This window comes from Solanum dulcamara, chromosome 9, assembly GCF_947179165.1.
Source record: "Solanum dulcamara chromosome 9, daSolDulc1.2, whole genome shotgun sequence".
Lineage (NCBI taxonomy): Eukaryota > Viridiplantae > Streptophyta > Magnoliopsida > Solanales > Solanaceae > Solanum > Solanum dulcamara.
In genome coordinates, this window is record NC_077245.1 from 3,516,246 (window position 1) to 3,588,334 (window position 72,089).

Genomic DNA, 72,089 nt, shown 5'->3' on the forward strand with positions numbered 1-72,089 from the left:
TTGAACAAGTTTCCCGGGAATCTTTATATATTTCAGGCATTTTAAATCCTTCAGGAATTTTCATAAAGATATCGTTATCTAGAGAACCATATAAATAGGCTGTAATGACATCCATCAGATGCATGCCAAGTTTTTCATAAACTGCCAGATTTATAAGATACCTGAAAGTGATTGAATCCACCACAGGAGAATATGTTTCTATATAATCAATGCCGGGTCTTTGCGAAAATCCTTGTGCCACAAGTCGTGCTTTATATCTTACAACTTTATTTTTCTCATTTCTTTTCCGCACAAAGACCCATTTGTACCCCACTGGTTTTATACCTTCAGGTGTTCGGACTATCGGTCCGAAAACTTCGCATTTTTCAAGCGAAGCTAATTCAACTTCAATTGTATCTTTCCATTTTGGCCAATCATTCCTCTGTCTATATTCATCGACAGATTTTGGTTCAAGATCCTCATTTTGTTGCATTATTTCCATAGCAATATTATAAGCAAAACTATTGTCGACAATTACATTATTTCGGTTCCATATATTTCCTGATGAGACATAATTTATTGAAATTTCTTTATCATTTTCAGGCGCCTTAACCTCTTCCAAGGTTTCATCAATTGTTATGTCTCCTTGCTCATCTTGAGCAGGTTCTTTCATATCATGACCATCTTGATTATTTGCTCCTTTTCTTTTTCGAGGATTTTTATCTTTGGAACCGATTGGTCTACCACGTTTTAAATGTGGTTTAGACTCATTTGCATTATTTAATTGTCCTACTGGGACATCAACTCGAATTGGAGCATTAGCAGCTGGGATATGAGATTTAGTAACTCTTGATAGGTCAGTGAATGCATCTGGCAGTTGATTTGCAATATTTTGCAAATGAATTATCTTTTGAACTTCCAGTTCACATTTATTTGTACGAGGATCTAAATGATATAATGGTAATGCATTCCAATCTATTTCCCTTTTGAGCTGCTTATTTTCTCCCCCTAATGTTGGGTATACTGATTCATCAAAATGACAATCAGCAAATCTTGCAGTAAATAAATCTCTAGTCATAGGTTCCAAATATTTTATGATAGAAGGAGATTCATACCCAACATATATCCCCAATCTTCTTTGGGGTCCCATCTTTGTGCGTTGTGGTGGAGCAATTGGAACATATACTGTACTTCCAAATATTCTAAGATGGGAAATGTTTGGCTCCTGACCAAAAGCCAATTGTAATGGAGAGACTTTGTGATAACTTGTGGGTCTGATCCGCACAAGACTTGCTGCATGCAAAATAGCATGACCCCATAATGAAATGGGAAGTTTTGTTCTCATAAGCATTGGTCTAGCAATTAATTGGAGACATTTAATTAATGATTCCGCTAGACCATTTTGAGTATGAACATGAGCAATCGGATGCTCAACTGTTATCCCAGTGGACAAACAATAATCATTAAATGCCTGAGATGTGAACTCACCAGCATTATCAAGACGAATTGCCTTTATTGCATAATCTGAAAATTGTGCTCTTAACTTAATTATTTGAGCAAGTAATCTCGCAAATGTCATATTACGAGTTGATAATAAGCACACATGTGACCATCTTGTAGATGCATCTATTAAAACCATATAATATTTGAATGGTCCACATGATGGGTGAATGGGTCCACATATATCACCCTGTATTCGTTCCAGAAATGTTGGGGATTCAATGCCCACTTTGATTACTGATGGTCTAGTAATCAATTTGCCTTGAGAACATGCGGCACAAGTGAATTCTTTAAACTGAAGAATCTTTTGGTTCTTCAAAGAGTGTCCATGTGAACTCTCAATTATTTTGCGCATCATATTAGAATCGGGATGGCCCAACCGGTCATGCCAAATAATAAAATCATTTGAGTTAGTAAACTTCTGGTTTACTATGGCATGTGTTTCAACCATGCTAATACTTGTGAAGTATAAGCCGGATGAAAGAGCGGGTAACTTTTCAAGAATAAACCTTTTGCCCGACATCATTGTAGTAATATAAAGATATTCATTCTTTTCATCATTTGTAGTCTCAATATGATAACCATTTTGACGAATATCTTTGAAACTTAATAAATTTCTTTGAGACTTACTACAATATAATGCTTCATTAATTGTTAAATTTGTTCCCCCAACAAGTACAACTTTAGCTTTTCCGGATCCTTCAATTAATTTTGTACTACCAGATATTGTATTAATATTAGCTTCTTTCATAATCAAATAAGAGAAATATTTCTTATCTCTTAAAATAGTGTGTGTTGTGGCACTATCAATAAGACACATATCATCATAATTGATTTTGGATCCAACTGATGACTGGAAAATTTCCATATTCTTCATAAATGAAAAAAAATACATTATAAGAGTGTGAAAAACTAACAACATAAAAACTTTAAGATATTGAACTGCTTTAAGAAATAAAAAAAAACATAAAAACAGTAACTATAATATCATGAATGTGTGTGAAAAATATTCTTTACTCACATGTATTTTTGACAATATTGTATATATAAAGTATTAAAAAAAACTGCATTAGTACTAATATGACCTTAATTGAATATAATTATAACACATGCGATAACATATATCTATGCAGATTGTTATGTGCCATTATCAAATGATGTGAAAATCATATATACACAGTATACACTAATTTTATAACTTAATGGCTAATTTGACATATTTTAGCATCTTCGATCATGTATTATTATATGTGTTAATAAAGCTCATCAGATACTGGCTGCAAATCGTAAATAAATTACTATGTTAACACGCTTGAAATTCGGTTCATATTTCTTTATATAACTCAATACACTAAAACTTTTAATAAATAAACTCAATTAACAATTTATTTTGGTAACAAGTGTCATAGTGAGAAGTGTTAATCTAGGTTTTTGAATGGTACAAAATACAACTAAAAAACATCAAGTAATATTGTGTGATAATACTACATAAAAATGACAAATAAGTAACAAAAATAAATAACACACCATACTATATAATATAGAGCTTTCAACTTTTACACATTATTACAAACTATATGTCTCTTTGTAAAAGTTACTAATTATAAGATATATTCCATGTCAGATGATAAATTCCTTAATCAATACTCATAAAATCTTCAACATCCAAATGAGTAATATTTGGAAGATCTGCGAAATCATCATCTTTATAAGCCATATTTGCCTTAATATTTTCATGTTTATTTGAGGGGGTTGCTTCATCATCATTATTTCGAAAACTCAAGTTTGCCTCCACATTATTATCTCTCCTTTTGAGAGAGGCTTGATAAAGTTTCACAAAATGTTCGGGCGTACGACATTCACGTGCCCAATGACCCTTCATACCACACCGGTGACAAAAATTGGATTTACCTCTGAAAGAATTATTTTGAGGACCTTTATTGTTCTCATGTTTATTTCCAACATGATGACGATAATTGATTCGTCCTCTACCACGTCCTCTCCCACGTCCACGACCACGGCCACGACCGTATCCGCGATAATTATTTTGTCTTGATTCAGACTGATTATGCGCTGCTACAACATTCGCTTCAGGGAATGGAGCAGATCCAGTGGGACGGGCTTCATGATTTTTCATCAACAAAGTATTATTTTGCTCAGCCACAAGTAAGCATGTAATTAATTCAGAATACTTCTTAAATCCTTTTTCACGATATTGTTGTTGTAACAACACATTTGAAGCGTGAAAAGTGGAAAAGTTTTCTCAAGTAAGTCATCATTAGTGATAGAGTCTCCACATAATTTTAACATGGAACTTACCTTGTGGATCGCAGAATTATACTCTGTCACGGTTTTAAAGTCTTGAAATCGAAGGTGAATCCAGTCATATCGGGCTTTTGGTAACACCGTAAGTTTCAGGTGGTGATACCGATCTTTCAAATTAGTCCATAATTCAAGAGGGTCTTTTATAGTTAAATATTCAGTTTTTAATCCTTCATGAATATGATGACGGAGAAAAATCATGGCTTTTGCTTTATCTTGGCTTGATGCGTTATTATCTTGTTTAATAGTATCACCTAGACCCTTAGCGTCAAGGTGAATTTCAGCATCAAGGATCCATGATAAATAATTTTTTCCAAAAATGTCAAGTGACACAAATTCAAGTTTTGATATATTTGACATGATAAAACTGGGATAGAAATTAATTTTAGAAATAGAAAAGACAACTAAAATAAAATTTCTTTAGTAGATATACCTGATATAGAGATTAATTTTCTGGAGAAAATTAGGACTTCGTGCTGATAACGTGTTATAAAATAACTAAGTTGACAATATTATAACAGAAAAGAAAGTAAGAGAATATGGAGAGAAAACAGAAAAGAAAGGAAAGTAGCGTGTATATGTATTCTGTGTGTTTTTTTAGCAATTCACAATGGCCAAAAATGGTCATATTTATAGTTATACAAAAGAAGTCAAGTTAAGCAACTTGCAAAGTGGTGTGTCCACACAAATAATGGACAATCCACTACTTAACACAAACAAAAATATATACCGGGTGGATTTTTTATTTTTTTTTCGAAAATGGAAACAGGGACTGTTCCTGGGGAGCAGAGGTGTGGTATATATACAGCAGCACCTCGTTTTTTTCAGCGTTGTCAACTTTAACATGCTCCTCCTTTTTTTCTATTTTGTCAAGTGTCAACCTTGACCTCGTAATATCATGGAAAATCCTTTCATATATATATATACACGCCTATACTTAGAAAATATTATTCCGTTGGTAAATAATTTATAATTATATAAATATATTATTTATTTTAACTCACAATTTTATAAGTCATAAATTCAATTATATCACATAACAAGTTCAACTATATGATATGAATTAAAACAGAACAGGAAGGAGTATTGTTTACTACTAATTTTGACTTTACACAAATACAAAGAAATCGTGTTTCTGACTTCCAACAACAAATAATAATCATCCTTCTTTTTTCACTCAAGAAACATTCAAACATTGACAAAATACCGTACTACTTGGAGTTTTCTTTCAATGCATTGCTTCATTAAAATCCCACTACCCATTTCTGGGTAATCTCATTTTTTTTCTTTCTCTGTATTTGCCATGAAAAATGCCGTCTTTATGGAAAGCATTTTCACTATCTTCAAGTTCTCAACACTCTTCTTCTTCTTCTTCTTCTTCTGCTACTTCTCCGACCGATTCACCGAATACCCGTCGGATTTACGGCGGCGGAAGGAAGCTTACTAGGCAGAGGAAGTTGAGGCATGTTAGTGATGATGATCTTGGTTTGCGGAGACCTAATATTCAGGCACTGATTATTGATGAGCGTTCGAAGTCCTTGCCAGTTTCCCCTGATTCTTATACTGATTTCGGGTCGGGTTCTAGGTCGTCTCACCACCACCACGTCCGTCATTGCTCCAAGTCCTCCGCTGTGCCACTGCCGTTACCGCTCCCTGAGCTCAATTCACTGCCCAAACAAAACACAGTTGACTCCAATTTACCGGTTAGAGTTGATAGGGATCTTTTAAGCCCTCCTCTTGCCAGGTTAGTCCTGAACAGTGAATCGGTCAGAGTTTAGTACTCACTTTCAATTTTACGTCTTATTTTCTTTTTTAGTCCGTTTCAAAATGAATGACTCTTTCTGTTTCTAGTTCTTTGATTGTAACCTTTTCACCTGGCAGATTTAAGACCATAAGATCTACAAGTGTTTTTTTTCTTTTTCAAATGTCATGTCAAGTCAAAACTAGTCAAACGAATTGAAATGGAGGGAGTATATTTATCAATTGTTTTAGTTATTTCTTACATATAGGTTCTAAGCTCCAAGAAAAAAATGCTACCTTTCTGAGTGAAGTACTGTTTAGCCGATTCGTATTGGTTTGGGATTGAGGCGTTGTTATTTTCTTTTTGATGATGAAAACTTTTCACCTTAGGTAACTCTGTATGTAAAGAGATTTAGTAGTAGTAGTAGGTGGTTAGTTCGAATTTGAAGTAATCGTTTTTGGGATGGATTGATTGCAGTAACATTTTATACGTCATTACCATAAATGAACCATTTTTTTTTTCCTTTTTTGGGTTGTGGATTAACTGCAGTAACCTTTATAAGCTTCACCATAAAATGTAGGTTTGGTTTGTAGTTGATTTCCCAGACATGTCGTATTAAAGACATGTGACAGTTCTGAATTTGGGTTGCTTGGCCTTAGTATCAAATGATGATTTGTAGTGTGCTACTTTGTTTTTGGGGAAAATGTTTAATTAGCTATGATGATTTTGTAAGAACAAAAACTGAACGCGGAAATGTTAATCTGTTGTAAGTTGCAGTGATACTTTTGATCGATCTCCAACTGAGGTGAAAAGTTCTCAGCATCCAAGGTCATCTACTCCAACTTATCGGCGTAGGGGGTTCCCTCAGGATCTGAATGCTGAGGGTGTTGAATTCAGGTTGAATGTTCCTGCTAGAAGTGCCCCAAGTAGTGGTTTTACAAGCCCAGCCCCAAGCCCAAAAAGGTTTAGTACACAGGACCTTTTTCATTCTCCCTTGCATCAGGCCTCATCATCACCTTCAGAGGCTTACTCTTTCCAACTTTCACCCACAAGGGTTATAAATAGCGCTGATCATTCTCCATTAAGTAGTCCAGTTTTACCAAGTTCAGCTAACAGAGTCAGGAATAACAGAAGTGGTGCTGTGCATTCACATCATAAATCTCTTCCGGAAAGTTCTTTAGGTTGGAATGAAGCTAACAACAACAATGTGCATCCGCTACCCCTTCCACCAGGAGTTCCACGACAACCAGAATTATGTACCATCCACAGCAATATGGATAAACCATGTGTATCACCAACAAAGGGTCAATGGCTAAAGGGGAAGCTTTTAGGTCGTGGTACATATGGAAGTGTATATGAAGCTACTAACTGGTAAGGGATAATGCTTGCTTAGTAAGTAACTCGGCAGGAATGTAACATTTGCTTCTTTTGTTTTTCTTCCTTTTGACAGTGAAACCGGTGCTTTATGTGCAATGAAAGAAGTTGATCTTACTCCTGATGATCCTAAATCTGTTGAATGTATAAAGCAGCTAGAACAGGTGACTTCCTCATGTCTTCTTAGGCTACATAATCAAAACTTGTATATAAACTGCGATTATTTGAGATACACGGTGAGAGAAAACATATTTTAAAGGTCAAATCTTTGCTAAGTGAAGTGAGCTTTAAACAAGTACTTACTAAGCATATTATATAGTATCTCCCGATTCTCTAACTTGCATTAGCAAATTAGTCAAGGTTATATCCACCTTTGAGCTAACTATCATGTGCCTGAAGATGCAAAATCAATAATGTATCCATAGAGCTACTTTTGTTGATCATATTCTTTGACTTCATAAGTTTCCTTCAAGCTTTGCATCATCTAAAAAATATTTTCGGAATGTTGCTAACTGGCTTGGGGAAAAAGTTGAGGGTTTCATATTGCAGAGTTTTTTGTTCTACTTGCTTATACACAGTTTATCACATCTGAAAGGATGAAGCTTTTGTACTGGATTGCGATGACTATGACATGTTTTTCACTTGTTTATGCTATTCTAAATCAATTCATTTTCTTCCTTACTTCTGTTGTAGGAAATAAGAGTTCTCCGGCAGTTAAAGCACCAAAATATTGTTCAATATTATGGCAGTGAAATAGTAAGAACATCTATCTTTCTATTTCTCTTGCCATGTTCAGGTATTTCTTTAGAATATTGAAAGATAAATGCTGTTGTTGTCCAGATGGAAGACCGCTTTTGCATATATTTGGAATATGTGCACCCCGGATCAATTAATAAGTATGTTCGGGAACATTGTGGAGCTATGACAGAGTCAATAGTTCGAAACTTTACTAGGCATATTGTATCAGGGTTGGCTTACTTGCATAGCACTAAGACAATACACAGGTAGATACTGGGTTACATTGATCTGGATTATGTCACTTGATTTACATATTCATTAACGGAACACTAAAGCCTTTCCTTGTAATAAGCAAGGAAGAAACTATTTTCTTTTACAATTTTTTTAAAAACTTTTCGTTGACAGTAATGCTCGGCCTAATGGTTGGTTTCAATGATTTTTTCTGAGTAGGGACATTAAGGGAGCAAATTTGCTTGTAGATGCATCTGGTGTTGTCAAGCTTGCAGATTTTGGGTTAGCAAAACATGTAAGCTTTCAGAATTCTAATGCCAAACTGAAAATGCTACTTTCTTTGTTCCTTCTAATTTAGTGTTTTTAGTATTTTTCTTGTAAATCCTGATCTGTAGTGAAAATGAATGAGCTGGATCTTTCATCGATTATTTTTCATGCATACCTTAGTGCTGTAATTTCATATTGTTTCTTTTTTTCCCAGCTTTCAAGCTGTGCAACTAATCTTTCTCTGAAAGGGAGCCCTCACTGGATGGCTCCAGAGGTGGGCATCTTCAAGCTATTTTGCGGCTACTGCCTGGCTTCAGTTTTCTTTCCCCTCTATTTATTGGCTTGTACTAATGTCTGGACTTAACTTTATATGCAGGTAATGCAGGCTGTGTTGCGCAAAGATGCCAATCCAGAGCTTGCCTTAGCTGTTGATATATGGAGCCTGGGTTGTACTGTTATTGAGATGTTTACTGGACAGCCCCCTTGGGGCGAACTCAGTTGGGTAAGTGTTTAAAGCATCTCATTTTGAGAACAATGTAATCGAACTACAAGCTTAAATACATTTGTGAGATTTTAGGTTGTCAATGTAGCATCATAGCTTGGTAAGATATGAGCAAGGCTAACTGATTGGCTTAATCTCAGTAAGGCCAGAGCTATGTTCTTACTTTTCAGGCTTTCTAGAATTGGTTCTTGTAAGTGTCTAAATGTTCATGATTTGGCTTTATTAGGTCCAAGCTATGTTCGGTGTCTTGAACAAATCACCACCTATACCAGAAAAATTATCATCAGAAGGGAAGGATTTCCTTCAGTGCTGCTTTCGGAGGAAACCTGCAGACAGGCCATCAGCTATGACGCTACTTGAACATGCTTTTTTACGTAATACTAGTTCCCCTGAGCATAGTATCAATGTTGCTGGTTGCTCAGAGGATTCTTCTGGGATGAAATTACATGTGAGTTGTACATGCTGCTACTGATGTAACATTAATGGTTACCGTCTCTGTATTATTTTTCAGATTCTCTCATTTTGTTTTCCAAATGGTTTTAAACTCTGAATTCGTTACATTTCAGGATATCCTGCAGAGTGCTAAGAACCCAATTAACCATAAAAAGGAACAAAAGCTGCTGTTACCAGGAACATCTGCCAGGCATGCAAAATCACCATGTAGCAGGTAATAATTGGCTTGTGTTTGTCATGTTTGTTATATACCAAACATTTTATTATGTGAAATTATTCTTTCGCGTAATTATATCTACAGTTGCAGCTAGATACTATTATGCCATTGACTGTCACGTCCATCTTATGCAAGTTATAAACTGTCTCTTCCAGTGAAACTTGCCGGCAAACTCAACCTGAAACATGTGAATATAGAGCAGCTTCTCACCACTCTCCGCGTTCTGCACTTGAAGTTCTTCCCTGTATTTCTTCAATGGAGCTGAATTCGAGTTCACGTGCAGCCAGCCCCTCAAGTGTTCCTAGTAGCTTTCGCCTAGAACCTGAAAACAGAAGTCCTTACAGAATCATAGGAAAGGAAATTCCAAACCTCTGTATAAGATCATAAATAAATGAAGAGGGGAAAAACTCATGTACAGATCAGGAGAATTAGATACAGAAAACTTCAGTCGGATGATTAGTCAAAATGTGGGAGAGATATGCGATGCAATTCCCGTATCTTTATTGTAATATTGATGTTGTATTTGTAGCTATCAAAGACATACATATCTTTGGAACAGATTCATGAAGAATTGAAGATGATTCTGAAGTTATTAGTGTAATTTAGATTGTAAACATGACTTAGCTGATTGCCTGAACTGGGCAAAGATCAATAGTTTGATTATGAAGTCAGTAGTTATTACATATTCCTTTAGCTGTGGGAGTACTTCCATCTTAAATTGCATGTACGATACAATTAATTCGTTATTAAGAGTTATGCAAATATTAGTAATATAAGAATTAGTAATACAAATATTAGTTTTGCATATATTAGTCATGTAGGATTTAATTATTCATATATTAATTATTCCACCTTCTGCTCTACATAAAATAATACATAATTTTTCTCATATCTTATACATGTATTAGTTATCCAGAAAAGAAAAAATGTGAACCAAATATTATATTAGCAATGCCGTATTTTATGTGGAAAAAGAAAATATCAACCAAACATTATATAATTTATGCTAAATTCAATATGAGTATTACTTTTCCTCATTTTATAACCAAACAGCATACACAATTATACTAATTTTAATAAAAATAAACAACTCCCTAACCAACAACAATACGATACATAGTCATTAAGAAATTACAAAGCGTAGTTAATTCATGCCTATTTTTTAAGAAAATAATTTTTTCCCTAGTTATAACAAGAGAGTTGTGACAGAATGACAAATACTTCTTGATCTGCAATATGAGATATTGAAAATTTTCATCCGTAATATGAGATATTGAGATTTTTTTGACTCAAATTCAAATTTAGTGAAACATTTAAAAAAAGAAAAAGACACTGATAGAATACAAATGAAAATAAAAATAAAATTTGGAATATTAAGACACTTTCCTCCAAATTTTCTGCTTTTTTTCATTTTGCCCCTTTGTTTTGAATCAGAAAGCGGGCAGAATTTCCTGCAGGAATATGGAAGCAGTTCATTACTTCAGACTGAAATGGATCCATGAAAACATTCACAAATTGTAATGCTATCAACTGTAGTCAACAGAAAAAATGGAAGCTCCCCAGAGTTTAATCGGAAAATTATACACTTCCTATTCCGACGGCTTACACTTTGCGAAACCAATTTCCGCCTTACGAACTAACGAATTTGATTTAGTAAGTTCATTTTCTTCATACCCTTTTCATATTATGCTATGAGGATTCATATAGCCGACTCAGTTTTAGTTGATTTATTCGAATTTGCTTAAAGTCTTCATCTTTAATTTACCCTTTTCCCCATTGTGTTTTTTCCTCTTTAGGTGCGAAATGTGCTGCAAATATTACAAGGGTTTTCGAGTACAATGTTGTATTGGGATGAATTAGGGCATAGTTTTCGTGTTCGGAGTGGGATATATGTTAGCCATCTTTCGCATACTAGTCTTTATCATGTTCTCAATCAGTTCACTTATGCAGCAACATGTTTAAAGATGGTAGAAAGTAGAATTCACAAGGTTGAGAAATCTGTGCCTTCTCCACCACCCACATTGAGGGCATTTTGTTGCTCTATCTCCACTTGGCTAACAGTAAGTACCTTCTGTTATTTGCACTTTTTGGGTGTTTGTATGTGGATGCATTGATTTATATTGAAAGAAGACAACTTTTTCCTATTTTAAATGGAGCAGTGGTTGAGAAATGGTGCGTTGAAAGAGGAGATGAAGGTGGTCGACGCATGTAGTTTAACTACTCCAACCCTCTTGGGATTGTCAAGTTCTTTATCAAGGTTGGTAAATAGAATCCAAATGAATTACCTTGTGAAATGAAAGTTTTGAAAAATATAGCATGATGTAGTTCAGTTATGCTAGTGCGATTAAGCATAATAAAAAGAAAAAAAAGGTGAAAAATGTCCAAATATACCCCTGCCTGGCATCAGCAATTTGTCTTTAAAAAAGAATAAAGAAAAAGGAGGTTATCAAATGAAAGAAGTTATGGAAAGAAGATGGGAAGAATGAAGATTATATAGGGTAGTCATCATAGAAGTAAATGGAATTTGAGCCAGGGATGATAGAGCTAAACTGGTTACTAAGCAAAGATAGAGGATATTTAGTTGGTTTTTGTTGTGACAGAGGTCTAGTATAGTTATGATAAGCTAAAAATTAGATAAACCAAAAGGCTGGCAAGAGGAATTTTTTTCCAACTATGGAAAGTTACAACTACTAGGAGTTGAAGAGAGAACTCCTAGTACATGTTTTCATGAAGCCCCTTTTCCTTTTGAAATGCCAAGGGAGAGTCCAATGGCTCTCCCCTTCTGCATGCCTTACCCAAAAGAATTTCAACAGCTTACTTGTTTGACTGTTCTTGCTGACAGTTCTTTTTCCTGTTCTTTTAGGGGTTATTAATAGAAGTTCCTAACATGATTTATCAATGCTATTTTAGTTTGTGTGCAGGAGCTGAATTTTTGTTTCAACTTGTGCAAGGGGCCATTCCACAAGCTTATGATGAACCTGATTCTTCTATCTCTGCCACAGCGATTGCTGTGCATATTCTCAATTATTTATATAAGAAGCTGACTGAAGTTTGTCTTGTGCAAGGTGGCGAGGTTTGCAACTGCTTTCCTGTACTGGACATATTTGCTGAGTCTTTCATCTTAGAATTGATTATATGGAGTAAATAATTTCAGGAGGATGCTTACCGGATGATATTACATGCATTTGTTAGTAGTCTTTTGCCATACATTGAGGGCCTTGATTCATGGCTTTATGAAGGAATTCTGGACGATCCATTTGAGGAGGTAAGTTTCTATTGATGGTCGCGTTAATGGAATAGTGATGATTTCATGTAGCTTTCAACATAGATCAGAATAATAGCTTCCAGGAACACGCTTATATCTGCATGTTTCAACATCATAAGAAAGAAAATGGGCACATTTACATTAAACTTGTGAAACTCAGTTATGGCTTGTGATAGTAGATGCCCCGTCATTTTTTATCTGCACACATGTATAAGAGCAAATGGAATACTGAAGATGTTCCTATAATAGCAACTTATAAGGAGATTTGTTCCTCAAATATGTGTATCCTAATCAATCTAAGCTTCTTTTTTTAGCAAAATCTCGTACCACATTGATCATTGATGAGATATAGCTTTTACTATTAAACAAATCTTTTATTTATATGATTGTGATTATCTTATCCATACCCTGATATAGAGGTTTGGAAGTCTCTTGGAAGGTTGGAGTAGGATGGCTACCAAGCTATTTAATGCTATATTAAGAAGTGGCAGGATGCTCGATAAGTGGAGAAAGAGTATTTTAATTCCAATATATAAGAAAAAATGAGATATTCATTAGTGTGTGGACTATCGTGCATTGAACTTATGAGTCACACGATGGAAAGAGTGACTTGGGGATATTACAAGAGTGACCAAGCGATTTTCATAGTTATGTTTATAGAAAACGGTTCAGCAACACCTATGTTTAGACATTGATATTTCTCTAAGACAATTTTATGCCTGTATGCTTTTTATGCAGATGTTCTTTTGTGCTAACAAACGAATTGCAGTTGAGGAGTCTGAGTTTTGGGATAAGAGCTATCTGCTGAGATCTGCAAAATTGAATACTGGTCGTGTCACTGATTCTTTGCTTTCAATAAAGCGGACAAACGATGTGAGTAGAAAAGAGCCTAATGATGTGTCTGGTTTGGCCAAAGAAAAAGAGGCAAATGAGAGAGATTTGGATGTGTGTCCTCTGTTTATCAAAGAGATAGCCAGGGATATTATCTCTGCTGGAAAGTCATTGCAGCTTGTACAACATACTCCTATGACATCCTCAGTATCTGCCAGTGGCCGTATTGCTGGGTTAAGCTTGTCAGAGATCTTTTGTGTCACTTTATCGGCTCTTATTGGCTATGGGGATCACATATCTGGATATTTTTTCCAGGAAAAGAAAATTGTTCCATTAGTTAAATCATTTATTGGAAGGCAAAAAGTAGAAAGAAGTAACAAGAGCTTCCAAGAGATGACATGCTCAGATAAAGAATGGTGTAAGTTCTTGGTTGATACCATGGCTCAGAAAGGAAAAGCTGATCTCCTTTCATGTCATTCTCTTGGAGAGGAAGTAGATAGCTTTGTTGTGAAAGGAGATAAGCTAGCTTCAGATGGAAATGATATTCTATCCTTAGGATTCCGTCCTGAAAATCCAGCTATAACTACTAGCCAAAATTTTCTTCGTGCAAATAGGGATGCTTGGGGTCCATTGAATTTATCTAGAGAGTTTTACCTACCCCCTCTTAATGATGAGGGATTAAGGCAGGCAATATTCGATGGAAGTGCTGGATCATTCGTGGCAACCAAAAGTACAAACTATACCTTCGGTTTTCAGTTTGGTGAATCTGAACGTGATCGATTGAAGGAAGATGTTAATTTTCTGGAGGAGTTGTTCCCCTTTCCAACTCTTCTTCCTCCTTTTCAGGTACTTATATCTTGTAACCTCAGTAATCATAAAAGCAAAAATGGTTTAACTTGTTTTTGACATGCTTAGCATTCCTCACCCTCACTTCCTAAGGCGCTGGGTAGGAAGTCGTTTAGCTGTGATTTGCTATTTAGCCTAATAGTTTCTTCTTATACCAGGTCATATCATATAAATATATAGTACTTTACAGCTGTAAAAACAACTTTCGAAACAATGGATATGATAATGTAGTCTAAACTGTAAATCCATCTGAAAATTTTCTTGTTCAGCCAAGTGCTTTTTGGTTTTCTCACGCTCCTACTTTATTATGGTAGAAAATTAGATGTAGTGCTCTACAGCAATGGTGGATAACTTATTCTGAGACCAACTGCCCTAATTTAACTGATTAAAATTTTCTTCCATAAAGAAAGTCATTTCTAACCAGATTGAAACTGCTTATTATTTAATTGTCGAGGTTGAAGTTTGTACTTAGCATGCCATCAAATTCACCATTACCTTTAAATTACAGCTTTTCTTGAATTTTACAGCACCATCCTCGCTATGCATGACTTCGACTTGCAGTGTTTTCTGAACGCAGCATGTAATTGCATAATTCTTGATCTTCCACCATGCTTCTCTTGCTTCTTCCCTTGGGAATCTGCACAATATCATTTGGGATATCAATCCATGCGCTAAGCATGGGACATGGGTTATAACAGACATTTCTGTGTTATTGACTGAATGGGGTTTCACTATTGAAATTTAACAGATTGGTCAATTGTTGTGGACCTTCAGTTGGAAGTGCAGCTGTGTCAAGATTAGGCTTTTCACATGTTTCTTAAGTAAACTCAGTCTAAATAGTTCATATCAATTCATCTGGCTAGTATATATTGTCTAGCTTTTATTCCATTGTTTGAAATTTAGAAGTTAACATGATTTCTGGAACAGGAGGATGGTCATGTATCAGAGGTGTTTCCTTTTCAGGAAAATAGCACACTTCCTTCAAGGACCTTAAACTGGATTGGGAAGGTTGAACCCAGGAATACTCCGTTGCCTACGGTTATTCTTCAAGAATGCCTTATTATCTTCATAAAAAAACAGGTAGTAGCACGTAGTTATCTAAAATACCTTTTTTATATTTACATGGTTGAGGTTTAATATGTCCAATTGCCTCTTGTTACACACTGCAGGCTGATTGTATTGGCAGGAATATTTTGTCAAAATTACTATCTGAATGGAGACTGCTAGAAGAGCTGGAAGTGCTGCGTGCTATATACTTGTTAGGCTCAGGTCCGCATTGGATTTTATTAAGCTAGCTTGTTAGCAGTCCATCGTCATTGGCATTCTTCACAGGATTATTATATTGCTTTCTTCAGGTGATCTACTGCAGCACTTCTTGACAGTGGTTTTTAATAAACTAGACAAAGGAGAAAGCTTGGATGATGATTTTGAACTAAACACAACACTGCAGGTCCAATTGGTCAACTCAATCCTTTTCCTTGATTCATTAGTTCCCTATTCTGTCGGCAGAACTTTTCTATGAAGATTCTTCTCTTATGTTGTCAAAATGGCATCTAGTGGTAGTATCATTTTACATGCATAATCAAATATAATAGACAATAAATTGAGACAAACATCAATCAACGAAACATCATTAGATAATTAGTCACTAGACTACTTGGTAATTAACATAGACTAAGCTGTAATATAGTGGACAATATTTTGAAACAAATTTCAATTAACTACATTGCCTTGAAATAGATAATTTGTAGTTGCACGAGATTACTTGATAGTTAACATAGATTCAAAGGGCAGCCCGGTGCACTAAAGCTCCCGCTATGCGCGGGATCCGGGGAAGGGCCTGACCACAAGGGTCTATTGTACGCAGCCTTGCCTTGCATTTCTGCCAGAGGCTGTTTCCAAGGCTTGAACCCGTGACCTCCTGGTCACATGGCAGCAACTTTACCAGTTACTCCAAGGCTCCCCTTCATAGTTAACATAGATTGAGTTATCTAAAAAACCTTTACTTCTGTTATTTTAGGTTGAAGAAGCAAGGATAAGTGGATGAGTATTTCAATGTAGATAGGGTTTAGACATAGGAATGGAAGGGTTTTAATACTTCAATGAGGTAAATCAATGCAACATTCATGAATTAGTTGGGAGTAGAGGTGTGCAAAAATCGAACCGACCAATAAACCGAACTGAAAAAAATGTTATTGGGTTATTGGATTAACGGGTTTTTAATGATTTTATAAAAAAATAATCAGGTTATCGGTTCAGTATCGGTTTTTAGTATTGGGTTAACCCATTAAGACGGTGGTAATGTACTATTTTACCCTTCCTAAATATTAAATATTAGTAATAATTTAACATAACTAGACACTATATCAGTACGCTATAGTCTTCACAGTACTTTTACTTCACACTAGGTCGCTTTAGTCTTTACTCAAAACCTAAAGATTAAAGTAAGAACTAAGAGTTGTTCAAGATTGTCTTGTTAGACTACTTGGTTTTAGTTTTAATTTTACTTTGTAATTGTAGCTTTTGCAAGTTCGTAAACGTCTGTAATTTGATTAACATCAGAAATTTCATATTATGTTTTGGTTGTAACATGTAATTGTAGCCTTCGTACTACATTTGCTCTTATTGATGCAATTTCTCATTATCTTTCTTGTTTCAGTATATCAAAGCATTTACAGACTTACAACTGATTTGCTTGTTTCACTGTACGCACCAACTTGTTAGAGAAGTGAGAAGCCATATATTTATTTTATGAGCAGTTTCTTATTGGGTAAATCGAAAATTGAACCGTTAACGACCAAAAACCGATAAAAAATATCTTATTGGTTTGTTATTGTTTTAGCGTATTTAAAAACTAAAAACCGATAAACTAAACCGATAACACATAAAACCAAACCGAACCGATTGACGCACACCCCCTAGTTGGGAGGCTGCGGCGTGTTAAATCGCATTAGTTTTAAAATCGCAAGGGGTCTTTTGACGTATGTTTTGTCTACAGGGAGATTATATGGAACATTGAAAATCCCCAGGGAGTAATACCCATCATATCATTATTTATGTATATGTGGTTTTTCTCTCAATTGAGTAATGCAATTAAACCTTGCCTTGTTTATCGTTACCGAACATCCTGTTTTCCACCAGAAAGGCATGTTCCAACAAATGACGACAATAAGACAGCAGCACTGCTCATATACAAGAAAAGGAAAGAATGTTATTCGTGTTAAACAGGAAAAAGAACTATGTTGCGCGAGCTGATATGAATGTCACCGTTATCCCAAAAAGAACAAGAAAAAAGAACTGTGTGAGTAGGGCTGAGTGACCTCTTTATAATATCTGAAAAGGAGAATAAAAGATCACTTAGACCGTTTGCTTTTCTTTAATGGTTGAGCAGGGGTTGAACTGAAACTACTGCAGTCTTTGACGTCTGTAGAATCCAATTGTTGTAGGTGTTTCCTCTCCTATTCGTCCTGTTGTCTGGACTTTTAAGTTGGTTTCTGCTACTGACTTCTCTAATTTCAGTTCTTTGCGTCTGCAAGTGAGGAAGCTCCTTTGTATTTAACTAACCTTTGTTATAATTCAGGAATCAATCCGATACTCTGCTGATGCCACACTATTAAGCACACCCGATTCATTAGTTGTGTCAGTAACAAGAAATAATGCCACTATCGAGGATTACCAGCATGGTGTGCCTCTTCCAACTTTGACACCTCGCAAGAGTCGAGGGCAAAACTTTGGCATTGATGGTCTGGATTCACTAATGTTTACATACAAGGTATGCTACTTGTTTTGTGGTGCTTTAGGCTATCTGATTTATGGTGTCTTACAACCTTGTCATATTGTGTTAATTTTGAAATGTAACAGGTTCCTTGGCCCCTTGAGCTTATTGCTAATACAGAAGCAATAAAGAAGTATAATCAGGTAGCCAATGAACTGCTGTAGTTCCCCCTTAACGTGCAATTGATTTGAGTGTTATGCCCAGTAGTTTATTGTCTTCTTTAGGTTATGAGGTTCTTACTGAAGGTTAGACGTGCAAAATTTGTTCTTGATAAAGCTCGGAGGTGGATGTGGAAGGTATGCTCTATGTTTTCTTATTTTACTACCGTTAATTTGGAAACCAAATAGCAATTGCTAGCTATTTCAATAACAATTAGGTTAAGTATCCCACATCGTTTGAGGGATAAGCTATTCGTCTGCTTATATGATCTTGGACAATTCTCACCTCATGAACTAGCTTTTGGAGTTGAGTTAGACCCAATGTATGGGCACGCGAGAGGGTTCTTAAGTGTGCGACATTAATTAAAAGATGGGATGTTTGTTTGCTTTATGGTCTTGGACTATACTCACCTTATTAACTAATCTTTTGGGGTTGAGTTAGACCCAAGGTCCATTTCTTTAACAATGGTGTACTTCATGTCTTCTAGTAACTAAATTGTAGCAACTTTGTCTTCCAGGACAGAAGCTCCGCTCCTATTAACCGCAAGCATCATTGGTTACTGGAACAAAAACTGCTACATTTTGTGGATGCCTTCCACCATTATGTGATGGACAGGGTATTCTCTCTCTATCTTTGATAGTATATTTTTTGGTGGATTTTCTGCCACACTTGGCGCACGTTTTGGACTCATGAATGCTGCCTTTTTAATAATGTGTCTTCTTGTATGCCAGTAGACCCTGCCACTTGATTTGTGAAGAAATGTGTTTATAGGGCACTGGTTTTGATGGAAAATTATTGAAACATGGTGATTTTGTTTCTGGAAAGAAGAAATTAATAGTTTGCCTTTATATTATTATCTGTTCTCATAAACAATTACTACTATCAAGAAGGGTTTCAATTTTTTCAAACGAACAATTTGAAGACCTATTGATTCTAACAACTGATTGCAGAGTTGATCATTCGGACCTTTCAATTCATAGATGTGGATCTCGGACCTATGAATGGGGATATTTCCTAGAACGGAAAGATCCATTAGATAATGAACTATTGGTTCTAAGCCATCAATGTAACTGCATTTCTACTTTGTGTATTGTTAACAGAGCTTAGAGCCCTATTATAAGGTAAATGCAATTTCTAACATCAATCAACGCTCTATCTCGGACTAGTACATGCTGCTTCTGACATACTTGATAATATTGTGATTTCACAGAGCTCTTAGAAATAGAAAAAAGTTATGTTCATTATCTGCACTATACCATTAAATATAGTAGTAAAAAGATTGTCCTTTGCAATCAATTGTTGCTACATTTTATGACTCTTTGAGTGTCTCCGACCATGTGACCATGTAGGTGTATCACAGTGCATGGGATGAATTCTGTGAAGGTTTGGCTGCAGCGAGATCCTTGGATGAAGTCATCGAAATACACGAGGCTTACTTGATGTCTATTCAAAGGCAGTGCTTCGCTGTTCCAGAAAAACTGGTATTTTCTCATGGATGCACTATTTATTTGTTTTCCCCCTTTCCCCAAAACATGGAAATGAAGAATCAAGCCATGATGGATTAACCGAAAACAATTTCCTTTTTTCAGTGGGCATTGATTGCTAGCCGTATCAACAGTATTCTTGGATTAGCTCTGGATTTCTATTCAGTACAGCAAACTCTTAGCTGTGGAGGGGCAGTTTCAGCTATCAAGGCAAGGTGTGAAATGGAAATCAATAGGATCGAGAAGCAGTTTGATGACTGCATAGTTTTCCTCATGAGAGTAAGTTCTTTTTCTCCCTTATTCTGATTCTAATCTCAATGTTATAACTACGTTGATATAGGGGACTTGATTAGCTCTTAATATTATGTTGCAAAATCTCAGATTTTATCTTTCAAGCTCAACGTGGGACAGTTTCCGCATTTGGCAGATCTGGTTACCAGAATCAATTACAACCATTTCTATATGTCACATAATGGAAGTTTGATAAATGCACCTGGCTCTAATGCGGTCCCTTCCAAATCAGGAAAGTTGTTTGCAGGCCAAAGAGATTGAAAGAAAACTTGAAGGGACAATGTTGTCGTTTTTTCTTTTTCGATGTACAGTATTTATAGTGAAAAGCCTCTTCTTGCATTTATCAATTGAGAGAATATTCTACTGGTTGGGATGAAGCAATTGTAGGGAAACTGTTGAGAATGCTGTTGCATCAAATATCTGTTGTAGCTTTATATAATACATGTAGAGGTCTTACTTTTTTCCTTATGATAACGAAAAAATCCACGAGGCCAATGTTGCAAGGTTCGAAACTCAATGGATAATGAACATGTGTACCGCTATCCTTATCCACTTAAACATTAGGCTTTTGATTGTGGCAGTATTTGAACCTGTAACTTTAATTACCACGGAAAGACTTGAATATGTCGTGTGCCCAACTATGTGATGCATCACAGGCTGTTCTGTGTATAGTACATCCAATTGATAAAAGAACTTGTGTTGGGGACATTTCTTTTGTACACAAGCATAACATACAGCGTTTAGGGTAGGGTGATAAGAGGATAGAAACCAGGGAGAAGTGAATATAGACAGATGCATGATGCATGCAAATCCCTGATAAGCAGTTAGTTCAAAGCTAGAAATAGAGTACAGGTCTGCTCATAAATCAAAAGTTTCAAAGACAGTGAAAAGCTTTAGCAAAGTTCTACCAAGCAGATTAAGAACATCCAGAAATCTTGAGGCAAAGATGAAGAAAAATATACTGGCAAAAACAAATCCCGAATGTGGGACGAGCTAGAGACTGTAACATGACAATTATTTGTAAAGCTGAGCCAACTCCTGAAATAGAAAACTTTGTCCCACTATAATCTACTTGGCTTTAGTATATGAGATCCAGTAGTAGTACTCCTAAATCTTGAAAAGAAGAAATCCTGCGTTAAGACAATCAACGTCATGTTATAATTAAAAAAATGGTCAACCTGGTTAAGATAGAATTTGTGAAGGAAAATAATGATTAAAAAAAAAATTTTGTTCAAATAAAGTACTCTTAGAAGTGGCAGCATTATATTTCCAAGGTATCGCAACAAATGAAAAGAGATAGAAGAAATGAAGGGTCAATTACAAGAGGAACAACAACTACTACAAAGGGGAGAATATCGTTTCACATCTGATGTGAATGAAACAACTGGTCTAATGGCATATCATATATAGTTTCATCGTCCTGTAGATGTACTAAAAATCGCTTCAATTCCAAACAAGTAGGGGTTGGCAATTACAAGAGGAAGGCGAACTAAAAAGAACAGTAGAGAAAGACTCAGGAGGCATGCAGTTAACACGATCATAAGCACTATGCTCGTATGTAAGCCCCTATAGAGATAAGGGTGAACCAGGAGCATATTTATGACTCTTGTGGCAACAAGTGACATCTCCCATCAAACCATGCTGCTGTGAATGCAGTTTCAATCTCTTATAAAATTCAAAATCCTCATCACAAAAAATATGGTATTCCTATATAGTTGCAATCTCATTGAACGTCCATAAATAAAATCATCACTAAGGCTCTCAATGGTTTGTATTCTAAATCTTAGGAACAAATGTATGTTTCTCATGGTGATAAATTACTGTAAATAAAGAAGTATAACAGCAGAGGACTTGATCTGTGTCCTAACATGTCATGTAATGCAGTAACTACTAAAAAAGGTTACTACAATCTCAGAGGTAAAATGATCATATATCCACATATGGAAAAGATAGTTCTGCTTCAATACTCTTGCACAATGAAAAAAAAATATGTCCGGTCTAGAAATTCATCTTATCTCATTTTGAGGATTTCAGCAAGAAGACTAATTTTACTTATACCGTGCTACCTTACAGAAGAACTAGCCATACCATACATTACAGTCTTAAAGCTGCAAATCTCGATTGCAGCATTTTTCATCAAATGTATAAGCGCTAAGGCAGTTGTTTTCTTTCTTCATCATAGCGGACGGTTTACTTTTGGGAATTTAACATTTGGGTTGCAGATTTAAGCTCAGAATCAAGGCGGCAGTTTCTCTATCAGGAAAGTTTGTAAAGTAGAGTTTTGCTCAGCCTACTCCTTCGTTTTTTGAATGAAGCCCAGCTAGACATTTTAACAAACACCTTTTGCTCAACCATACAACCGAGTTGCACAATTCAAATTCAAAAATGGTTTTTTGCACTAAATTATTCCATCAAACCCCAGGCACTATCAAAGTGAGAAAAAAAAACCAATAATCAAAATTACCTGGGTATTGTCTACCAAGAAGCTTTCTTTACACCCTGCAAAGCACCCCGAGCAGCCAAACCACGGAAAACAATACGAGACATTCGAAACTTTTCATAAACAGCACGAGGGCGACCGGTAAAAATGCAACGATTTCTGATTCGTGTAAAGGAGCTGTTCCTTGGCAGCTTTGAGAGCTTGTAACGATGAGCTTCTCTCATTTCAGGGGGAAGCTCAGGATCTTGAACAAAGGCTTTATACAACTTTCGCCTCAATTCATACTTAGCTGATAACAGCCTGCGTTTGTTATCTTGAATATTTCTCGTGAATTTCTTCCCCAAAGCCACCATTGAATTCATCTTTGCGCTCTCTCTCTCTCTCTCTCTTGTTCGATTCGAGTCGATTTGCTGAAGAACTTCGAGATTTCAGGTTTTTTGCGATCAATGGGTATACTATTAGGGCTTCACTTACAGGCCTTTTTGAGGCTATGTTAAAGGCCCAATAGGCCTAAAGTGGGGAGAAGTAATAGACCCAAGATTTAGAATAGAATTTCCAAATATTATTATAGTTAAACCAACTTTTATGCATTTTTATACTTTTTATATGACGATTGTAACAATCCAATTCGCTAATTAATTGTCTACTTTTGTATCTAGCACGGTTACTTAGATATCGAGCATCTCTTCTATTTTTTTCCAATATGGATTTTTAGCCTAGGTTGTTACGTGCACTTTTTTTTGATAATTATGCATCCTCGATGAGGTTTATCTCACTAACATTTTATTGAAATTTATTTAAATTCAGTTAATATTTGACTCAGATCTATTTTAATGATGTGTAATCCACCTAAAATCAATTGAATATTGAAGTTTGCCCAACGACTGCCAAATGTTGCGCATAAAGGCATTGATACCAAATGTCACAACTCAACGATTAGTTTATCTATTAGACGTTGAATTTCTCTGTACAAGTTACAAGTATTTTTAAGTATACATATATTGATGGAGAGAGAAAAGCGATTAATAGAGAAGATGGGAGAATGTTGTATTTATTAGAAATGAATAGACAGTAGTCATAAGCCTGATTTTAAGTGAAAATTTAATACCTCAAAATTAATAAAATAAACGAGTCCCCCCTCTTTTTGTCAATTCTATTGGTTTTCCACTCGGTGTCCGACATTTGCATTGGGAATTCATAAGCATATTATTATTATTATTTTTTTGAAACTCTAGGAAAACCCACAGCCGCAACAACATTTATCATAGCCTTTGCCCTTTGGGTGAGCACTATGTGGTGAACATTTTGTTGGGTGTTTTCTCTGACTTTCCTAGTATAATTAGGTTTTCCTTTTCCTAAAAGAAAAACACAATGTCTCCATATTTGGCTAGTTCTTTTTCTTATAGGAAAAAGTTTATGACTTTATAAACGAGGCTTATTATTTCTAACTTGGTAGCATTCACAATGTAGTCCTAAGGGGTTTTGAGAGTTTTGTGGGGGGGGGGGGAGAAACTGTGAGATACAAGTGATACGTTATCACTTGTGTGAACCTCTTTGTATTCCGAGTGAATTGTGTGAGGTTATTTCTCTCGATATTTTGTACTCTCATATTTATAGTGAATTGCTCATCTCCTCTTGTGGATGTAGGTCGATTGACCGAACCACGTTAAATATTTGTGTTTGTTTTGATATATTTCTCGTTTTTGTCTTCTTACTTATGGTCTTTCGAGGTTTGCGTTGCTAGCTTCCGCATGACACCTAATAATTTTTTATCCTAACACATTTTGTGCGTACTGGATAAACTCCTCACTATGTAATCGCTCATAAACCACATAGGAGATGTAAAACGCACTAGGTAAACTTCATGCGACGAACTAGAATGAAACCTTTTAACATGTGATTTTGAATTCTTATTAGGTATACATTTTAGCAAGTCCATGGGCGGGACATATTTCCTAATCATAACTAGTCAAAGAATTTAGGTTAATACTTACTTCACACCTATTGTTTACACCAAACGAAGCAATTTAATCATAGCAATGAAAAAATCAAAGTGACAATTCAAGCAACTTAAACTTCCGCGAAAACAACAGAGTTGTAAAGAGAGCACCATCGAGTTCATGTTCTATAAGCAGAAGAAGCTAAACATGCTTCAAATTCTAAGTTGAACCTCTGAATGACTAAAAAGGAAAACATAAACCATCAAAGTTATTAAACAAATAGCAAAAATTTTGAAAAAAATACGAAAATAAGTTCTCCCATGCCTCTTTTTGTCCTTAATTATCATCCGAATCACTTGATGAGTTATTATCTGAATGATCATTTGATGGATTTAGCACAGCTCCAGTGAAAAGCACCAAATTTGAAACGTCTTCCCTTACCATGAACAAGAAAGGGTGATCTGCTACAAACTTTTGCCTAGGGGGTTCATCATACATCGAACATCCCATGTCATCATCAGACACCACAGTAACAGCTGCTGCCTCAGTACCCTTCTCGTTTACTTCGATAAATGCTTTTTGTATTATCCTGTTGATAAAGAATGACCCCTCCGTTTTCACAATCTCTGTGATCTCGATGCATTCTTTACTGAAAGGCAGAGTCAATCCCATTTCCTTCATTGTTCTTATAATTTGTTTCATTGCAGTGTATGTGAATTTGAACTTTGGGATGTAGAATGCATTAAGTGATACGTACCGAAGGTCGAATTTTTGGGTAAAGAATTTCGGATCAGAATCAACTTTTTCCAATAAGCTAGGCAATCCATTTTTTTCAGTTGGAAGGAAGATAAACATAGAGAACTCTTTGTTATCCCCCTTTTTTCCAAATTCATATGGAATTTTAGTAACTTGATAGCCTTCAAATGATCCATAGGTGAAATTGTCGCAGCCAGTCATGAAGGGAACTGAGATTGTGTCACCGTTGAGTAGGTAAAAGTCTTTGTCTCTGGTGCGTTCTTCATTAAATTTCCATGTACCTTTAAAATAGAGGGCGTTTGCTAGAAGGACCGTTGTTTCATCTCTGATGTGCTTGGGCTGTAGAATATCTTTGATAAGGCCTCTTGATGCAGACTCTGCCCAGGTGTTAACATCTTCTACCACCTCATTCTGCAGAATTATACAAAACTCAGTTATTTATGGATTTAAGCATTGTACAACAAAATAGCTTGCAGATAAGGTAAGACGTTTCACATGTAAAGTACGCGGTTCAAATTCCAGCGGAAGCAATAATTAAGCTAGCTCTTAATAGTTAATAGTTTGCTGAAATAATGTCTATGATAATTCAGAGACTAAAGAAGCAATAGATTTCACAAGGTCACCTGAGACGTGATCGAGTTCCAAGAACAACAAACTTATCATTAATGATTCAATGAAATTTAAAAGTTCAAATTCTGAATCCGCCGGTCTCTCCAAAGTCACTATAGAGAACTAGGAATAACAAAAGTGTCATTTGTGATTCAGTGTTTCTAAAATTTAGTTAACTTGTTTCTAGAACTATTTTTCAACTAAACACCAATAAAAAATAATATGTCACGTTCCCTTAAAAAAATTTAGACGCCATATCAGTGCAATTTTTAAATTAAAAATTAGGCAGAAATGTTTGACACTATAACAGCAAGTTCCAAAAAAAAAAGGAACAAATTAAAGCAGCAACTTCCTGTCCTCTTTTTCCAGCAAACAAATCTCAAAAGATATACTAACTTAATAACAACAACAACCTGTCCAATGTAATCCTATAAGTGGATTCCGGAAAGAGTAGATTGTAGGCAAACACTACTCATTTCTCGTGGAGGTAAAGAGACAGTTTTCCTAAGACCCTCAACTCAATTACATCAAACTAGATATGAGAAAAGAAATACAACAGTGTAGAAAACATGACAACTAATAAGACAAGCAATACAGAGCATTGCATTCAGAAAAAGAAAACTGTCAAAATCAAGTCTCTAGAGCTCAAATATTGTAAACTTAATGAAGAGCATCAATGAAGGTATGAAACATATCGACTGAACTGAGAGAGGAGAAGAGGAATTCTGTGAAATGCAAAGCAATGAAGTAGAATTAGAAAAGATCCCTAACTAACTGAATGGAAGATGCCTAACTAACTGAATAGAGGTGTCTCCCCAACTAACTAACTAAATAACAAATTAACTAACTTTGTCAGCTGTACAGATTTGCATGTGATGCATATTATAATCTCAATAAAAACAGTAACAATAACAAAATTAAACAGATAACACACCTTGAGTTTAAAATCAACAATTTTAGGCTCAATTTTATAGAGCGTGTTGGTTAAATGTTTGAAAGAGTCTCTAATTTCATGTGTATGAGCCACCCACATTCCATTAAGGAAACTCAAATCAGGGCCACCATTACTATTGTTCTCAATAACAGTAGCCATATTTAAAAACTTGGAACTTAAATCATTAATATCCCTAACACCGAGAAATCGTAGCATCTGATACAATGTATCTCCCGTTGCACCGGCGGCCATCATGTTGAGTACGGCGTGGAAAGATAGTGGAGAGAGCAATATGTTAGTATTGGAATTTTTAGTTTTTTTAAGATCCTTTTGAATCTCATTTAGAATAATTCGACTTGTGACTTGTGGGCAATAATCAATTTTCTCTTCTTTTCGTTTCGCCATGGATTTGTTGATCAGTAGGGAAGAAAGTTGAAAGGTATAATAAAACCCTAATCTCTACTGATTTCGCAGTTATTCTGAACGAAATCCGCCGGTTCTTTTGCTATAATCCTACTCTGTTACGAGATTTTAGGACGTAAATCACGTCCAACAAAATACGCCCATATTTACGTGATTACGTCATATTTTATAAGAAGATATTTCAATGGACAAGGTAAACTATTTAAGAAAAAAATAGAAAGATTTTTTGAGATTCATGATATATTAAATGGAAAATTTACCTGAATCCTATTAGTTTATTATGAGCTAATTGCTTAGATATACTCTAATTTGCAATATTATGAATATTACTAGATTTTGGTGCATCCAGATACGTTTAAATATGTCAAAATACATGTATTCCGAGTTACATAGAGTCAAAATTAGGTACAATTTGATTTAGATACACTGTATCCAAATGAATTCACTTGTACTTGGGATACAGAGACAAATTTCGCTCGCCTCCCTCCCATCTCGCTCGTCACTCTCCTGTCTATCTGGTATCCCAGATACATGTGAATCACACCGAATACATACAAATAAATGTATCTAGTGCATATCTAGTGTGATTCGCATGTATCTAGGATACATGACCATCTCGCTCGCCTCCTCACCACTACCACCACCACCATCTCGCGCGCCTCTCTCCCAATTTTTTAGTATATCTGATAGCTAAAATGCATTTATTTTGATGTATACTCCTCAATATATATATATAGTAAGATACTCTTAATTAGTAGTAAGATATTTATTATTTCAAAATATAGGTAGAATTAATATATATGATATAGATGTGTGTCTAATAAGATAGTTTCTCCATAAAATAAACTAAATATACTTTTATTGCTTTAAAATAATCAATTTGGTCAAGATTCACCAAATGATTTATTTTTAAGGAAAGACGTTTCAAAATATCTTCGGTCAATAATCCAAGATAATGAGAGATTGACGATGAAGTTACATAGTATTGCAGTAGGTGGATGAAATAGAGGCTCACATCTGGTGTTTTGTGTGATAAAAAATGATGAATTAAGAGCCTATTTGGATGGACTTATTTGAAGCAACATATAAGTTGAAAGTTGCTAATAAGTTTTAAAAAAGATAAGTAGGTGCAACCCAATTTTTTTTTCTATTTATAAGCTGTTTTCAACTTATAAGCTGCTTAAAATAGTTCATCCAAACAAACTCAATTATTTATTGGGAGTATTTTAAGAACAAAATAACTTTAAGTTGACTAGCCAAATATTCAAAAAAATGAAAACATTTATAATCAGCTTATAAGTCAATCCAAACGGGCTATAAAACTTAAATATAAGTTTTACAGGATGGTTGTAGATTAGCTATGTTGTATGGGATAAAGTGTTAGTCAATCAAAAGTACCCGCACGCCCAAATGATGAAAGTAGCGAAAATAGGATTGTTGAATTGGATATGCGGGATACGAGGAGTGATAAGATCAGGAACAAATATATTCATCATGACAAGGTAGAAGTGACATCTGTGGTGGACAAGACGATGAAAGCAAGAATGAGATAGTTCAATCATATAAAAGGAAGATGCACAAATGGTCCGATTAGGGGTGTGCATCGGTCGGTTCGGTTCGATTTTATGTATTATTGATTCATTTTATCGATTTTCGATTTTAAATACACTAAATCAATAACAAACCAATAAGATATTTTTATTGATTTTCAATTTATCAGGTTTTTTGCCGTTAACAATTAGGTTTTCGAGTTTACCCAATAAGAAAATGATCATAAAATAAACATATGACTTCTCACTTCTCTAACAATTTGGAGCGATACACTGAAACAAGCAAATCAGTTGTAAGCATGTAAATGTTTTGATATACTGAAACAAGAAAAATATAGAGAAATTGCATCAATAAGAGCAGATGTAGTACGAAGACTACAATTATATTTTACAACCAAAACATAAAATATGGAATTTCTGATGTTAATCAAATTACACACGTTTACGAACTTGCAAAAGCTACAATTATAAAGTAAAACTAAAATTAAAACCAAAACCAAGCAATCCATCAAGACGTACTATCTTGAGCAATCTTAGTTCTTAATTTAATCTTTAGGTTTTGAGTAAGGACTAAGGTGGCCTACTGTGAAGTAGAAGTATTGTGAAGATTGTAGCGTACTGATATAGTGACTAGTTATGTTAAATTATTACTAATATTTAATATTTATGAAGGTTAAAGTAGTACATTACTACCGTCTTAGTAGGTTATCGATTTACCCAATAATCTAATACTAAAAATCGAAACTGAACCGATAATTCAATAATTTTTTTTATAAAGCCATTAGAAACTTGTTAACCCAATATCCTAATAACAATATCCCAATAAAAAAAATCGATTTGGTTTATTGGTAGGATCGATTTTTGCACACCCCTAGCTCCGATTAATGAGAGGTTGACTACGGTGAGTTTGAATAGAGATAGAGGTAGGTCAAAAAAAGTACTTGGAAAAATGTGATTAGATAAGACATGACAATCTTTCAGCTTACCAAGGATAATACCTTAAATATGAAAATTTGAATTTCAAATATTAGAGTAAAATGTTAGTAAATAATCGAGTATTGTCTAGATATAACATAAAATAGTCATACAAGAATTAGTTACATAAATTGTTCTTGTTGGACGTTAGGTTCATTGAACTCAAATTGGATGTAAAAGATATCGTTCAAAGTATGTATTTATTTATCTATAACTTAAAATATAATGAGTTTACAATTATGTCTTTGAAATGCATGATTTTCATTGTTTTTCTGTAAAAAAAGACATAAGATAATTTTACTTTTGCTACTTTATCTATTGGTTAGTTATTTGATGTTGTAACGTTTTGTAAAGCTACCCAATTTTTTTTTTAAAAAAAAACTCGTTCACATGAATAAAAGACTAGCACGTTCAAAATATGGAACATGTTTTTGATTTTAACCAAAATATGTAAAGTGGCAAGTGGCAACTAGTAGGAACATTCCCTCTAACACACTTTATTCCAAACTAAAAAGACAAAACATAATAATATTTTGTATATTCCTTTCTTTTTCTTTGTCCCTTGAAAGTTTGTAAAAAAATTAAATAAAAGAGCTCATTATGAAATGTCCAGCGATGCTTATGGTGTTTTCCCTTTTGAATATTTGGAACGTGAATCTTCCCAAGGGCCAATCAGCAAAGAACGGCCATCGTATCGCCCGGATAAGATTGACTTGTTAGCTAAAATCCAAAGGATAGAATTTCGATCCGGTGTTTACAATAAATTAATAGAAGAATAACTTTTATCTATATGTATACACTTAATCATATGATTAATTAAACATGCTCATTTGTGAATTATATTGAACATGTAATTGTTATTGTTATAATTATAGTAACTTATGTGATTTGGTTTAAATACCAGGTACAAATACTTATTTATCAAATTATATAAGTGGGAGGTAGGGATGAGAATTCTATTGAATTTCTTTTGTCGGAAAAATTATACTATAACAAATAGCGTAATTTTTTTTTTTTTTGTTGCTGTGATGTATTATCAAATTTGATTACAAAGAAGGATTTTAAAGTGAAATGACATCATTTTATGCAAGACAACGATAGTTGGCCCTCTATCATCTTTGTAGAACTTTAGTTAGAAGGCCTGACTTATTTTTTAGAATTAGAGTTCGACCGCGACTTAACAGCTGAAATGAAGATAAATGACAACTAAATGTACATTCTATATGTGAATCATGTTCTACCAAAAATAGAAGCTTAGAAGTTTGACTTTATTGAATTTTAGAGACTCATAACTTGTATAAAAAGGGCAGTCCGGTGCACTAAAGCTTCCGCTATGCGCGGGGTCCGGGGAAGGGCCTGACCACAAGGGTCTATTGTACGCAGCCTTGCCTTGCATTTCTGCCAGAGGCTGTTTCCAAGGCTTGAACCCGTGACCTCCTGGTCACATGACAACAACTTTACCAATTACTCATAACTTGTATAATCACCCAATTATAATTGGATAATAATTGGTGGATATAAATATGCTGGTTTGATGGAAGTTGTATATATAATACACACCTACTTTGAACTTGAAATTCACATTGTCCAAATTCTTAAATCTGTCACTAACAATAATACACCATGATGGGGATAAAACAAAATACTGTTTAGGACAAGTATTGAAGACTTGTTCATATACTATATGATAGAATTTCAACGACCAACTCCTCATCATTTCCTCTAAATTATCTTGGACAAATGCTGCAACCATTTGGAGGGGCGATTCAGTGTAACTGATAAAATTGATGTCATGTAGTTGAGAGATCATAAATTTAATTTTTTTTGTGTTTTTTTTTCTCTTTTTGGAGCTTTATACATGATGAAAGAAATTAGTATATCAAACTATTTTTTAATTAAATGCTGCTATTCAATAATAAAAAGTTAGGTCCCCCAATTTTTTTAATAAATTGAATAAAATTCTCTCTAACACATCCAATAGACATATTATTGGGAATTTGGTCGTTTGGTACTTTAGGAAGACACTTTTTAGGCAGCAAATAAAAAAGTACTTAAAAGTTAAAAAGAGTTGATAAGGATGGAATTCAAGATTAAGCTTCCAAAACATATTTAACATGTAATTAATCAATTTATAAGCATATTTATCAACAATCAAAAAGTGATTATCAAAGCTTAAAGCCAACTTTAAAATTGACAAATTAATAACAAACAATTACACCACCTTTTTTTTACTTTTTGGTTTTTTTAAGTGCTAATTAGGAAACCCCGTAGAAGCAACATATTCCCTCACTTCTCTAGCAATAACACCCCTCATCACATCCCAAAATCCCGCCGGAAAACTCTCCGTTTTCCTCTCCGGCAACTCATCTCCGCCCATTCCCGGCGGGGCAAGAGACAAAGTCGTCATCGGGTCATCAAATTCACCGCTACAATTATTCATAACAGCGTAATTATTATTATTATAATTCCCTTTTGGACTCTCATCAGCACACAACCCGAATCCAGATCCGGATCCGGATGCGGACCCATTCATTTTCACATCAGAAGAACCCATCGGGTTCTTATTTTGCTGCTGTTGTTGCTGAAGTAATTGCTGATAACGCCTCTTTAATGTCGAATTCCAGTGATTTTTAACCGCATTATCGGTCCGACCCGGAAGTAATCGGGCAATGGTAGCCCATCGATTCCCATATTTGGCATGAGCAGCCAAAATAGCCTCATCCTCCGCCGGAGAAAACGGCCGGTGTTCAACATTAGGACTTAATTGATTACACCACCGGAGCCGGCATGATTTGCCGGACCTACCCTTTATGTATTTACTAATCAAAGACCAATTCCTAGCCCCGTATCGCTCAACAAGTTTCGTTAAAATTTTATCTTCTTCAGCGCTCCATGGTCCCTTTATTCTCTCAGATTTATTCGGGTTTTTACCCGAAAGCGAAGATTCTGATGAAGATGATTCTGATGATGAAGATGAAGTTGAACATCTGTTAAAAAAATCCATTTTCAAAAAATAGCCACACAAACTTTAATTTTTATTTTTATCTTTTGGGTGGGAGGGGAGATTTTTGAAAATGGAGATTGAAGATGAATAATGATGGTTAGTTTAGTGAGTAAGTGGGGTTAAGTGATGTAAAGGGTGTATATATAGAGATTTATGTGAGGCACAAATGCATGAACTTAAGGAAAATGCCTTTATTTTTTAGCCATTTTAGGTAGAATTAGAGTTTTTTGGACTGTGGTGAAGGGTTGGTTCTTGGAAAGTGCCTTGTGTAAAGTTGGTAGGGGTTATAACTTCTATAGAACTAAAAAGGGTGCCTACATCTGCAAACCAGCTGTTTTATCTATTCTTATATATGTTCGGTGTTTGTGGTTATCGTGGATGAATATACTATAAATTATAATTTAATAATAAAATTAAAAAAATTATTCAGATTGAATCATGAATATATCTTTTTTTAAAAAAAAATATTAATCATTGTATAATTCGAAGTAATCCAATAATATTAACTCTTATCTATCTTTTTCAGAATTAACAATTCAACAACTTCGTATAACTTAAACAACTTCAAAGTTAAAAGAGTCTAAAACAACACATTCCTTCAATAACTTCACTATACACTTCAACTTTGTTTGTCTCAATTCTCTTTCACTATACACTATAATATTTTTCAACACTTCTCATTCTTTACTGGTCTAGAATACTCTCAATAATTTGATTAAATTTACATTTGCCTTGAAAAGTTTATGTTAGCAATAAAATATTTTTTATCAAGGATAATTTTATACTAAAATTTAAATTCGAAATTCATAATTAAACATGAATGAATACAATTTGTTAAAGATAATTTTATACTAAAACTTAAATTCGACATTCATAATTAAACATGAATACAATTTGTTATGGACAATCGTTGATAGACATTTTTTAAATGTGATATGAAACAGATTTGTCAAAGCTGGTGATGTTTTGTCGTTATTATCACGTATATTAATTTGACAAATTTAGATATCCAATAATCTAGGGAAGGGAAGATAATTACTATATTTAATATTAATATAAGGTCTAAGAAAATGAAAGGGATTGTGGATACATTGAACAGAGCATTATTATTGAAGCTTTTTAAGTATTATTGCTTCAATTTCACTGCATTTTGTTTTGCCTTATGGAGTAGTCCACATTCATAAATGAATCGTTGGGATCTTTAATTAACGATCTTTTTTTTGTGTACAATTTCCGTACTACAACAATGGTACATAATTCCTAGAAGAATCACAAAAAGGATCAATATTATTACGTCATTCACAATTAATCCTAAAGTTATATCACATGGTTTCTTTTATAAATTACTTGCACAACATCTTGTTACTTCACGAAACCTAAAACTCATCCTCAATACTTTTATGACCAAATCTAAATAATAATATAACAATATATTTTTGTGATTTTTCATAAATTGAGTCTAGATAAAATGGTGTGTACGTAATTTTATTCTTACTTTATGAAGATATGCAATTTGTGTTAGATGGATGTTCAGCTCAAATATGAAATTTTATTTTATTTTGTTTTATACTTGTGTTCTTCCTAAAAAGAGCATCATAACCTTCATTTCTAGCTTTATTAAAAAGTTCTTCCAAACATATTTGTTCATCAATACTTGAATAGAATATAGGTCGATATGTTTTCAACTTGTGTTTCTACGACATGTAAGGCGTAGTGGCGGATTCAAAATTTTGAATAAGGAGGTTCAAAATATGAATAAGTAGACACACAAACTAATCGAAGTGGGTTCGAGATATACTTTATATACATAAAAAAAAATTTTAACTATGAATAAATGGTATAACTTTCTGCCGAAGAGGTTTCGGATGAATCCCCTAACCACAAGATGGCTCCATCCCTGATAAGACGGTCAAGTTATATGCCTATAACAATCTGACCCAATCGTTTAGCTGCTCGTTTTAAGAAATAAAAATATAAATATAAAAATCTCTTGAAAATGTCTCACAAGGTCATAATCGCGTGACAATAATAACATTTATTGATATAGCTTTTAAATCTTCATCGAAATGTTTATTAAAAAATAAAGAACATAGTTGATTTATCATTAAACGCTATCACTTGATTTTAACAATTTTAATAGTAGGACTGTAGGAATCACTATATAAGAAGATTAATTATTATTTTTTTGAGGAATGAGGGCAAATATAGAAATAAAGGAAAATGCTAGTACCAATCATTCTCGTACTAGCTGGGTAGAGTTTTTTTTTTAACATAAAACAAGGGAGCGTTTAAAACATGAGAGGCAGTAAAGCCGGATTAGCTAAGCTGTTTTATCATAATCATGCTTTATTATTAATATTAATAGAATTACTCCCACGCCGTTTTATTAATGGTAAAAAATTCCTATAATTAGTACTTAAACATTTGTTTTAAAAATTAAAACTCGATTGAAATTGTCAAGTTAGGTTACAACTTTTTGACTAACTTTTCAGAATTAACAGCTGGGAATCCAAATCCAGATCTATCTTACCTTACAATCAACGGTTGAGATTAATTGATGAGTTAAAAGTGGAAAAATCAACCAATAAATTTAAGGAGCTTGAGGATGACTTCAAGTAGCTCCACGTAAGAATGGACCCCACTTACAGCCTGGAAAAGAATCTCACGTGATTCGAGTCTGAATTCCTTTGACTTTTGAGTTTCATTTTTGTCTGGGGAAATAAATAGTTTCTGTCCCACTCTCTGTCTTGGCGCGTGTCCAACAGACGATTCTATGTTATCATTATCTCATTTATTATCTCTATTTACGTTATTGGGCTTTAACGACTTTTCTTTCTTCGTAACTTTTATTATTGTTTTACTCTTGCTCTTCTTCTAAGCATTTTCTCGAATCGAGGGTTGATAAGAAATAATCTATCTACGACTTTTAGAATATGGCTAATGTTGTACAATTTATATTTTTAAATTCTAATTATAATATTATGATTGATATATTATTATTATTATTATTATTATTATATATGTGTGAGAGGGAGAGAAGGGGATATCTTCAAGTCATTTTTAATATATTGATAATACTTTTTTATTGATGCAATGTGTACAAGTAAGGGTAAATTTAGTTCACCAGCTAGCAGAATGAGAAGAAATTCCCAGAATGGAAAGAAAAATCGTTTCATAAATGAATTAATAATAGCTGCTGCTTTTCACACACTAGGAAGATTGATGAAAATAGAAAACGTACGTTTGCAAATCTGAACCGAAAGGTATGAGGTACAGCCGCCCACCTGTCAGAAAATTAGCGTTTCAATAATTTTGCGATATGTTAATATTTTTTAAATTTATTATTTAATATTCATATCATCTCAAAATAAAATTTAAATTCACATATTATAATACTTAATTTTAAAATATTTTTTTTTATTTTCAAAAATTTGAACTCAAAATTTTGCGATATTTTAATTGAATATTAAAAAGAAAGAGAAGCAGTTGGGCAGTTGAACAGCTGGACGTCACCGACTACTTGTTTATTTCTCCTATACATGACGAAACTACCTTGTCCTTTCACTCCCTTTTTTCACTCGTAAAATCACTCTTTTTGTTCTCTTATATTATTTTATTTCCTTTATGTTTTTATTATATATACCTTTTTTGCCTGCATGTTCAGCTAACAAAGTAACTATATGAACATTATTATGATTCAAATTGATGTATACGTAATCGAATTCAAAAATAGGAATTTTAAATTCTATACATATTACATGTAAGTTTGAAGTTATTGAATTTGAATGAATTATATCTTGTTATCTACTTCCATCTTTTCTTTAGTTTAGGTAGAAAATATATAAAAATTAAAGTAAAAATTATTACTTAGTTAATTTGACCAAAATTAGATGTTTGTGATAAAAATGAATCTTGCGTAATAAATTTAAAATTGAATTAATGACCATCGATAAATCCCTCTAGGGATTCTTGAATTGTTCTTCAGACTTTAATTTGTTTATATTAACCAGTGACCTTTCTCTAACTCTTTTTGTAATTTTCTAATTAATGAAGTCGACATGTTAGTAGCTCAAGAAAGAAGACAAAAACATCAATGCCTTGCATGATTATTTTCTACCTTTTTTTCTCAATTGTATGAATAGTATAGTGTTTTTTTTTTCAATCTTTGTAGTACCAACTAGTGCTTACAATCATTTTTCTAGTGAAATGAACATAATCATATGCTAATACTAGCTAGATTATTATAATACTGGAGCTTTCTTTGACCAAAAATTTTAAAGTTAAAACTTGAAATTTAAAAAACTTTGAAGTCTTTTAAATGAAAGACTTAAAATCTGATTCAAAAACGTTCAAACGCTAGCTTACACTTTTTGTTGAAAATCTAATACTAACAAGTATAAGAAAACTGAAAAGATAGTGTATGAAGAATCAGTTAAAGTTGTGTGGTTTAACGCAAAATAATAATAAAATTTAAGAAGTTTTACCCATGCAACTACTAATAAAAAATTATTGATAACATAAACAATAAATTAAAAAATAATAAAAAAGTTTCAATATGAAAGAATCCTGATTAGAAATCAACTAATACAGTGACTTATGAAACGTTTATTGACATTATAAACAAATATTTACTATTTATGTCTGAACAATATGTTGTGCCATCTCGTGACCCATATACACTAATAAAATATTAATTACGAGTAACTTTTAATTTGCAAATATAGTACGTAATAGATACCCTGCACGACTTGGACTAAAGTATATATATGGGGTCTAGTACGTATTGAAAAAAAAAAGAGTAGCATCTTGAAAGGGAAGTCTTGTTGCCCATACACAATAAAGAAGTCTGATTGTTAACACTTGAAAGGGTCGTTCAATAGGAGGTATTAAAGAAAATGACAAATAAAAAACATTTATATATATATATTATATTAAATTTCTTATTTGATAGTGTTTAAATGGATGTATATTAATTAATATTGTTATTGGTAATATACAACAACAAAGAATATACCCAATGAAATTCCATTAAGTGGGGTATAGGAAGGGTGAAGTGTACTCATACCTTATCACTATCTTGTGGAAATAGAAAGGTTGTTTCTAAAAGACCCTCTGCTCAATAGGTATCAAACCCAGGTAGAGAAAAAAGAAAACAATGAAGAAGGCATAGGCATTAATTAAAAAAACTGTGCAAAATCTACAATAAAGGAATATACTAACAAAAATCAAAATAGTGTGATAATCGAAAACACAATAAATCACATATGGCAAGAACTACAAGGGTATGACTAGTACTACGACTATTATCACACCACCCTAAAACGTGAGCTCCACTCCTTCCTATTTATGGGTTGTTTGGTGTGAGAGTTAAAAATAAATAGTCCTAAGATAAAAAAAATAGTTCAAGGATAAAATTAGTTCTTTTCTCAGTATTAGTTCTTTTCTAATACACAATATTTATTTAACAAAACAAATCAAGCAATCGATAAAAATAAATATTAACATAACTTATTCCAACTTTATTTAACATATTCAAAATTATTTTCATACACCCTACATCCCGAAAAGATTAATCATCTGCAATATATACTTATGTATTCGAATATGAGATAGGCTCCTTACCAATTAGGATTGGGGAGATGGATAGATTCTCCTTCCAACCAAACTGTCGCTCAGTCTCGACCGTATCCAACCGACCAATAGATCAGTTAGTTAACTCAGTTTGTTAGAGTTTGTTAGAGTTAGTTAAAGTTGATTTGTGTAAATACATGTGTGTTGTACATTCAGATGTGAATCAATGAAATATATTTTCTTCTCTCCCAAGTTATCTTCTTCCTCAGCTTTAATGGCATGATCTCAATCATGCATATTCTGTGATTCCACATGGTATCAGAGCAATGAAGGAGGAGCACAAATAGGGTGAATTTCTTCCACAAGTAGTGATGGATTCGAGGGATTCAATGTTCATCTCCATCTTTTGATCTTTGCAAGTGATTTTAAATACTGTTATCATGACGAATTCAGAAATTTTGGGTAAAAATGCTCCCTCAACTACTTCTACAACTACTTCTACAATCGATTATCATTATCCTTTGTTTCTACATCCATCGAATGCACCTGATTCATTGTCAATTAGAATTATGTTGAATGGATCAGATAATTATACACTTTGGAGAAGAGCTAGGAAGCTCGCGATGCTAGGAAAAAAAAAGGTTTTATTAATGGATCAGTGATGCGAGTTCAGTTTACAAGAGATTTGAAGAGACTTTGGGATCGATGTAATGCCAATGTAGTTTCTTGGATTATATGCAATGTAAGCAAAGATCTGCTTTAAAAAAATGATGTAGTGTTGTTTTGCTCAGATAGTCACTTGATTTGGGAGAATCTAAGAGAGAGGTTTCTAGAACTTTTCAGCTACATAAAGAAATTTTCACTTCAGTTTAAGGCATATCTTCAGTGTCTGTTTACTATTCTAAGCTCAAAGCTTTATGAGATGAATATGACTCAATTATGCCTCCTCCTGCATGTAACTTTCTTAAGTCAAAGGAATTCAGTGAACATTTGGAGTATCAGAGAGTATTGCAATTTTTTATGGGACTTAGTGATAGTTATAGTTAAGATAGAAATCAGATTTTAATAATGCCACAAGTCCCTTCTATTAATCAGGTTTATGCAATGGTGAATCAAGATGAGAGCCAAAGAATTGTGCCAGGAACAAGTAGAATGATGAATGAACAAACTATTTTCACAACATGTATACTTGTAGACTAGACAAGACAACCACAAGCAGAAGAAAGGCTTAAATGAGAATTCATTTTGTGATTATTGTCATATGAAAGGGCATAGCTAGGGAGATATAACAAGTTGAAGAAATGTGATTTTTGTCATCTTACTAGACATGTAAAGGGAAATTGCTATAGACCTATAGGCTATTCTGCTGATTTCAAAAGAAAGAGGTGAGCAAATATAGTCACAGGATCAGCTAGCAATCACTTGTTTAATACTAACAATGTAGGATCACAAGGCTAACAAGAGCTGATGCATTCCAATTAGTAAATATAATCACATCAAGGAGCAGGATATCGATGTTGTAATCACCAGACAATGCAGCAATCTATACAATCTACTTTTGAATCATCTCAGTGCCAACAACATTAGTCCATGTTTTCTCCATGTTCTTCTGGTTCCTCTGGCAGTAACTATGTTCCTTTTGAAAATATGAGTGGAAATGCTAACATGACAGGTTCTTTTTTTTCAAATAAGAAAGCTTTTATTAAATGAATAGTAGATACATGAGTTACTAATCATATGATTAGTAATCATAAACACTTACTGGATGAAGGGTTGATAGACAATATAGGACATGTATAATTGCTCATAAGAGACTCAACAAGAGTTTCACATATAGGGAATTATCATCTAGGAGGAGGTGATGTTTTGAAGAATGCCTTATGTGTTCCAGCTTTCAAGTTTAACCTTCTGTCAGTTTCTAAGTTGACAAAAGACTTAAACTGTAGTGCTATTTTTTTCCAAAATATTATGTCTTTCCGAATCTTTCATCTGGAAAGGTGAGGGAGATTGGTGAAGAAGAGAAAGGGTTATACACTCTGTACTCAAAGGCTGAGAAAGCTGGAATGACCAAGTGCTTTTCAGTAACACAAGAAACAACCGTTCTCATATGGCATCAAAGACTTTGTCATGTTCCTATAAATGTTCTTAAGAAACTTTCTATGTTTTAGTACAGTAGTAAGCATAATTCTTTTACTTTGAAAAATTGTGAAATATGTTCTTTTGCTAGACAAACTAGACTACCATTCCCATATAGTTTAACTAGATCTACTTCTAGTTTTCAATTACTAATGTAGATGTCTGGAGATCATATAAATATAAATGAGAAACTTTTAATGAAATGAAATAATTTCTCACTATTGTTGATGACTATTCAAGATGGACTTGAATTTTTCTCATGAGACTTCAATTAGATGTGTTGATGTTATTAAAACATTTCTTTGTTGAGGTTGAAACACAATTTGGCACAAAAGTTCAGAAATTAAGGTCTGATAATGATGAAGAGTTCTTTAGCCATGCATGTAATGAATGTTTCAAAATCAAGGTATAATATATGAGAGTTCTTGACAATATACACCACAACAGTGATGTGACTATCAGTTAGTTAACTCAATAGATCAGTTAGTTAACTCAGTCAGTTAGAATTTATTAGAGTTAGTTGAAGTTGAGTTATATAAATACATATGTTGTATATTCAGTTGTGAATCAATGAAACATATTTTCTTCTCTCCCAAGTTATCTTCTTCCTCAGCTTCAATGGCATGATCTCAATCATGCATATTCTATGATTCCACAATTTACACTATTTATTTGTTACCATCTTTTTTATATTTTTCACTCGATCTCTAATATTCATATTAAAATTTGATTAAATCTAGATTTACAGCTCAAAATTCCATATTAAAGGTCAAACACTTTTTAATAAAGGTAATTTTTTATATTCAAGATACAAACAACTCAAATTAGATATCTCCAATTAAAAATAAAAGTATTTATTACTCAATTAGGATCATTATGAATGGTTTGTTATAGCATTATTACTGGCTCGTTTACGCGAGAGTCATGCATGGGGCGTACAATTTTTTGTCCTTTGGAATCTTCTTCGTAGTCAACATAATTGGTTACGGTGGTTGTACCATTCTTTTTCTATATAAGTCCAAAATTCATTTATTTTCCCTTCTATAAGTATATTATCAGATAAGACTGGCCATTTTCTTCATGATGAAATTAGTAGTACAGTAGATTATGAGCTGAAATAAAAGGGCTTTGGTCTTGTCTCTATCGATTATGAGCTGTTTGTAGAAAAATATTGCGAAACAATTAATTAAGTCTTTAATTAGGGTTCAACTTTGAGATAGGTTTTTTATAGCTCAAGTAATGTTCACATTTATCTCTTCCTTATTTCATTGTGATCAAAAACCTAGCTATAGGACATAATTTTCAAGCAAACTCACCAAAAGAACTGTGAAACTCGAAAGAAACCAAATGAGGTAGGTCTCCTAAGGCTGGGTGACATGTTAAGTTTTAACGGCCAGCCTTGAGAAACATACCCCATTTAGCTATGTGTTGCATGCGTTCTTGAATTTTCAAAATTCTGTTGTGAAAAATTCTATATGTCTTCAGAAACATTAATATAATTAAATGGATCCACAAAGAAGATAAAGATGGCCCTTTTGTCTCTAAATATTTCAAACTTGTTAAATTGACCATTCAACTTATAAAACAATACAGAGAAGATCCAGCTCATTAATAATTAATTTTTAGAGTAATATTTTTGGATCACTAATAAATTTTAGCATCTAATAGTACATTTTTCTTTTGATATTTTACCATTTATGTGAAGTACTTTACCTTAGTTTTATTCACGAGACAACTTATATTTTATAAGGTTCCCTTCATCCTATCCAAAAATACCACATTAGACTTGGTACAATGTACCCATTGATATTCTGCCAAAAGGATCTTTGCACATTTAGTCCTCCTTTAATTCTATTTTATATCAAATGTCTCCTAATTTTGGTACAATCTTGCTGCTTTTAGATACGCAAATGGATTGAACATACTTGTACGGTGTACCTTCTGGAAACTTTACATACTCAAAAAAAACATTTGAAATTAATGCCATTGCCAAGAAGGTTCCAGTAGGTATTTAGCCTATTATGAAATTTAAAATGTATATTTTTTTATTATTATTAAACATTTTCCAAAATTGTCATTTGGTTTATTGGTTTTAAGGAATTCCCAGCGTTTTAGGTTACAAATTCAAGGAACTATGAATTTCTTCAAATCCGTTTTTTTTAAATATATATCAAATGTGGGCAGGTCATATATTTTTTCCATTTTCACCTAACTCATTTTCGACCCGATTATATCTAATTCGACTTATCTATTTGACACCGTTATGGGTGAGCATCTTTCATTTTATCCTTTCTTCATTTTGAATCGAAAGTAGAAGAGTTGAGTTAATTAACAAAATATCCAATGCAAGTAATTACTTTATGACGGATATCCATTTTTATATATCCATATCAAATGAGAGCAGGTTTATGAAAGGCGGGTTCATGTGCTACAGGGCAAGGCGAAAACAACAAATTATGCTATGCGGGTGGGACAAATTAGAGTAATTTTGGACCTACATTGTTTGAAGGTTAAAGGGTCAGGTTAATTTTACCTGTTCTAGCTCAAAAATATAATCAATTTTGCCTTAGTCTTGAGGGGAATATGGCATATAATGGGTGGAGTACAAAATCTTGTCCTTTTTCTCTTATTCCTAGTCAACAAAATTGGTTATGGTAAGTAGTTCATAGTTGTACCATTTTTTTTTTCTCTAGCAGTTGGCAATTTACTTTTGGCTAGTTTTTTCTTAGGCCCGTGACGGAGTCAGGTCAATAGAAGTATCGATAAATTTTTAAATTAGGATTACATATGATATATTAGGCGAATTTCACATTTAATTGAAAGTGAAAGTGAATGATTTTAAGCTCGATAATGACATAATTCAAGGAAAAAATCCGTAAAATTCAGTAGGTCAAAACCAAAAAATACATGTTATATGAACTTGAGTTATGATATCTTTTATCTGATCATTTTAATGTGACTTTTCTTCATAGATAATATTTGGAATATGTTTAGAAATCAACAAAATATTTCTTAATACAATCTGATCCATAAACTCTAATTACATTAACTTCAAAGCATAGAATCTGAATTTCAAAAAAAGAGAATTGAGAAATATTTCGCTATTTTTCCCAAGTTGGATTAATGAAATAGCTAGAAAAGAAAGGCAAAAAACATTAACTTGGAATATTTTCCTTTTTAACCAAATATTATCCAAAAGACCTACTAGACATCTTGTCTCTATCGTTCATGAGCTGTTAGGACAAAAAGTCTTTGGGTCAATTTTGAAATTGATTTTTTTACATATATATACTCCAAAAATCTTTACAATATTGAAGTGAAGGACCACAGCCATGACTTTAAAGAATATTCACTTTTATGAGTAACTGATTATTCTTTTTTCTCTTTTTGATTGAAAACGTGTTAATTTTACTACAGTAGTAGAAACATTATTGAGGAACATGTTTATTAATATATTTTTCGAAATAACAAAAAGTTAGTAGACAGCGTCAGCCTTAGTGGTTAGGAACTTTATTTGAAACTGTGAATTTATTCACATCCTAATCCCACATATGAAGTCTAAAAAGTAAGGTGAATTTGCTTAATGAGACGATATAAATCAAGAATCTAAGGAAAAAAAATATCTGTAAAGGATATAATCAAGAATATCCGGACTAAGCACGTGGATGAATCAGAAGATGACATGTGACAAATAGGAAAAAGATCAGATGTGATTCACCATAAGTAGCGTTCAATCTTAGCCTCAAACATGGTGCTCCCTGGGATTTACCTATAAATATATCTTTATTTTTCATTTGTAGGACATTTGACTATCATTTATTCATCAGTATTACACTAAAGGTGTATATTGAACGTCTTTGTAACTAAAATACAACAAATCCTTGTTTTGTAACTACGCAGGAGTACAGTCTCAACTTATGACTCTTTCATTTTATTATTGTTATTTGATTCATTATAATTAATTGAATGTTAATTGTACATAGTTATAAATCATACAGAGCGAAATTAAATCTAGCAATAATTGCGGCGCCAAAGAAATTATATATTATCTTCTTTTTTTATCACTACATGTTGTGAAATATCATGATATAATAGTACATTACGTAACTTTGCATATTTTACCATTTATAGGAAGTGTTTACATTAGCTTTAGACAATAATCTTTAAGGTTCCCTTCATCCTATACAAAAATCTCACAAAAGTCTTAGTACAATGTACCCATTGATACTTATTAATTTGGCCAAAAAAAGATCTTCACAAATATTTATTCATCTTTTTTATTCTCATTTTCTATCAAATGTCACCTAATTTTGGTACATTTTTGCTGATTGTAGATACGCAAATGGATTAAATATAACTGTGAAATGGAAAGAGAATCAAACAAGATACGAAATATGAAATAAACAATATATAAAATGAAAATTGGATGAGATATTCATTCATCAATAGAGCTCTTTCACATGCCTTCTGGAAACTATAAATACTGTTAAAAAAAAATTGAAATGTCATTACCAAGAAGGTTCCAGCAGGTACTTCATATAGTGTGACATAACTTCTTTTTTTCAACCCATTTGACCATAAATATTAGTATTTACTTTTCGTCCAAAATAATTTGTTACTTTATTTGATAAGTATTTGTGCATGAAATTTTTTAATTTGACTTGTAACCTATGAATTTCTATTTCACTTTTCAACTTTGAAAATATAGTTGTTTGAAATTGCATACTCTATCTTTAGCTTTCTTTTTTCTTTTGAAGTGTGTTTGATTCATGAGAATGCTAACATTTGAGATCAAGGATAATTGCTATTATACTGTATAATAGTGGGATAAATAATTTCGCAACTAACTAATACTTAGAACAAGGCAAAAATGGCATATCCCTTATTCCTAGTATCAAACGACACATTCCAATCAAAATAATTATGTATCATATCCCTTATTCCTAGTATCAAACGACACATTCATGTTACAATAAAGGAAAAATTATGGAACAAAGCAAAAATGGAAACATATTTATCCCACTATCCCCCCTTCTCCCCCCTCTCTTTCTCACTCCCTCTCGCCCCTGCCAATAAGAAGAAATACATTCAAATATATTATGTATCAATTGTATTAAATCAAATATAGGTGAGCGATTTATATTTTATATCAATTGTATTTGAAAAAGTATATTTGTATTTTGTATCAATTATATTTGTATTCATACAAATACAACGCATTCATCCTTTATGTTAAATGTATTATTATGTATCAATTGTATCCAATCAAATATAGGTGAAAGATTTGTACTTTATATTAATTATATTCAAAATATTCGAAAAACAAAATATGTATTCTATATTTTTGTATTCGTGATACAATGAATCCAACATATATTCATCCTCTCTCTTCCCTCTCTCGATCTCGCCCACCTCTCTCCTTCTAATATGTATTTATTTTGATACAAATTAATTTGTTTTTGTATTTTTTTTCTCCGAAATTTACAAAAAAATACAAATGTGTAGCAAATTAAAGTGTAGCTGCAAAGTGTAATTAGCAAAATTGTAGCTAAAGAGTCCTACTTAAAGCCTAATATTTGCTTTTTTTGAAAGTTTCCCTACAGTATATTGGGCATTTCCTGCTGATTCATTCCATTGAAAACTGTATTGGGCCTTGGTAATTGGACTGTAGTCCAAACTGAGCAGTGGGCTATACCAATTTAGTGGGATGGTAATTTTCAAAAAATAAAATAAAAAAAGGAGGTCACTAGTCCTGTCTGTCTATTTTGAGGCCCAAGGAAAAAGGCCCATGAACTTCTGGTATATGTTGGTCCAACATGTCTTGCAGGGAATGGAAGAGGCCCATTTTCAGAGGTCACCCGTTCATTTTGTCGGGGGAATTTGCACAAATACGCTATTTTCGTATTGACATTTAAAAATTGTTCATATGTTGATCGTCAACTTTGACATGCAAATCATAAGTTAATAAATTAGTAGGATTTCATGTTGTAGTCAATCGTTGGATAACTTACTAATTCTACTTGTTTATCGTGATTTAATTTCTAGTTGCTACTCATGGTTGCATCATTAAACTTGTTCCATTTATAAATTATCATGATTTTAAATTTCACCTATAAAACATATAAAAATAGACTTATATAAAAGTAGAGAAGATTAGAGGGTTCTTCTAAATTGAGACTCTTCATGCGAAATTATGTACTTCAAAAAATCCTAATCGTGTTATAAAATAAACTAACTTACCAAATTAAGACGGAGAGAATAAGAAAAAGAGAGAGACTGAGAGGAAATTTATTTCCGTGTGTATCTCACTAATTCCTATATCTAATAACTCCTTTTATAGCCAAAATCATGTACAAATTGAGTCTTCAACTTGGAGACGAACAACTAGTGGCAACATAAAGGATGATAGTGATATCCATTAATATGCAACAAGCCGTTGGTAGTGAAAATGAGGTGAAAAGATGATGTTTGCCACTTAATTTTTGAAGGTCGGGGCTAGCAAAAATGCGTTATGGTTTGAATTATAAATTGGATCAAAATTTAATGGGTATCCTAGTTGGCAGGCTTAGGTGGCAGAATTAGTGTCATGTGGCATGCCACATCATTACTTTTAATTCTTAGAAAAATTTATGATCTTTTGAAATAACAGCGAAGATAATTTTTTATCTCAAAATATAACAAATGATATAAATAATCTATTTCGCATAATTCAAAAACAGTTTTTACCCTTTTTCATTAATAATATACCAAACACCAGGGGCGGAGCCACAGGGGTGCGAGGGGTAGCGACCGAACCCCCTTCGTCGGAAAATTACACTATATATATACTGTGAATTTTTTTATTCATGTACAAATATTATTTTTGCATCCCCTTAACAAATGAAGATTGTGGATCAGTGGATAAGATGCCTGTTATTGAGCCCATGGTTGCGTGTTCGATTCTCAACAATGACATGTTTTTTTCTGTTTTCATCAGTCCCTTAATTTTCTTGAACCCCCTTATCAAATATTCTGGTTCCGCCCCTGCCAAACACAATTAATCATGTAAGAAAAAGACATGACATTAAAGCTACAAACGCAGACCAAAAAATGAATACATTTCGGAATGACGGCGAGACTTGATCACTTTTCAATGAACCTTCCCAAGGGTATTACTCCCACCATTCTAAAATAATTAAATTATTGAAGTATGACACATCTTAAGTAAAAAATAAAAATATAAATTAGTCATATTTTTTTTAAAAAAAAATTCATGCTAACTCTCAATACTCATTTAATTTATTTTTAAAACTCAACTTTGAAAATTTAATTAATAAAGAATAAAATTAAAATAAATTTCTAACACCTATCTTGAACAGTGAACCATTTAATTATTTAGAAATGGAGAAAGTACCTATTATAACCCTACCATGTTGCCATGGACTTCCCCATATGTAACATGTGTTGGGATTTGGGAAAATAATACAAACACTAACAACAATATATTCAGCAAAATTCCTAATATAAAGAAGATTTTTTTGTGTTTGTAATTCACCAAAAAGGTTTACAATAAATCTTAAGGGGTCAATGAGGATTTAATGAGTCAATTGCAAGAAAATCAAAAAGAAAGGTGCATATTGTCAAAAAGAAAATACGTATTTTACGTATTTTAAAAGTTATTGTCTTTTTTAGTAACTTTTAACAAAAAAATGCGTATTTTACCTGAAAACGCATATTTTATGCATTGATTAGAGCAAGAAGCGTGTGACTTAGGCAGTTATTGAGAGGATCTATTCTTGTAATGCATATGTACAGATTCATATGTAATGAAGATAATTCCTCTGCATACAGTCTCTATCGCAAAATTCTGTTTCTTCATTCTTGAGCTTCAAAATATCTTCAACTCTAAATCCATGGCTTCACCTATGGTTGCTGGATTTTACATTAATCGACCCGTTTTGTTTTGCAAACCCAATTCTCATGTGTTCGACATCATTCTCTTTCTAGCTCTTTATCGTTTTAAAAAAAATATAATTAAATACAAGGAGGAGAAAAAATTCTTCCCACACAACGAGACACATTTTGCCTTTCACATGAAACGAGGAAGGATAAATGACAAAGGGATCAACAAAAATAAAAAGTGTGGAAAAATAATACTACCTCCGTCTCATATTAGATGACACTTTTAATTTTACATGGTAATTAAGAAATTATTAATACATTGAAAGATTTTACCATTTTGCCCTTTATTTATATCATTCCAATATATATAGAGTATAGAAATAGCTAGTATTGGAAATTATTTACATTGAAAAGGCTATATTAATTGTAGGGGTAAAATATGAATAATTTAATTAATTTTATCGTAATTTAGTAAGTGATCAAATAATATGAGATAAACATTTTTAGTAAGATATCGCAAGTTAGCGACTTGTCAAAGCTTGGTGGTAAGTTTTATCGGAAAAAAAATATTTTTCAGCGGGAGTCTCATCTGGGTGGCTGATTCATATCCATCTAATATGGAACGAAGATAGTAACTTTGTTCATTGCATTAAAACAAAAGAATAGAGACTAATAAGAGGACTAATTCCAACAACATGTGTCAATTCTTGGTTACCACAAAACACAAATACCATCTCCATTTTTATTTATATGTCACCATTTTAGATTTTACGTATATTAAAAAAATAAGCAAGTTTACTATTTTACCCTGATTTAATGTTTTTCTGAAATCAAATTTTCAATCAATGAACATAAATTAATTAAACCAATAAACATAAATTATTTACTTAATTATATATATATATATTTCAAGGCTAATAACTTACTAGGGTAAAATAGAAAAAATAATATCATTTATATATTAATTTTTTTAAATGACATACTAATGACCGTATATTTTTACTAAGGATGACATATAAATAAAAATGAAGGGAGCACTTGTAAAAAAAAAAAGAAAAAAAAACGAAGACAATATTTAAAGATCAATCACAAAATATTTAATTTTATTTAAAATAAAACTGAGAATAATGATTAAGTGATAAACGTATATATTAAAAGTATTGCAGTGATTTGATCTAAACACTACATGTGCATTAGTTTTATCGCTGATAAATTATATCCTGTCTTCTTCTACAATTCAAATAATATTGTAGAACAAGTTAAGCAAATTTTGTCCCTTTTGATATTATATTATTCCAATCCTACCTATTAATGTTTATTATTTAACAAAAATGATGAAAGAAGGAGAAAGTAGAAGAAAAGAATGATTTGGATTAAGAAAGTTTGAACAAATGGACAAAAATGAGCAATATGATATAATTAGTTGAACAGTACTAAATATCCTTGATTCATTGCATTGTCGTATTTTAGGTGTAAATATTAATTTAGGAGATTTACAGGTTTTATTTTAGAGAAAGTAGATTTACAATAACGTTCATAATTCGTGTTATTGGAGGGCAGAAAATCCTCACGAAACTGATGAATTTCTATATATCCACAATCTTGAAATCCTTTAACAGATGCAGAGTTTTTTTATTGAAGATCCTAATCGTTGTATTACGGTGAAAACATATCATCTTCTCAATGCCATATTTATCAATATGTTATAAATAGAAGAGAAAAATTATCATATTTGTCCTTCGTTATATATACTTTTTCAATAAATTTATCTTTTTTATTCAATTTTAAGGTTATATTTGTCCTTGTACTCTAAAAAAAGGGTCATATTTACGCCTACGACATTAAATCATCATATCTTCAATATATTTGCCCTTTTCTTTAAACTTTAGGGGTCATATTTACCCGTATACTAAAAAAAAGGGTTATGTTTACTCCTACGATATTAAATCATCATATATGCCATGGGACATATTTTTTTTCAATTAAATCTATTAGTCCATTTATTGGAGAAAAAGGAGAAAAATATATTAACCCATTTATTAAATCAGTTAGTAAATTAATTTAAAAAATATGTCCCGAATATGTGGATCCTCTCGGACATATCCCCCCGCCCCTCAAAAAAAATTAATTTACTAAATTATTTAATAAATGAGCTGATAACTTATTTAATAAATGGGTTAATATATATTTCTTCCCAACAACTGGCTAATAGATTTAATTGTAAAAAATATGTCATATAAATCACATAAGAAAATTAAGATAGAAGATGAGAATTATCATCGTAGGGGTAACTATGAGTTTTTAAGAGTAAAAGGGCAAGCATAATTCTAATAATGGGAGAAAAAGGTCAAATATATTAACGACATGAGTATTTAATGTTGTAAGAATAAATATGATTCTTTTTTAGAGTACAAGGCAAATGTGACTCTAAAATTATATGAAAATGACAAATATATTAAAAATATATAATGAAGAACAAATATAATTTATTTGTAAGAGTACAAAAACAAATATATCTCTTATTCCTAAATAAAATTAGTTAGGAGGAAAACAAGCTAATAGGATAACGAGCGTAGCAAAAATAGACCCAACCTATAATAGCTATTTCCAATACAAATGTGTTTTTTTAACAAATCATCTAGAACGCACAGTCAAGACACTAAACACATGCAAGATTTGCAATTTTGAGCATTTCTTAATCTTGCATTAAACCTTCATGGGAAGCAATTAGGACATGTGCCCCGAGATGATTGCATTAGAAATTACAAAAATGTTTATTTCTAGGCTAATATAAATCCAACTTTATTTTTTTCGGTTAATAAACCTTCTGCCTATGTTTTTTAACGTGTCTTGTTATTGTCCATTTTTATGGGTGTTTTTTTTTTCTATTGTAAAAACACCGCATATAACGCAAGACCCTAAAGAGGTTGATATATATATATATATATAATACCACAATAATTAGGGTGAAGTGATAAATATTTTTTATTTTAAAGCAAAAATCTTGGATTTGAGCATGATTTTGCGTTATATGATTTATCTTCAATGTGAAACTTTTTGATATAAATTTGAATTTAATCAAATATTAATACAAATATCGAACATTAATTAAAAAACAAATAAAAAAGTGCACATACGTAACCAGCACATGACTATTTTTCTTTTAATTTCTTTTTATTGATTTTAACAAAACGGACAATATGTTATGTTGCACTAAAAAAATTTTAAGGGCCAAACTAATACAAAATTTAGTTTAATGGGAGGCTTAGAGATTATTGTTAAGTGTCTTTCACAAACAATATTAATGGTACGTCTGGTGGGCTAAAATTTTTAATTGTTTTTTCTAAACAAACTCAATTAAGTAAGATACCGGTCATATTCAGCTTTGTATAATCTATTTATTTATTTACGTGTGGATAGAAATTTGGCTCTTCTAGAAGTTCAAAAAATTATATCTACACACCTAATTTAATAGAACTATAATAGAACAATCATACACATCAAGTGGCAGCAAATAAATACGAAAATAATAAATTCCCTACTTTTCAAAAATGGCATTCTGTCAAATTTGTCATTTATTGGCGTAACACACAGCATATTTTGTTGACACCCAATACCTTAATTTACTTCTATTTCTACTTGAGATAAAAATATATATAAGTGTTTGACTATGGCCAATAAAAAGATCTAGATGCTTGATTAATATGTATAAAATAATATTGTCTTTACAAAGAAATTATTAAAAATAGAATGGCATGAAGAACAATTTCGATAAATTTTGATGGTGTGATTTTGATTTGTTTCTTTAAAAGTTATATTTAAAAAATAATATGCATTTTATGTAAAATAATCTAGCACCCGATTCATTTTTTTAAAAAAGTAAGTGAATAACATCAAAGTTGTTTCCTCATGTCGAAATTAATATCTTTTTTTTTCCTAACCTCTTTTTATGAGTTTCCACTTTTTTTGGCTCACTTAGGGACTCAAAACTACAATTTTAAGATGCAGACGGAGTGCATTTATCACTTGAGCAATTTTTCTATCCGTCGAATGCAGTGGTGGAGCCACCTTGTGTCGAGGGGTTCATTCGAACTTTTTTTGGTAAAAAATTATACTATTTATAGGTTAAAATAATTTTTTATGTATATAAAGTAGATGTCAAACCCCCTTCAACTAGCTCGTGTGTCTACTTATTTAGATTTTGAACCATCTTATTTAATATCCTGCCTCCACCACTGATCGAATGGTAGATTTTGAGAGGAAAAAATAAGAATATTCTTCAAATTAATAATCATTCTTTAAAAAACTATTTAAAATATACTTGATATTTTCATGATTTTTGAGTGACTAGAAAACAAAGAAAGACAGACATCTCAACTAACAAGACAAGAGAAAAACGAATTTATAATATATGATATTAATTTAATGCAAAAACAGAGCATATATAATAAATTGATATTGATGGATCCATATTTGTCATTTATTAAAGTCTTGCGAATTGTCAAAAAAATACTGCACGTAATGTTGACTAAATTGTACCACTAGCAATTTTTTGTCTTCGAAATTGCATATGCTCATGTTTTCCCCTATAGATTCATTTGCCATGCTAGTAGAATGTTCAGGAAAGAGAGTTGCAAAATTTTCAATTATTATAATTTGCCAGCTATTATACTAAAATTTATTCTGTCAATATTTGAAAACTATATATACATATATAATAATTTCTTGCAAAATGTAAGATTAATTCTGAAATATAGTTTAATTTTATTCATCAAAGGTGTGAAAAAGGTTTATATAACCGAATCAATTATAAGCAGGGGCGGATCTAGCATGTAATTAGGGGGTCATCCGAACCTCATTCGGCGAAAAATTATACTATTTATACATGATTAAAATATTTTTTTATGTATAAATAGTAGATGTCGAACCCCCTTCGGCTAGTTCGTGTGTCTATTTTTTCAAATTTTGAACCCCCTTATTAAAAATCCTGGGTCCGCCACTGATTATAAGGCATTAGAGTTAAACCTCTAAAAATGACAGGCTGATAAAAATAGAAATAACTAATGTTCTATAGTAAGTAGGTTAAACTATCTTTTTCTTACACATTTTCCTTCTTCACCCTTTTATATTCGACGAATGGATTAACAAATGATTCAACCTCATATATACCCGTTTAAATATAGTGGATAACAAACACGTTCAAGAATCGGTATGTATTTAAATAGTAGGAGCTAACAGTTGTTGATATGCTCATATTGTGACGTTATTTTTGTTGCCATTGAAGAAGAAACAATAAGAGCTTGGATAAGCTTTTTTAAAGTTGTTTATAAGCTGAAAACTGCTTATGTTAAGTTAAAAAAAAGGCTGAGGTAACCCAATTTATTTTTTTGGATAAGCTAAGTCAAATAAATTTAATTATTTTTTAAAATTTATTTTAAGCACAAAATGTATTTAAGTTGGCTAGCCAAAAATTCAAAAAAACTGAAAACATACTCTAAATATATCCTTACAAAAATCACAAAAAGTAAGAATTGCAATTGTGCAAACCTATAAAAATTTAAACGTGATAATAGAATAATAATGCAATATAATAATAAAAATGTTGTAGTTGTTATTGATCAAGAACTCAAAACTTTTGGTGCAATCGCCTAAAAAGTGAGAGCTAAATTTTACTAAAAATTATTATTAGTGTATATATATTAAAGTTAAATCCTTTATGAAAAAGGAATTATTCATGTAATCCAGCTTACAAAAAGTAAAACTTACATTGGAATATGGATATGTGTCACTACTTTTTTTTGACAATAGCCACTCCTTTACCTCATAAACAAAATAACTAACATTACATAAACAAGAAGGAAAAAAAGGAGACAAATATTGTCTATACAAAAAAAAAAAAAAAAAAAAAAAGAACAAATGGAATTAATAACAAAGGGAGGTGAACGAAATATTTATTTTTTTCGTGATAATCCGAAGCCATTAGCCAATGCATGAACTGCGGGATTAAAAGCCAGTTGCCCCAAAATCCCCTGTTTATATGGCAAAAAAGTCTTCTTTTTCAAATCTGATGAAAGTGCTCTGTTTACTGTGTAATGCAATTCATGAGCTGAAACTTTTCCCTTTTTTGTTCTTGCTGCAACAATTGATGATTTAGATGATGATGGAGAAGAAACAGAGCTTTCATTTCCCTTTAAGCTCGCATTTTTCCCTTCTCTGTAACCTGCAGCTGTATATTTCTTCAATGGATCTTTATCTGATGCTCTCCCTTCTGATGCACTCCTGAACAAGAAAAAATCTTTGAATCTCCATTTTTTGCTACCTTTAGATGATGATGAAGACAAAATTGAACACATTGAAGAATTAGATTTTGATGATTGCTTTTTAATTTCTCCGTCTTCTTCGTCATCCCAAGGATATTGTGAAATTCTCATTGGTGAAAGTGACCTTGCTGATCTTCTACTTGACGAATTCGACAACCCATTCGATGAAACTCTCTGTTTTCCCCTGCTTTCTCTTTCTTTTGTACTACTTTTTCTTGAATACTCTGTTTCTTGAACTTTTTTGTTTTTCGGAGAAAATCCTACTCTGTTTTTCTTTTGAGTTTGTAAAACAGGGGATGGTTTGATCATGCCACCATCAAACAATTCTTCAGCTGAAACAGAGCCAATACCCAATTCTTGGCTAACATCGAAAGCAAATTCATCAACATGGCTAGTAATTTCAGCCTTATCATCAGCATCATCAGCAACGAATAAACTTTCATATTCGCGATAAAAATGGGAGAGATGAGTAGGGCTGGGAGGAGCACTGAAGTAAAAATCCCCATTAAAGGGCTTTGGTGTTAATGGTGGACTAGTAAATGGGGATGATCTTGCACTATTGAAATCGAAATTATCCATGTCGTTAAATGGAACCATAACTTCCATTTTTTTGCCTTTTGCTGGTTTCTGTTTGTGAGAAGTAGCAGAAACAGAGAAAAATGGTGTTTTTAAAGATGTTTATATAAAGAATGGAAATGGGAGAAGGCAAGATTATGGAAAGAAGAAAGAAAGAGAGGAGAGCTAAATATTATTGACTAATGTAGGGATAATGAGTTTAATTCTAATCGAGAAAGAGCCGCCTTTTATTACCTTTCTAAACAAAAAAAACTTGTCATGTTTTCTTGGTACACATGTCTTTTGTTGATTTTTACGCAAGGGTAGGGGAAAGGCGATTTAAAATTTTAAGTTTATAAATAATAAATTTTTAAAAATTAATTTATTGTGTTCCAAATAATATATATATAAAAATTGAAGTTATTTAATCTCCTCCTTTGAAGGTAGGAGGGTGGCTAAAGGATTCAATTTTTTTTCGACGAAAAATTCTATTATATATATATATTAAATGTTGAATCTTATTTGATTGTTTATGTATTTACTTTTTTATATTTTACATTTTTTTAATTAAAATACTGACAGTGTTTGTTTAAAGGTACATGATGACCCACAATTATATTAATTTTGGATTGTCCTTCAAGCGAAAGTTTTAAAGATAATTGGAAAATGACATGAAGAAATACATATAATTGAAGAGGGTAGAGCCATGCGAAATGAGCTTCATCATCTTGTATTGATTTTTTTTATTTTTTTTGTAATTACAAAAAGCACCCTATAGTTTACAGAATTATATTGGCCTCCTCGTAGTCGTAGGTCTGTCATTTGTGTTAAAATTATTTTTTTTGGTTTACTGTTTGTATCCAATATTCAATTCATAGCCCCAATCAATTTAAATTTACATCGATAAATCTTTATTAAGATAAAATGATCGTTATCAAAGGTGGCTCCATTTTATTAAAGTATCGATATGAAATCGTTGTGACCAAGTAATCTATTGCTTGGAGGAGAACTAAAAGGTAATGAAGTTTAAACATTAAAATAGTAGGAGTTATTAATGAAGAATATTTTATTTCTTCATTTGTTTTCTTTTTAAATTTCAAAACAATGAATAAAAGGTCGCATAGCTTCATCAAGTTTGACCTCTTTTTTTCCTTTTTAAAAATTGATAGTACAAAATAATATTGGACTGAATCAGAGTTAAATAAATGACATGAATAGCTGGAGATTTATATAATCGACTCCAAATTTACTTGAAAATAATTGAAATGTTATTTGCTAATAGTAAGTGATTAAATGGTGTCATGTTCCATAAATAAGGGATGTTTTTTTTAAAAAAAAGAATTAAAGGGGAAGTTACGTGAATTTTGCTGATTTAAGAGTGGTTAATTATCCTAAAACAAATGTTGGAGTTTGGGGTTCTAGTAATATTCAACTCTATAGTAGGTTGGTTAATGTGAAGACAAATTGATTGCAAGTGAGATACGTAGAATAATAAAAGATGAGATTATCATTATATTTTATTTATATTATTATATAATTAACGTGGGAAGCAAGATTATTATTTGTGGCTTCAAAATTACTGCTGCTCAGTAATTAACAAAAAGTAAATTCTGCTTTTTCAACAACTACAGATTTCCATTGACTAATTGTTGTTTTGTGTTGAATATTGTATGCAAATGGAAATTAAAGGTGAATGTCGATAATTCACATTTGCAACATGTAGGAATGATTAAAAGGAAAAAAGCTCTTTTTTATCATAACCTTTTAGATTCGTTAGTTTTGAATTTGATATCCCTAATTAACAACAACAACAATCCAGTGAAATTCCACGACGTGGGGTATGGAGAGGATAAAATGTACGCAGATCTTACCTCTATCAAGATAGGATGGCTGTTTCCGAGACCCTCGGCTCAAAAAAAACATAAAAAGGGTCAAATAAAGCTAAGAAGTTCAAAACATAAAGAAAATAACGAATAACGCAAATAACGAAATCGATACAGATAAAATAGAGTAATCAAAGTACAAAAAATACTAAAAAGATAATAACAGAAGTCAGATCACAATAAATTATAGTGCGCTAATATGCCTACTAATACGGAAAAGTAACGAGATTATGTACTAGCGTTCTACCCTAATATGAGTCATCCACACCCTCCTATCTAAGGTTTGATATCCCTAATTAAAAATGAATGAATGTATTTTATTCCATCATTCTCCCAAACCAGAATTTTTAGAATTAAAAAAGAAGGAAAAATGCCTCTATATATAATATATATATAATGAACACCCTTCTTTCTACCTATAATTGTCCATGCCCATCATAACCCTTGAAGATCATAATGTGAATCTAGTTCATGGCTCACAATTAAAAGAACTACCACTAATAATAATAGGTTTAAATTTAAAAATTTATTTCACAAGGTGTAAAAAGTTTGAGTTACTATGCAAAAATATCATTCGCTTACACTTTATTTAATGGTACGTTCATTTTATCTAAAGAGATATTGTTGTTGAAGATATTTATTTTTTTTAATGTAAAAAATCAAAAGTCAAACTACTTCTAGATTGAAATTCCTAATTAGAGGGGTAAACTACCAAATGTCAAACTAATTCTAGATTGAAATTTCTAATTTTCTTTTAAACAGTCCTTCATCAACAAACCTACAAGAAAAATTCCTTCTATTTTCAGCTGATCTACCTATTTATTAATCCTCTAATTTTGGAACCAAACTGCCCCCACAGCTGTTATTCTACTTTGACATTTATCTTTAATTGAATGTTCAAAATATATGGTTAAAAATTAGGTTGTTCATGACGAATTCATAACTTCTAGATAGGCTTTATAATTAGTTTTCCAGCATTCCTAATTTATGTGACAACCTTCGAATTTTGAGATTTAAACAATTTTTTTTATCATAATTTTTTCATATATTTTTTAAATATTTTAAAGTTTATTTATTATAATTTATAGTACTTTTTAGTAGTTTATAAATATATAAATTGTATTTTAAAATTTTGAAAATTTTATGCTCAAATTTATGATTAAAATTTGACTCTCAAAATTTAAACTGTGCCACATAAATTGAGAGTCATGATATTGACTAAGATTGTGGATACCAAATCATATAGCCCCACTTGGACCCCCCAATATGTAACCTACTACAAAACCCTTCCATACTTTAGCAACTTAGCACACAACCACTAGATCTACGTCTTGATTAGGCATATAAAATGCATATAAAATGCATACTACTTTAATTAGTGGCAAAAATAGATTGGTATCTAATGAAATAATTTTATATCTGAACATTAAACATGGAACTATTAAAAAAATATCCAACTCGTGCAAGTGTGGTTAGGTTATTTGAACTTTTGTGAGTAGATTATAAGTCTATTAATTTAATGCATGAGGAGAACCTAGTTTTTATTGGTATTCATACCACTAAAGGTTGTGGCGGACTAATTTTGGAGTTGAGCTTAAAAAATAAAATAACTAAAAGTGTTTTATTTGTAAAAAGTAAAATTTGCTTACGCCAGATTTAAATTAATTATAAGTCCAAGTCAGCATCGAAAATAAAAAATAAATTAAAATACTCTCAATATTGGTCAATTTATCCTCTTAATTTAAAGAGAAAAAAAGTTGGGGGTTTTTAGGTGGCAAATTAATTCTGGCTTAAATAGATACTAGGCACATTGGACACGTGTCGATATGATGGATATATTTGAATATCTCAAGTTAGCTCTCGAAATAATTAATTGGTATATAACCAATAAAAAGCTATAAAATAAGTAAAAACTAACTATGACTTTCATGGCATTGATTATATTTTCCCATAACTTATCTAGAAAATACTTTAATTTGCAGAAAATGCAAGATATTTCTGAGTAATATTGCCTCAATGTGGTTCTCTTCCTCTTTGGATTCACCATATAACAGGCAGGATTTTATTAAATTTAACAACTAAAGTCTGTTATATATTTGATGAAAGTTAAAGATGCTCACTTTCAACAAATTTAAATGACAAACTTTTCAAGAGTACATTTAAAAGAACATTTTACACGTATCTCCAAACATTAAAAAATATTTTCATCATTTTCTTGCTTGTGGGTGAAATTGAGAAATTTCAAGAAAACAAAAGAAGAAACAAATTAAAATTTATTAAATGGAAAATGGTCAAAATTATTCTTAAACTATTCAAAATAGAGTATATATACCCTTAAAATATATTTTCTCTCAAAAATACCCTTTCCGTCATATTATTGGCTCACATCTACCCCTTCGTTTGACGGAATGAAGTGTGATATTCCATATGTATTAATTTACGCCATATAGGATTTCCACATAAGCACCTCACCCCACCTCACCCTACCCCATCAATTAAAAGACCCAAACCTACCCATTAAACACTCAAATCCATCCTTGACTCCCGTAGTTATGATTGTCACAATTAAATTGCACTAGTTTTTAAGAAAACTATTAATTGTCTATTTAATTTGCTAATTTGCTAAACTGTAGTTTTCAACTAGACTAGCTAACAAATGGTGATGAGTTTAAAAAAGACATTCCGGTGCACTAAAGTTTTCGCTATGCGTAGGATCCGAGGAAGGGCCCAACCACAAGGGTCTATTGTACGCAACCTTACCTTGCATTTTTATCAGAGACTGTTTTCAGGCTTGAACCCGTGGTCTCCTGGTCACATAAGTTTAATTTTCCAAAATTGCAATTAAGTAATTGTGGTGCTTGATCAAACAGGTGCTTTTCTAGGAAGAAGATGAATGCGGTCGGACCTGGAGTGAGCTACAGAGCAACATAATTGTACGTTCAACGTGATCAATAAATGCTTGAGAAGTAGTTAAAGTGTTCTTCTTCAAGTCAGGCCAACAAGCAGGGGTGTCTGACTACCGCAAACTGTCACGGGAGTTGCTTAAAAATTACAGTAAATTAATTGTAGCATCCATAACTACGGGAGCCAACAAAACCATAACTATGGGAGTTAAGGATGGGTTTGGGTCCTTTAATTGATGGAGTAGGGTGGGGTGGGATGGAATGCTTATATGGAGATCTTATGTGGCGTAAATTAATACACACGAGATGCCACATTTTATTTCGTTAAACGGAGGGATAGAAGTGAGCCAATAGTATGACGAAAAGGGTATTTTTGAACCAGAATATAATTTAAGGATATATGTGCTCTATTTCGAATAGTTGAAAGATAGTTTTGGCCATTTTCTATTTATTAAATTGAGAACTGCTTCATTGGGCCTAAATCAAGTCTTATGGGCCTTGTAACTATTAGGATGGCCGTGTGGGAAAAAGACTGATGGGCCCCCATAATGCATAACAACAATTGGACCAACTAATTACAACCCAGTTATTGACTTAAGGAGTTCACTCTTTACAAACTTTTGAAGAAATAGCACCTATATTGACCATTTTGTTTGTGGCCATGTGCACTTTCGTCCCTATTTTGTGTTGGTCACAAATTTTTATCCCTCGAACATATTTTATCAGGTCATTTGTCGTTATTATTGGTTTTTTATAGTTGGAAAAAAACTTAAATATGTCATCCAATTTTGAGAAAAAAGACTTATTTATGCCATATGTTAAATGTTTGGTTTATTTATGCCATTGTCATTTGAGAAAATGCTTGCCATTATTTTTTAACTCTGATTTTACAAAATCACCTAAACAACTTTTAACATTTTTTTATTGGAGTTTGAATCAAATGTACTTTTTTGCTTCTTCTTCTTCAAGAACACCAAGAACACATGAAGAACACCAAAAATTCAAAATTTCAACTTCTTCAGTTTTTCACAAAATCATCTCAAATTTTAATAGTAGCATCCCTCCGAGTTATATATCAAAACTCAATATCTTTTAACCTTAAATTCAACTTAACCCAAAAGACACTTAAAAGTTTTTCAAATTTTCAAAACTTTAACCCCTTTAATGGTGGAATTTTCGCCACAATTCTAAATTACTTGAAATTTTGAACGTAGACCCCCAAAACACTATTTTAAAGTTCACTATGTCTATGTTCAAAATTTCAATTGATTTGGAGTTGTGAGAAAATTCTATTATTAAAAGAGGTTAAAGTTTTAAAATTTTGAAGAAATTTTAAGCGTGTCTTGTTGGGTTAGGTTGAATTCGAGCTTAAAAGATATTGAGTTTTGATATCTAATTCGGATGGATGCTATTATTGAAATATGAGGTGATTTCGTAAAAAAATGAAGAGGTTGAAAATTTAGATTTTTGGTGTTCTTCATGTGTTCTTGGTATTCTTGAAGAAAAAGTAAAAAAAATACATTTGATTCAAAACTTTTAACGAATGACATAAATGAGCCTTTTCTCAAAGTTCGATGGCATAATTGAGTTTTTTCCTTTATAGTTCGACTATCATTGTATTTTGTTTTGACTATTATTTAGGATGATTTGTCAAGTTATCTGTAATATTTTGCCACTATTATTTCCTTCTTTATAGTATTTTGGCTCTTTTTTCTTGAGTCGAGGATCTATCGTAAATACTCTATCTACCTTTATATAATGATAAACTTTGCTTAAACTCTACCCTTACTAGACCCCACTTTATAGGATTACACCATGCAAGTAGATATTTATTTATCGTCTTTAAAAAATAATTACTATGTTGTTTCAAATTCTACAAGTTTAATCCCATGATAATATCTTAAAATTTTTTGACCAGTGAAATTTAAAAACTCATTGCAATAACTATTTTTTATTTACATGAACAAAAAGTGGCTATTAGTAAATTTACCGCAATCTTTTATACTCATAACTTATTATCTCTTAAAATAAATTTCTAATTCTATATCTATAATTTATTTATTTTTGATGTCAGCAATGTGTGTTGATATTTATGACTTGCAGAGAAATTATAGATGGCTTTCTATTAGAAATTCAGAAGCATTCATATCTAATGGGCCTTGAAATGTACGGGCCCGGGCCCATATTTTGTCTGGACATGGATAGAATTTAGCTTTTTCGGCGGATCTACTGCTATCTCTGTAACTATCCACTTTAGGGGAAAAGGCATTTTGTTCTTTACTTTAAAGAATCAAAGGAGGTATTTAATGAATCGAGAATCTTAGTAACTCAATTGATCGAATTTTTTATTTTATTGGTAAGAGTTTGAGTTTTGAACTTATAATTATTTTTTTTCCATTTTTTTTCCATTTTCTAAAAAATAATATTCGATGACTTGAAAACCTTAATAATTCAGTTGATTAAACTTCCTAACTTATTGGTAAGGGTTCGAGTTTTCACCTTGTAATAAAAAATAAAAAAGGGGTGAGAGATGACATCAAAATTTTCACTTACAACAACAACAACAATCTAGTGAAATCCCACAACATGGGGTCTGAAAAAGGTAAAGTGTACGCAAACCTTATTTCGACCAAGGTAGGACGGCTGTTTTCGAGAAACCCTCGGCTCAATAGAAGCATAAAAAGAGGTTAGATAAGGATAAGAAGTTCAAAGCGATATGGAAAAGCAAATAACGAAAGCGACACAGATAAAATAGAGTAATCGAAGTACAGAAAGTAATAGATAATAATAGAAATCAGAGCACAAGAAATTACAGTGCATTAATGCTCCTACTAATACAGAAGAATAACGAGACTATATACTAGCCTTCTACCCTAATATGGGTCCTCCACACCCTCTTATCTAAGGTCATGTCCTCGGTAAGCTGTAACTGCGTCATGTCCTGTCTAATCATCTCTCCCCAATATTTCTTCGGCCTACCCCTACCTCTTCTGAAACCATCCATGACCAACCTCTTACACCTCCGCACTGGGGCATCTGTGTCTCTCCTCTTCACATGCCCAAACCATTTCAATCACATTTTCCGCATCTTCACTTAGTAGAAGTTAAAATATGAAGACGTAAACATGCAAAGAAGTGAAAGAGATTCAACATATACTACATATACTATACATGCCCAAACCATTTCAATTTTTTTTTGTTGACTCTATATACGTAATATAATTTTTCAAGGATTAATCCCTTTCGATATCTGTAGCTCTGTTCATGGTAAGAGGGTTGTTGATACTTGTACCTCTAAAAGTTATTATAAGTCCAATTACATCCCTCCAAGGTTTAGCAGTTAAGAAAATGATGAAAATTGTGGTAGATTAAAGTTCATATTTTTGATAGACAAAAGCGTAGCCGGTCATTCTTCCTACTTTTTAACCTTCAGATGGCTGGTGAATAGAGTTATTAAGTACTTATATAGTTTTATTTATAAAAGGTAACAAATATTATAAAATTATCTAGATCCACACAAATTAAACCATACACAATAATCATTATATAGGTGTATTTATATTCCAACATCTATAGATTGAAAAAGGTTTTTTTATCATTGGGTTTAGATGGATATTTTATATTTATAAATAGTATGCTACCCCTTGTTAACTAAAAGCAATATCTACAAGGGGAGAGGGTTCTTGACACTCGCATAATTCATCTCTCCAAGATTTAGCGATCGATAAACTAAGATCAGTCATTAGAGATAAAATGTTTAAATTTCTACATAAATAAAATTACGTATGATCGATAATTTTTCCCATCTTCCTAGGTTATTGAGTAAATTTATGGGATATGTACCTATGCAGCTCTATAGATAGCCTGATAATAAGTAGCAGGTATCCGACAGAATACCACAATCCTATTATATTGAGTATTCATATTCTAACATCTATAAATTCCAACCTTAGATTTGAATTGTTTATAATATACGTAAAATCATATTTTGGGCTACATTCAAGGGGTCTTACATAATGAAGCTTCTCCTTATTAACAACAATTCAGCTCACTTTCTATTGAATAATAATAATAATACAAAGATTGATGTATAAACACGCAACTATCTAATATTGTCTTTTAATGATGCATTAATATAGTGTACTTAACAACCAACTATCTAACGTGGTCTGTTCTCTAAATTATTAGTCTCTAGCAAGCTATGAAACATATAACAAATCTTAGCTTAGGTTGGTTTAAGGAAAAATTACCACTCGATTAAATTCAGTAGCTTTTATTTATAAATATATATTAAATTTTTGAAATGTTAATATTGAACACTTTTATAAAGTCAAAGTTGAATAATTGATGAAAACAAATCTCTGACCTAGTCACTATCCAATAAATAGTTGCACATTATCAACAGCCTAGCATCATTTAGCATGTTCCATCCATAACTATGTGCACAAATGCCACACAACTCAGCCAATCCCACTCAAGCTTATCATTCTTAATATTAACCTTATTTTCCTTCACATTTCCAGGGTAAGTCTACTCTTTCATAAGTATTTAAGCACTTTCAACAACTTGAAATTTTTAGGGTTGTTAATAAATAGAGTCAAATTAAATCTAAAGTGTGCCAAAATCTAACATTTTTTTAGGTACCAGCAAAGGTAAAAAACATGTTAAGTGATTTTTTTCTCATCTACTTGAGTTTTGATGGACATAGCGATCCGATGTATGTCTCAATGAAATAACCAAGGTGATTGCAAATTGATCCAAATAATATGCACTTTATTCGGTGATTGTTTTATGCTTCAAAAATGTTGTTGCATCCGTTTCGGATCCTAAAAAAATACACTACTTTTTGGAGGATCCAACACTACTTGTCATCATTTCTAAAAAAATACACCACAACATTTACTTGTCATCATTTTTAAAAAGTCCAAACAACATAGGTTATCATGGGGAGAAATAATGCTACATAGAACATAATTTAATGGCAATTGGGATTCTAGTGTCCATATTTGTCTCTAGTAGACATTATGGGAAGATCTCCAGCTTGCATATCTCCTTAACATTATATTGGAAACAAATCCAATAGAATTCAATGTTTGACAGAATTGTATAATGGTGTGTCTCCATTCACACCAATACTCTTTTAATGAACAAATCAGCTTGGTGACACTTTCTTATTAAAATATACAGTTGGCCATCTTTTAAGTTCTTGGACATAAAATCAAAACTGACTAAAAAATTCTGATTGTTTATACTAAAACTCAAGTGCTGTTATCTTGCCATGTTTTTGGAAATTCAGAAAGGTAAAGATGAAGGAAATTGAGCCAAAAAGATTGGTGTTTTCATGTACAAAATCAAATAAAATAAAAACAAAAACCAAAAAACCAAAAAAACAGGAAAAAAAAGAAAGCCCAATCAAGAATTCACCCCACATTGTTTCTTTGATCTAAAAGATGGATATTAAGAACTCAGCTAGAAATCTATAACTAATTACTCCTCACAAGTGTCAAAATTTACTTACAAAATATACACTTAAAACTTAACTCTGTATCTGTATCCCCCTCTATACCACCAAAAACTTCAAGTCTAATTTGATTGTTGAAAAACAACACTTACATGTGTAAAAGGTACCGGAAACTAAATTCATAAGGCACTATCTGAAGAACATGAGAAAGAGGCTCGTTATTCCTTCTCTCGAGACAGTTGATTGCTTCTTTTCCTTGTTCGTTTGGAAGTTGAAGACATATCCAATCAAGTAGTGACTCTAGATCCTTTGCGAAATCTAGCAGATACCAGTCCAATAGCTTTGGTATTGCTACCAGCTTCTTTGATGTTGAAACGCCAACGGATGCCTGCAAATACTCCTTCTTTGCAACTTGAAGCTCATTTTCAATATTTGCTGCGGTGTATACTCTCACCTATTTAAGACAGCTCCGGAATTAGCATTGTTGTGTATAATGTAGGCACAGAAGAGTTGAAAATATGAAGATTCAGGTCAGTCATTTGTGTTGTTTACAAGTTGAAAATTATGTTACACAATTGACATTGTTACAATGATCTAACGTACCAGATGTTAGATTTAAGTACATTACACTTTCTCACATATAATATGGTGAGGAAAAAGACGCTTATAACTTACAGCAGGAGAGGAAAAACTTCCACAAGAGAGCGCAAATGTCACCAAGGGTTCGGAAAACTCCAAACCAAAGATGCTGCGTGCAGTCATCTCCTCGTTCTTTACACCCTTAGCAAAAGTCTGGTGAGACCAAATCAAACAGGGTAGTTTTGTAAGTAAAACTTCAGAAGTATGAGCAGGAGAAAAAGTACTTCCCCTTAAGTTGAAAAGACTTACAAATTTAGAGTGATAAGGCAACCTCAGAATGAAATGCTCAATGGTTATGGCATTAAGCAAGTGTCCACTAACATTTATTGTTGCCTGTAAAAGGTGGAATTTCACCAATTAAAAAATGAAGAATATGCATCATATCATTATCAACTAATTGAATTATCAAGCTTATCGTATGAGAGAGTACAATTGATTGCATGGATACGATTGGACACCGAAGCATTACCTTTTGCATCAATGCCACAACCATTTCAGGGTTCTCAGGTAGGCCATACTCCAGGAAGGCCTGAAATGTTAGCCGAATAACGGAATGAGTAATAAGTAAAACAAAATTTGGAAGGAGGCATATTCATAAATCAGTATACACAAAACACACTAAAAATTTTAGGAATCTAAATCTTACATTCATCATGCATGAATTGTAAATGTTGATCCAGAAAGCGAGCTTTTCTTGGTGGCTAAGGCCCTGTAAATTCGCTGATGCAAGCTTCTCAAGAAGAAGTCTGAAAAGAGGACTGATATATGTAAGAAAATATCCTAATAGAATATCCTGAAAGATTATATAGTTTCACTTAGCTATATATTTACCAACTTACTTCAGTCTACGGACTAGGAAAACGGATATTGTTGTTCGATTTGGATTAATAGAAGAAGCTTCAATTGCATATAAATGTTTATATGGACCGATATCTCTCCTTTCAAACTTTGAACATATTCCATAAGGATCTCCAAACTCTTTCTTCTCGATACTCTCACATGATTTATATCCAGTGAATGAAGGCAATGTATCTGCTGTAGTCCTGCCCTTCCTAGAGCTCATCCTGAGGAAAATATTCGACAAGCATTTCAAAATATTTTCCGAGATTGTGTTTGGACTTTCATCTGATGACGGTTTTCTATCTTGAGTAACGAAAATTCTCTCCTCCAGACTCCCATGGTACATTACTTGATCCTCTAGCTGCAAATCGTAAAAATTCTATATCCATTATGCTGCACAAGATTCTTAGTTTGGAAAAAAAACAAAGGTCACTGAATTATCAACCTGCAATTTCTGAGGATCTACGCGCTTCTCTGCTAATCTGTGCTCAGCAGGAAGCTTCTTAGCAGGAGTTCTGACAATTTTCACTTTCGCATTTACTGATCGATGCTTGCTTTTCGTGGAAGACCATGAGTGATTCTCTTTTAAGAAGCTGTCATCTGAAAAATATGAATTTCATAACAATAAAATCACTCTCTTACTCCATTACCTTGACAAGCATGAATATCAGTTTCCTTTTAAAATTGGAACAACGATGAATTCCAGTTCCAAGAGATTACCAGAGAGAGAAGGCAAATGTCTTCCCGAGAATGAAGCTGAATTAGATTCTAGTTGGGGCGATAGCTTCGTTTGCTTCTGCTTCGGACTCTTTACTTGATTTTGCTCGATGGTATCAGTCACATTATCCATATTCCTCTTGGAGGACGAAATATACACGGCTTCATGATACAATCCTTGCCTAAAATGCACAACTTTCTCTTCGAGCCTAACGACTTCCTCCTCTAAAACAGCTACTTCAGCAAGAAGCTCCAGTGTCTATGAATTTCCAATTACTTACACTTAGAATCTCAATTCTCAAAATTTTGAGCCACAAATGAACTATCAATTAAAACAATCTCCTCTTCAAACTTATAGGACTTAGTACAGTTCAATCTCAAATTATACATTGCAACAACATCATTGAAGAGCAAGTAATACTAACATTTGGAGGAAGATAAGGAGGAAGACGAGGAAGAGCACCAAGGGGTCGAGTAAACGCCCTTTCAAGAGCTCTATGGACATTTTCCTCATGCCTGAGTTTCTTCTTTAGCTTATCAACCTACAATTTACACATATTTATAACAAATTATACACTAATAACAAATTTACTGCAAAGCTAAACAATTCAAGAATCAAATGTGTTTACATCTTGTAACAATGCCATCTTTCTCTCCCTGATTGCTTTTCGTCTATTTATTGGTGTTTTCTCAGTACCCATTTTCCTGTTTCCTTGCATTTCCACTTTCTCCTTAAAACAAGAAAAAAGGAGACATAAACAAATTCAGCTTCCACAAGAAAGGAATTATAGATGAAACGGAAAAAGCATAAAGCACAAACATGCAGATAAAAAGGGGGAAAAGCAAAGAACAATATGAAACTGATGTGGATAAGGATCAAATCAAAGCTTATTACACCTTGTTTTTCAAATTTAATAATTCTGTAAAACAGAAATCACAAACCCAGAATCTGCTTAAGCTAATTGGATCATCTTAACTGCAACAAGATCATAAAGATTCAGTTTTTTTTCACTCAAAATGCAAACACATAATATTTCATTTGGCAAGAAGCAATTTTCTGGGGGAATTTCAAGAAGAAAAAAAACAAAAACAAATCAGAACCCAGAAATTTCCTACTAAAAAAATTCAGTAAAAAAACTCACCTTTACATTCTTTGATGGAGTTTTCATGGATTGTAAACTGGTCCTAACTCTAGCATTCATCTTTTTAACTTTCTTTTATCACTCCCCAGAAGGAAAAACAAAGAAACAGAGAGAATAAAGACTCTCAGAGGAGTGAATTCATTGCAGCAGTGCAGATGCAGAACAAGCGGGAAACTATGGTGAAAAATTGAAAAATTGAAATTGAATTCAAGAAAGAGTTCAAATTGAAGACCCAATAGGCTAAAAAGGACAAAAAAATGTTCAGTTGGATCCCAGCATTTTCTTGATCCGCGTGAAGTCAATAGCACCAACCCACCACTTCATCTTCTGCAATAATCCCTACTCACCATTTATCAAAAACAAACATTATTAGATACAATAGGACCTGCATATGTATATATATAATGTATTGTTTCATATATATACACAAACAAAGAGTGAGATGGACTAGGGGTGTGGTGGGCTGGGGTGGGCTGGGGTTACAGGGGAGGGGCTTGAATGAGAGGAATAGGGGACTGTATTTTGTTCTACTTGGGTTAAAGACTCGATATTTATTGTCTACATTCCCTCTATGGTTAGAGTAGGGGATGGGGAATGAACTCATAACGAATTTTATCTTTAAAATTTTATAATATAACCTGTTGAACTTTGAAATTACTGGTTCAAATTCAAATTTTATATATATTATACTTTTTTTTTTGTAATTTTACATACAATGCATAGTATGTATAGAAAATATTAAATTCAATTAAAATTGTAATAAACATGCTACATTAACACAACTAAGGATTTATTCATTGAATTCATTATAGAGTTTAAAAGGTATGATGCGTAGAGCTAAATTCATCGTAATTTTAAAATGGTCGATCTCTATATTATGTTATTCATGTTACAATTTCATGGTTGACTATGTGAGGAGGTGTTATAATTGTCCCGCTTTAGTTGAGGGGAATGAATTTTTATCTCTTTATTTAATTTTGAGTATTACTCCCTTCATTGGATATAAACTATTAAATCGAGTTAGGGTTAAGAATTTTGTATAAATAAAATTTGAAAGTATATAACACTCATTTATCACAAAATTAATGAATAAATGTAAGTATGTAACCATATTGCGTATTCATTAATTTAAATTTCTAAATTGGTTTTATATGATAATGTTTCGTGGAGAAAGAGTGAAGAGCATTGAACAGTAAATTAGCTTGCTTTGTCAAAAAGCAAGCTAAAATGCGCATCTAGTAGACAACCCATCTTTCGGTATCATCATGAATTAACGTGCGCCATTATTTTTTCTTTAATTTGATTTTTTACTATTCAATACATGTTTTGGTTCGTTTAATCTGATTTCGAATTGAGAATTCTCACTTTAAAGATAAAACACTTTTTATTAAAGATAATTTTATATTTAAAATTTAAATTCAAAACTTTAAATTAAGAATAAAAAAAATACTTTTTACTCTATCGCACACACTGGGTGACGCTTTTGCTTTACTTGTGGAACTCTGCTAGTCTTTTTTTGGTTACTAACATGAATGCCCATCAAGTTTATCTAAAAAATTTTCTTCTCTTTTCTTTGTTATCTCTTCTTTTGAGAAATGTCATTTTTCAGTTCCAAACTCATCATGAATTTTGTAAATATCTCCCTTCATTGTATGCAAACAAATTTCCCTAAATGCTAGTGTGTCCATAGAATTTTGTACCACTTGGAATGTTTTGCTTGGGTAGAAATGCAAACAATGCACAGTTAGATTCTTGACTTTTGGAGTGAGAGAAGGCAAAGTATCTAAGAGGGAAGAGTATAAGTGGTGACAACTCACTAAGTTTTTTAATTTAACTATTTGATATTTAAAATTCACTTATCTAACTAATTAAATTGCATTTTATAAGATTTATTTAAGAAAAAGAACGCTTGTTATCAGTTTTTTTCTGTTATCAAGGCTCGAGCCTAAGATTATGATTATGAGTAGTGAGTTTTCATCCATCCCGTCATATCTCTAAGTGATATGAATAACAAATTAGTTAATAGTTAATTTGTAGTATAATTTATATCTATAAAATGTGATATGATAAATAAATTCCTCCCTTCTCAATTAAAGATTTCGAATTTGAATGATACGAATAAAGAAACTCCTCATGAACACGTGGCATGAATCTTAAATTAATAGCATCATTGAATTCCTCATCCAAAAGTTATTAAAAAAAGAAGAAGGTGGTAATTTGATTTGTTGAATGTGCATAATATTAATTACTATGTCTTCTCCTTTTAATTTTTTTTTTTACTAATAGCGATGCTTTTATAGTTTATTGTTAATTTAATTGTAAGCTAATGGTCAGAGGTCAGCATATTAAAAACTAACTCTTTTTGAACCAAATAAATTAATATCATCGAGACTTTTTTAAAATTTACTGCTATTCTTATCCAGAAAAAAAATGAAGAATGTGGCCATAAATGACAATGCATTTTTTTTTAAAACTGTTTTCTCACATTCAAAATATAATTTTTCTTTTCCTTTTTTTCCCCTGCTCTTCCCTCACCAAAAGATTTAAAAAAGAAAATAATTGTCATTTTTTTAGGGTAAAAAAATAATAATATCTTAAGATGGAATGAAAAAGGCTATTGATAAGGATTGTAATGAGATGGATAAAACATCTCCCTCCTTAATCAGAGATTTTGAATTTGAGCCCTGAATATAAAAAAAATAATTGTGGAAGGGAACACTTTCTCTTTAAATCCATATTACATAATACAATATAAATATCCGACCACATCTAAAAAACAAAAACAAAAAAGGGAATGGAAAAGGCTGATAAAATCACATGGCTGCCTATTAAAGTGCTTTAAACTTGAAAGGGATTTATAAGGCAACCAAATAAATGGGAGTAATTGCCTTTTTCAATGCTTGGATTTCACTCATTCGTTTTATACCTTTTTTTAAAAAAAATAAATAAAAAAGAAACATGTTCATGTTCAAATCACATATTGATGATCAAGAATCAAAGTTGGAAGATCAATTAATTCATGATTTGGTCTCTTAAAAGTTTGGTTATTAAATTTAAAAAGCTTTATACATTTAACTAAACTAATCAAGTTAGGAACCCCAATTAAAAGCTTGTGATGAAAAGTTATACTTTGTCAATCTACTCATAAAACATATTTAGCTTAATTATTTGATACTCAATTTCATCACACTAGCTAGAAAATGAACATGATTATGTGGCCGGTACCATATTTGAAAATTTTATTTAATTTATATACACCAAATAAAACAAAAATACTATATTAAGTTCTTGTAATAGGCCAATCAATTACTTTATTATAATTATCTTTTGTTTGAGTTGACATAGGATCACCTCATTAGTTAACTTATAATAACATGTCTAGTATAATTTTACTTCCGTAAGTGAGCTTGAAGAGGGTAGAATATATGCAGTAAC

General features: G+C 32.3%; 6 protein-coding genes and 1 long non-coding RNA gene across 11 annotated transcripts; 2 read left to right on the top strand and 5 right to left on the bottom strand.

The window, feature by feature from the left end:
* Positions 1-4,899: 4,899 nt before the first annotated feature.
* Positions 4,900-10,007, top strand: LOC129902968 (mitogen-activated protein kinase kinase kinase 5-like). 4 transcript variants are annotated; one of them, XM_055978435.1, is made up of 11 exons: positions 4,900-5,545; positions 6,314-6,913; positions 6,993-7,080; positions 7,610-7,672; positions 7,757-7,920; positions 8,105-8,180; positions 8,367-8,426; positions 8,529-8,654; positions 8,881-9,102; positions 9,221-9,321; positions 9,460-10,007. In XM_055978435.1, exons 1-11 carry the CDS (start codon positions 5,112-5,114, stop codon positions 9,587-9,589), a joined length of 2,064 nt encoding a protein of 687 aa, XP_055834410.1. In that variant the 5' UTR covers positions 4,900-5,111; the 3' UTR covers positions 9,590-10,007. The 4 variants fall into 4 exon arrangements, with proteins under 4 accessions (XP_055834410.1, XP_055834407.1, XP_055834409.1 ...); XM_055978432.1 differs by having other exon boundaries at positions 4,910-5,545; positions 9,480-10,007; XM_055978433.1 differs by having other exon boundaries at positions 4,913-5,545; positions 6,320-6,913; positions 9,480-10,007.
* A 711-nt stretch (positions 10,008-10,718) lies between these two features.
* Positions 10,719-20,443, top strand: LOC129902142 (uncharacterized). 2 transcript variants are annotated; one of them, XM_055977202.1, is made up of 16 exons: positions 10,719-10,977; positions 11,121-11,384; positions 11,484-11,581; positions 12,235-12,397; positions 12,479-12,589; positions 13,328-14,266; positions 15,194-15,346; positions 15,436-15,535; positions 15,622-15,716; positions 17,847-18,038; positions 18,128-18,184; positions 18,266-18,337; positions 18,718-18,816; positions 19,550-19,681; positions 19,790-19,963; positions 20,066-20,443. In XM_055977202.1, exons 1-16 carry the CDS (start codon positions 10,873-10,875, stop codon positions 20,234-20,236), a joined length of 2,925 nt encoding a protein of 974 aa, XP_055833177.1. In that variant the 5' UTR covers positions 10,719-10,872; the 3' UTR covers positions 20,237-20,443. The 2 variants fall into 2 exon arrangements, with proteins under 2 accessions (XP_055833177.1, XP_055833178.1); XM_055977203.1 differs by having other exon boundaries at positions 15,230-15,346.
* Positions 20,444-20,760: 317 nt separating this feature from the next.
* Positions 20,761-22,967, bottom strand: LOC129902143 (uncharacterized). The gene is made up of 2 exons (XR_008770053.1): positions 22,440-22,967; positions 20,761-21,105 (listed from the first exon to the last, which is right to left on the bottom strand). It is a non-coding gene; the product is annotated as an uncharacterized LOC129902143 (long non-coding RNA).
* A 1,524-nt stretch (positions 22,968-24,491) lies between these two features.
* On the bottom strand, positions 24,492-27,115 carry LOC129903942 (serpin-Z10-like). The gene is made up of 2 exons (XM_055979463.1): positions 26,655-27,115; positions 24,492-25,522 (listed from the first exon to the last, which is right to left on the bottom strand). Exons 1-2 carry the CDS (start codon positions 27,057-27,059, stop codon positions 24,692-24,694), a joined length of 1,236 nt encoding a protein of 411 aa, XP_055835438.1. The 5' UTR covers positions 27,060-27,115; the 3' UTR covers positions 24,492-24,691.
* Positions 27,116-31,692: 4,577 nt separating this feature from the next.
* Positions 31,693-32,743, bottom strand: LOC129902849 (transcription factor MYB73-like). The gene has a single exon (XM_055978277.1). It carries the CDS (start codon positions 32,604-32,606, stop codon positions 31,854-31,856), a length of 753 nt encoding a protein of 250 aa, XP_055834252.1. The 5' UTR covers positions 32,607-32,743; the 3' UTR covers positions 31,693-31,853.
* A 21,135-nt stretch (positions 32,744-53,878) lies between these two features.
* LOC129902763 (uncharacterized) lies at positions 53,879-55,286 on the bottom strand. Its single transcript, XM_055978149.1, has one exon. It carries the CDS (start codon positions 55,118-55,120, stop codon positions 54,146-54,148), a length of 975 nt encoding a protein of 324 aa, XP_055834124.1. The 5' UTR covers positions 55,121-55,286; the 3' UTR covers positions 53,879-54,145.
* Positions 55,287-65,252: 9,966 nt separating this feature from the next.
* LOC129903440 (uncharacterized) lies at positions 65,253-69,252 on the bottom strand. Its single transcript, XM_055978997.1, has 11 exons — positions 68,655-69,252; positions 68,142-68,243; positions 67,938-68,054; positions 67,516-67,771; positions 67,241-67,395; positions 66,795-67,156; positions 66,602-66,701; positions 66,425-66,484; positions 66,205-66,288; positions 65,992-66,108; positions 65,253-65,770 (listed from the first exon to the last, which is right to left on the bottom strand). Exons 1-11 carry the CDS (start codon positions 68,712-68,714, stop codon positions 65,465-65,467), a joined length of 1,719 nt encoding a protein of 572 aa, XP_055834972.1. The 5' UTR covers positions 68,715-69,252; the 3' UTR covers positions 65,253-65,464.
* Positions 69,253-72,089: the final 2,837 nt, after the last annotated feature.

Excerpts from the sequence above, each read along its gene's own strand:
- LOC129902849 (XM_055978277.1), bottom strand. The coding sequence starts at position 32,606 with ATGGATTTTTTTAACAGATGTTCAACTTCATCTTCATCATCAGAATCA.
- LOC129903440 (XM_055978997.1), bottom strand. The coding sequence starts at position 68,714 with ATGAATGCTAGAGTTAGGACCAGTTTACAATCCATGAAAACTCCATCA. Across the intron at positions 68,244-68,654 it reads CTCCATCAAAGAATGTAAAG|GAGAAAGTGGAAATGCAAGG; the intron begins GTGAGTTTTTTT and ends TCTTGTTTTAAG. Across the intron at positions 68,055-68,141 it reads AGATGGCATTGTTACAAGAT|GTTGATAAGCTAAAGAAGAA; the intron begins GTAAACACATTT and ends TGTAAATTGTAG.
- LOC129902968 (XM_055978432.1), top strand. The coding sequence starts at position 5,112 with ATGCCGTCTTTATGGAAAGCATTTTCACTATCTTCAAGTTCTCAACAC. Across the intron at positions 6,914-6,992 it reads GTATATGAAGCTACTAACTG|TGAAACCGGTGCTTTATGTG; the intron begins GTAAGGGATAAT and ends TCCTTTTGACAG. Across the intron at positions 7,921-8,104 it reads AGCACTAAGACAATACACAG|GGACATTAAGGGAGCAAATT; the intron begins GTAGATACTGGG and ends TTTTCTGAGTAG.
- LOC129902142 (XM_055977202.1), top strand. The coding sequence starts at position 10,873 with ATGGAAGCTCCCCAGAGTTTAATCGGAAAATTATACACTTCCTATTCC. Across the intron at positions 12,590-13,327 it reads TGGACGATCCATTTGAGGAG|ATGTTCTTTTGTGCTAACAA; the intron begins GTAAGTTTCTAT and ends CTTTTTATGCAG. Across the intron at positions 18,338-18,717 it reads CTCGGAGGTGGATGTGGAAG|GACAGAAGCTCCGCTCCTAT; the intron begins GTATGCTCTATG and ends TTTGTCTTCCAG.
- LOC129903942 (XM_055979463.1), bottom strand. The coding sequence starts at position 27,059 with ATGGCGAAACGAAAAGAAGAGAAAATTGATTATTGCCCACAAGTCACA. Across the intron at positions 25,523-26,654 it reads TTGTTGATTTTAAACTCAAG|AATGAGGTGGTAGAAGATGT; the intron begins GTGTGTTATCTG and ends ATAATTCTGCAG.
- LOC129902763 (XM_055978149.1), bottom strand. The coding sequence starts at position 55,120 with ATGGAAGTTATGGTTCCATTTAACGACATGGATAATTTCGATTTCAAT.